This window comes from Salvia miltiorrhiza, chromosome 3 (assembly GCF_028751815.1).
Source record: "Salvia miltiorrhiza cultivar Shanhuang (shh) chromosome 3, IMPLAD_Smil_shh, whole genome shotgun sequence".
Lineage (NCBI taxonomy): Eukaryota > Viridiplantae > Streptophyta > Magnoliopsida > Lamiales > Lamiaceae > Salvia > Salvia miltiorrhiza.
Genome location: NC_080389.1, coordinates 53,116,491 through 53,188,579, shown reverse-complemented (window position 1 = coordinate 53,188,579; position 72,089 = coordinate 53,116,491). Strand labels below are relative to the sequence as shown.

Genomic DNA, 72,089 nt, shown 5'->3' with positions numbered 1-72,089 from the left:
TGCTTCTCAGTTGCACGAATTATTTTGAATTAAAATGTATTGTTCGTTTAAATTTTTATAAAATTCATACGATTATACTCTATAATTCATCACATTTTAAACATATTCCACTTTCGGTATTGGACTCGTTAAAGATTTTAGGATAATTTGTTATTGGATCGTTAAAAGACTTTTTTTTATTTATATTGGATTCATTAAAAATTCATACATAAATAAAAAATAATTCGTACGAAAACCAAAAATAATTCATACAATCAGAGTTGAGGCTAAAATAATTCGTACGAAACCAAAAACAATTCATACAATCAGAGTTGTGGCTAAATAATTCGTACGAAAACCAAAATAATTCATACGTAAACCCAAAATAATTCATAAATACTACATTTTAATATATATCAACGTGCGCCGCCTCCTCAGCCCAGTTGAACGCCCGGCAGAGCTCGGCCTGCTCTCCAAGCCGCTTCCAACATCATCGTCATGCTCCGCCCACCACTTCAGTTCATCCGGACGTCGTCAGCGCCGCCCTGCGCACACCCGACACGCCTCCTCACACCAGGTCCCGTCGTCGTTCATCCGCGCACCACCTCTGTTCGCCGCTACTACACACAGCGCCGTCGCCAGATCTGGACGCCGAGCAGCAGCGCCGCCACCACCATAGCTCACGCCAGTCCACCGCTAGGTTTTGTTCAATTTTAGGTAGAAATCATTTAATCCAGAATGGCGTCACTCCCGTGAATAAATCGAGTTTAAATAAATTCAAATCTTAAATTCCCTAATTAATTGGGAATGAGAATCGTGTAGATTTGGAAGGTTAACAACTTATGGCAAAAATACCCTTTAGAAACAATTTCGTATGAATATTTTCTTTTATTAAATGAATTATTCATCCCATTAAAGATGGAAATCCAGCCGTTGGATTTGCATAATAGACGGTCATGATTTAGTCTTATATTATAGATTAAGGGAAGACCATTGAATAGCACTACCCTATATATTTGAGGACATTATAGAGTAGCAGCTCTCAATCAAGATAAGTGATTACTACATTTGTTACCAACTTTATAATTTTTCAGTAGAAAATACGAACTAAGAGGTGAGTAGTATTAAAAAAATTTAGAATGAAATCAAATTCGTTATTACAATTTGAACTTATGAAGATGATCAATTTTTTTCATAAAGGTCTATTTCTATATATAAATAAAGCAAGAATGTGAAAATATTAATTCAAAATAATTTCACTTCATTGAATTTTAAAAAATAAATCATTCAATTTATTCCATTTAAAAAATTAATTTATTTTAATTTCAAATTTATCTAAAACAAATCATAAATTCACACCGAGAAAGAGTATCAATTTTAGTGTGCTCAAAACAATCATCCAACTTCTTCTCATCTCTATTGTCCTAATCCACGTTGATATAATATACTATATCCATCTAGATTAAATAGACCTTTTTTTTTTCCAGATATCCCAAAATATAGGTTGATTTTCATAAAAGATAATGCATTTTAAAATTATTTACAAATATATCTCTATATAATTACTTGATTAACTCTAGCATTAATGTATTGTCAAATAATAAATATGAGCATATTAGGAAGTTACTTGTATAATTTTCTTTTCTAATTATTTTCTTAATCTTTATGCAGAATTCAATCAGCCTATATAATTGGGACGAATTAAGTATTTTGAAAAAAATATGAGTCCTATAATATGCATAAAAGAATAAAAATTCTAGAAAATCTTTTTTGCTAATATTACATAAAAAAATTTTAGAAAATCTTTCTTACTTAGTAGAAACTTAAAATAAAAAATAGATAGATATTTTGATGGGCAATTTAACTAGCTAATAATGAACGTTGATAAAAAAATGTTGTTAATTGAGATATTGGTCATTGATTTAACTCACATACAACTATAAAAAGTCACCTTTATTTTAACAATTATATGATTAGTGAGATCTATCTTATATAAGTTTTAAAAATTATGAATATTATCTTTTAAGTTATGAAAATATTAATAATTTTATTATAATTGTATAATATAAAAAGACATCCAGCTTTAAAAAGTATAGATTATTTATACTTTTTAATAATTTAGTTAAATATTTATTTCAAAGTATTATATTTTATTATCGTAACATTGTCAACTACTGAACTTTTTTCAGTTGCCAGAAGTTTGAATTGCAGGTTCAATGGAAGCTATTTCATGGGTTGTATCATACAACTTTATGATACAGCACTACTTACTCAATAACATAATCCACTATTAAGTAGGCTATCAAGTAGGCTATCAAGTAAGCTCATTGCGGATGCTCTTAGTACATAAATTCTTATATTTTTACCTCTATTCATAGATAGTAGTTACAAAATCTTCATAGATAGATAGTAATGGATTTTGAATTTCTATTGTTTCAGTTGGAACTGTTATCATCGACCTTGCTTTGACAGCTCAAAATCTTGATATTTTACGAATGTTTATCTAGTTCCATTTTTGTGGTAGTTCTGAGATTGAGCTTGAGTTCTGTCTACATATAAAGTTACAAAAAATTCAACACTTTATTTTACTATTTAGTGGGCCTAACTTCACTAAAACAAAAGTAAATCAGAGTTATTTGTTAAATCATTTAACCCTATATCATGCCCCCAACCCATTTTGATTGCCAATTGTATGTGAGACTCACCATTTAATCTTCTGGCGCGTTTACTTTAATGGATAAATTTATCATGAAAAAAGAAGAAATAATAAAAATTTATGCCTTTAAATGCTTCATTTCTTTTCTCACATTTTATATAAAAAAGTTCACAATTTTTTCTTCATTATTTTCACTTCAAGGAGTATCCCTCTAAATAGATGATTAATCAACGGAACAAATTACTTACTTTCCCGAGCTTGCACTGTCGCTCGATGATAGATGCTACGACGACTTAAACAATGCGAAAAATTCAGGAATCAGAATGGAAAAAAAGGGCAAAGCCCAACAACTTCTTAACCACGGTCTTACAGAATTCCCTCTTTGCAATACAATAATAGGTTGTTCCGATCCCTTTACTAGTTAGCGCTCCATGGGACCTTGTCCTTTCGATCTAGTGGTATTTTTATGGGGATTCTATTTATCGTTGTAGGATCCGACTTGCCAATCAACTATTTTCATTGACTAAAATCCTGAGATTAGAGGTTTCAATTAAGGATGCTCAATATCATAGACAAGCACTAAGGCACGCGGAAAACTAATTCAATCTTGTTAATATGAACAAAGCAACCTCGAGACTCCTTACACTGACAGGACCCACCTTCATGTTCTTAATCTGAAACTGATGAATTCACCATGCCTTTCACTTGTTATGATATTCTCACTGACACCTCGACCCAATCGATTCCTACCTTTTTTTGAATTAGAATTACAAGATGTATCTAAATATAATCAAATAAGCTATCGGTACGCAGACGAGACCTCTACACCACATAAAGGTGGGAAAACTACTCGGACACAGGCGAGATTGAACCTAAGACCTCTCACAAATGAGAGTCTTTGGGTGCGTCAACTTTGCCACTTGAGTTAAGTCTCATTGGCCAATCGATTCCTACCTTACGATGAGATCATTTCGATTATTTAGATGATAAGAATGTCGAGTTGGAAATTTCTGTCAATGACTCTGTCACGACCGAACTTAACTAAGGATAGGTAAGCCGGGAAACCGTGACCAGGGAAGGGAAATTAGGAGAGGGGACAGAAAGGGGTGATAAATAATTATAAAGGAATTAAATTAAGATTAAGATATAATATGAGAATAAGTCACACATATATAGATAATAGCGAGTAATCGATCATGAGTATCCGATTTAAGTGTTTATACAATAACTTGATTTGACAATCCAACATAATAGGATAAACTGCATCATAACTGAGTGTTCGCAGCGGAAATGAGAACGTGATACATGTATGAAGACATGTATCGCCAAGAGTTTATTTAGTAAATATGACAAAGCTCCGCACGACACCCCATCATCACTCATCACTGCTCAACCTGCACATTTAGAAATACATGCAGGGCTGAGTACAAAGTACTCAGTAGACATATGCCGAAAATCATATACATACTTAATAAATGTAAATTGTCATGCCATTTCAATAGTATAACCAAGGGTTTTTACTTAAAAAGGCCCTAAGCATGCTAAATTCATTTGTGATTCTAAAGTTCGTCTGATCAGACTAAGTTCTTTTGTAATCTATCATGTCTGAAGCTGTGTGCCGGAGAGGTGGCCACCTCTCACGGTCACTTGACCGGCCAACCCGCTAGATGACTCACGGTCACTGGTGTACACTAGCCAAGGCAGGATAGCTATCAACTGCTCAAGACTCGAATTCGATTACATGATAATTGGCAAAGCCATATCAGATAGATATCATACTGAAATTGAAACATTTTATGGCAAGACAATACTTGAAATAACATCAATTCAAAGATTTTGTCATGAAATAACTTGCTTGAACGTAACATTTAAACTCATTTGATATATATGAAAGTAATGCCTACCTGATTGCAGTGTTTTGCTACTTAAGACAATGATTCTCTTTCCTTAGCGTGATATGTTACTCAGGCGCTTTTGTTTATTTGAACCTTTGATAACACGAAAACATGTGTTCGAGTGAATAATAGAAAAGATAACAACAAATGCAGTGAATCACTTCACTCATTTCTCTAACTACCCATATTTCCTTAAACGACTGTAGCTAACTCATATACAATCGTTCTTCCTTTATCGAAATACTTCATGTACCTTTGAGGATGTAGGAAAGCCCATTTTATATTATTCATTTATTTATCTATTATAAATAAAGAATAATTCATAAAACGTTTTCCTTTTTCCCATTTAATAATGCCAATCAATATATATATATATATATATATATATATATATATTGCTACTATTAAAAGAACTAATAAGTCATTAATAAATTCTAAACATCAATTCCTAATGAAAATTTCATTGTGAGATTTTAGGAAAATCTTTCTCATGAAAATCTTTCTCAAGAACTACTAACCATTTAATAAATTAATAAATCTTTAATATTTCATTTATCAACTATTCCATCTAATATAATTCTACTAACAAATTCTCATGAAATCCTTCTCAAAATATTTATATATCTCAATAGCTCATTTATAAACTAAAAGTGATATTTTATCAACAATAAAACTTTAAAATCCTTAATAGGAATTATTTTGAATCATTTCCATCTCAACAAAACTGTATAGATTCAACTTCAACAAATAAACTGCTTTTACTCCGAACTCGTATGGAGTCGAATTTTATATCAATAGAAACCTCTTTGAGTCTAGTTTAATTGAAAAAAACAGTATGTTGAAAAACTCCAAGTAGTTTAAAAGATATAGCGATTTTCCCATCGCCTACCAGATTCGGCAGTTTCTGCCAACTGAAAGACCAGATTTTTGAAAAATATCAAACGTTACCTGAATGACCTCAAATTTTATATACAGATAGGTAACACATATATCTTCATATAATAAAAATTTGAGAGCTAAATATCAACATATGGTTACTGAAATAATTAACCTAATCATCTGCCTCACGACAGTTTCAGCAGATATGGGCAGTAGACTTCTTGAATTTTAAAAGGGTAGTAAACGAAGTTCAAATGACATGAAACTTTGTACGAATATTCACCACACTCCCATTTATACCCCAGAAATTTCCCATAATATAATAAAAACGGGAATGCATCGAAATAAGGGCGTCAACTTACCCTTGTCCAAGTGAGCACTAATGGAAGTTGTTCGCCGGGGGTTTTTCTGGTCGTCGTTCCGCGATGGTGTTTAGCCGCGAAGGTCTACGACTTAGTTTTCCTCGTGCGAGGTAGATCAGGCTACACAACGGTGGTTTCTCGATCCTTTTTCGTCGTAAGGATAGTGAGAAACGAAGGCCGTAAGTTGGCCGGTGGCTAAGTCGGCGAGGAAATAGCCTGGCGAAGGGAGCTCACTTGAGCTTACGAAGTATGCAAAGTTTGTTTTGAAGCTTGTTGGCTTCACTTTCTCTGCACGGGTGTGGTTCTTGCTAGTGGAGTGAGCTGTGTTTTAACTGATATTCTATGTATTTATAAGTGGATTCCGTAGACAATGGAAGTTATGAAGGTTGAAATTTGTGTAGGGAGTTGGAGAGGTGAGTGAAAGTCAGCTGTTCTTAAAAAAATAAGATTTGCTGCGGCTAGAAATCTGCACTTTTGAAAAAATAAGATTTGCTGTGGCTAGAAATCTGCAATCTTTGAAATCTACAATCTTTGAGTTGGAGGGGAAGGTTGAGCATGCAATCTTTGAAAAAATATTTATGTGGTTTTGAAAAGAATAGTTACAGGACAAAATATGTAACTTTTGAAAAGACTGAAGTAATGAGGGGATGGTGAAATAGTGTAGTAGGATGTGATGTGACTATTTATCATGTTCTAATTTCTCATAGTTCGTACTCGTTGATGCAATAATTCTCCAGTTCTTGCTAATTAAATACTCATCGTATAAATTAAATCCTCGGACTTGGGATTTAATACGTGAAAGTCGGAATTAATTCGCGACTTAGTACTAAACATATAAAGCGTGAAATAATAAAATTATTATTCACATAAGCTCGAGTTATAATTCTAGCAATTCGATTTAAATAACACGATTTATGAAATCGGTTATAAATCTAAAATTTCTAATACTATTGATTAAATCAATCAACTGGTAATGCAAAGTCTCAAACGTGTAGCTAAACCAATAATTTAATTATTGATTTGATTCATGACTGAATATTAAATCGCAGCTCTGTATATCTTATACAGACTTTTGCTGAAATAGTATTATCTTAACAAAATAGTCACAATAAATAATTAAAAGAATTTTATAACTAATGCACATATTTAATCTAATATGTATTTAAAAGAGCGGGGCATCACAGACTCTCAGGTTAATTCCACCATTGATGATGCAGCCTTTGTACCAAGGGACGGTGATTCCATCAACGAGACAACCCTTCGCCAAAAATTTGAGATCGAACTTCACCTCATTTGCTCGATTGCGGCCTATTTCAATGAGAAAGCAATTTCGATGGCATAGAGTCCAATTAGGACAGATCTTGTAAATGTGGGTACAAAGGAGTGTGATTTCATCAATGAAGATATCATATCCTTCACATTCCACCCAAGGTCAAGCATATGTTATAAGTTTTACTTGAGATGAGACTAGCTTATGCAAGTTAAGGGCGGAGTTTGAATTGAAGGCACGTGTCGCGCACACATTTAATAAAAAAAAATTAAAATAAAATTTGGCTTAATCTCAACAATTATTTTCTCATTTTTTTTATAAAACCTGAACTTTTTTTTTAAATTTCCTATTTTTCCCAACAAATACATTTTAATCCTCATTCATTTTTACACTACAATTCACTTATTTCTCTCTTTATCTATTCTTCTTCTTTATTTTTTTAGTAACTTCTTCATCTCGAAAAAATGGATCGTGAATGGAGCAATTGGTTCAACAACCAAGAAAATTCATCGTAGATCCCAAATTCTTCTCCCATGGACTTCTCGTCGTTTTCCCAAGGATCAAACACCTTTGACGCGATGGGTCTTCAGGGAATCTACTTGAACGAGACTCAATTCATTCAAGATGATGAAGTGCTCAAGATCTCTTCCCTTTAAAGACAACGACACAATGCGTCGACTACACCCCGATGGAGACCGAGTTTATTTGTTCACTTTGGGCCGAGGCGATGCTCAATGCGGTCAAGGGAGTCGACCAAAAGACAATCGTGTATTGGGGAAAATCACCATAAAATACAACGATGCTCGTCCTCCCAACACTATTCCACGCGACAACAAACAAATAAAGTCGCACTTCCAACGTGTTCAAAATGACGTAAAGGTTTTGGAGGCTATCCACAAGAAATATCGAGCAAATTGGAGAGCGGCATGAGTGATGACCAAATCACTCAACAAGCTCAAGATCTTTAGCAAATCCAGAACGAGGCTCAATTCAAATACCTCGGGGCTAGGCGTATGCTCTGCAAATCCCAACGATTCTCCTCTATCTGCAACTAGGGCTGTCAAATTGGTTATCGGGTTTTGGATAATCCGTTAACCGAACCGAAATTTTTGGGTTTGAGTATCCAATAACCGAATTTTTTGGGTATCGGTTCGGTTTCGGGTATCATTTTTAGAAAAATTTCGGGTATCGGTTAACCCAATAACCGAAACAGGTTAACCGAAAATTATTTAATAAATTATTTAATATATATATTATATATATATTAATTATTAATTCATTAATTAATTTATTTTTTATTTAAAAATCGAGTCTTAGCTAAAATAAAATTATGATATGTTTAAAGTTTAAGAATAAGCTTTAGTCTAGTGGATAAGTTGCTTTGTGTATTTTCTAGAGACTAAGGTTCAAATCCTCTATCTAGCAAATTATTTGAATTTTAATTTTTTAAATGGGTATTTCGGATACCCAAATAACCGAATCGGGTAACCGAAGCGGTTATTGGGTAACCGAACACCTAAAACGGTTCGGGAACAGTTAATGAAATATGGCAATTTCGGGTTCGGGTAACCGAAAATTCGGGTATGGGTAACCGAACCCGAACCGATCGACAGCCCTACCTGCAACGATGTCCATTCTTTGAAGTGCTCGAATATTTTCAGCCCGATTAGCCCGCACCCAAATAACCTGATAGGAATGGCTCGAAACCCGATGGATTGACTTGATTGACATCCCTAATGGCAGCTACAGAGGGATAGGGTCACGCGGAGCCATATCTGGTGTGTGTAAGGCCATATTGATGTGTGTTGTGTTTGGCTAAGTTTATTTTAGAGAGCTTATAGGCTTTAAAAACATCTCAAGCCAATAGCCTTTTAAGGGGTTCTATAGAAGTGGACCCACTTAAGAGCCCATCCTTCACGGTGGGGGCTCTTAAACCAAGCTCTATAAAATTTATTTATATTTTTTTCAATTTAAATGCATTTGTAGATTAAAATAAATATTTAATTGTAACATATAAAATTTCATTAAAATTAAATTCGATCATTACAATAACTAAAAAAAAATTACAATAATTAAAATAAAATAAAATAAAATTACAATAAATAAAAAATTTATCAATTCCATCCTCGTTTGCAAATTTCGGCAACCAATGTTTTGTGCATAGCCAATTTCTCCAGTCTCATTTTTTATTTGTCCATTCCGATGATTTGGGCGTCAACTATATCATGTTGCGACTGGCTGAAATGTTCGATGAAATTTGCTACTCTATCTATCCATGGCCTTGATGTATTTACCTTTTTCCCTTTGCGCCAATGACTAGATCTTTTTGCCTTTTCCCTTGTCGCACTTCACCGCCTCTTGGCCTATAGGCTTCGTTGTGATGCTTGGATCGAAAGACGTGGTCGTGCACCTCCCTCAAAATTATAAAAGAACCTTGTTTCTATATACTCTTTCCGTACCAATTATATAAGCTCATAGTATATTTCTGAATATCTCAAATATATAAGCTCATTTTTGTAAAAGGTTAAGTAATTTTAGTTCATTTACAAAAGTAACCCTATTAAATTCTTTGATTAACACTAACGTTAATGGTTAATGAATTGTCAAAAAAATAATCATCAATATATTATAAAATTACTTGCATAATTTTCTTTTCTAATAACTTTTTTAATCCTTGTGTAAAACCTAATCAACCTATATAATTGGAAGGAAAGGAGTAATAAATAGATTATTAAAAGCCAAGCTACAAAGGACTCGAACCTAAGACCTTTGGCCTTATGAACTCCTTACCGTTTGGCCAACACACATACACAATTTTAACTTTGGGACTAAAAGAGTAATAATTAGATATAGGTTTCTTACAATTTTAACCTAAAATCATTAACACATTAATTCACAAACCAACATTCAAATATTCAATGGAATAGCCGTACTACTACTTGGTTGTATACAATTGTGATTTGCGTTGATAACTCATATTAAAACGATTTCGCATGGTTAAAAACATCTGAGATGAGCATAAGAGAAGACAAAAACAAGTAATCAAAATGGACAGAGTGAATTCAGTAGATTAAGCACTGCCTCAAATGTTGAGGCATCAATTTAAAGCCTGGACAGCAAGGCAAAAAGTCCTACAAGAAATCTTGTTGTTTTAATTGACCACAAACCATTGTAACTCAGCTGCATAGGAATCCAACTTGAAAATACAACATATTTTGTGGTGGATTCACATTTTAGTCACAACATAATGGACTATCTGAACATCCATAACTACACTGAAACACTTTCTCTTAGACCAACATCAACAACAACCAGTACAAAGAGAAATATGCAAGGCTGGGAAATTTGCATTCACATAATGCCAACCGACAACATCTACACAGAAACAGATCAAGAAAATCATTCATCTAACTAAGAACAGCTTACATGATCTACAACCTTGAAGTAAGCTCTTTGCAAAACAAGCACCCTGCAAGAAGGGAAAATATCATTAACATAAAAACTGAAATTAGTGAAGCAAACTCAGCTACAAATTTGAACCAATTGCCCACCTCGACATCTTTAAGTTATCAGATAAAGTTGTTTGATGCACGGGCTATATCGTGCCACCATTAACATGTTGTCCGCCCTTATCATTTTCCTTATTCTGCATCAGATGCTCCCCTGGTTGAACCAAAACCATCTCATTATTCACACCATCAAGTTTCTCCCCATGATTACTGACATTCCCTGCATCAGTCTCCATATCTGTAAAATTTGCACGATCACTACTGTTATCATGGTTCATTTCTTCAATCAATCCTGCAACATTTTCTCCAACATTCGGTCTCATTACACTGTCATCAACATCCATCGGGGCTGATGATCCCTCACCCTGTGCAGTCATTTTTTCATTCTCCCTTAACTCAACAGCATTCAGTGCCGCCAACACCTGATTCGAGTTATCTCTATCCACATTCACTACATTACTAATATTCTCTTCTGCAACTACAAATGGCGGCGAAACACTAGGCACACTGGCCACACCACTATTCCGATTGCTAACGCCTACATTTGCACTAATCTCTGGCCCCATTTTAGCAGGCGGGGCAGTATAACCACCACCATTGCTGACAATTCCACCGTATCCACGCCCTACCAAAACAGCCTCTTTCCTCCTCGCCTTCTCCTTAATCACCAAATGAGCAACGTGCTCCAGCGCCTCCTTGGCCCTTTTTCTCGTGTACGCTGCCTCCTTAACCCGCCTCTCAGCCTCAGCCTTGGCAGCCACCGCCGCTTTATTCATTGACGTAGACGCAATTTTTGCCGCCGCCAACAACATCTTCGCTGCATCTCTGTCCATCACCCTGCAATTCTCAGCCCTCGCATTCATCGCCCCATCGATCTCGACATTCGCGTCCTTGGCCGACTTCAATTTGAAAATTGGCGCACTAGGGTTGACGCAGAGGGGGCAAACGTAGGGATTCGGAGGGGGGGCGCCGGCGGCGTCGACGCAATGAGAGTGGGAGTGGGAGTAGCACTTGACGCAGGTGCGCACGACGTCGTTTGGGAGGGTTGAGGGGTAAACCTGGAAGCATGTAGGGCAGAAGGCCTGCGGATGGAGGCGGAGGACGCAGGTGGTGCAAAGACGGCGGAAGATGCTTCGGTGGCGGACCTGATGGAGAAGCCGCCGCTCCTCCGCGCCGCAGTTACCGCACACCGTGGGCACCGGCATGGGGGGCGAAGAATTGGTGGTTGTAAGATCCGATTTTATCAGCATATTACCCAACTTGTTTAGAGATCCGAATACATGAAACTATAACTGGACGCAATCATTAGAATTAGGGTTTTGGGATGTGGATTAGGGTTTCACTGAGCTGTATGTGTTGTGTACAAACTGAGCAACAGAGACATTTTTTATGCGTCTGCGTTCAACTATTTTTAACTCTTTTCTAAATATAATTGTATTGCCTTAAACGCATTAGTTACTAATTACGACAAATGTGTTCCGGATTATGCCTTCTATTTTGTTTATTACTATTTCTAAATTTTTTAAATCCTGTTCGAGCTCCACTATTGCATTTTTCATTTTTTAAAGTCAACGAAAATTATGTAAGGAAGTGAGTACTACAGATACTCAAAACGTAACAGAGTTCACAGTGCAATAAACAAAAAAATAGAAAAAATACCACCTCCACAAATAAGGAATTTTAAAAAGAAAAAAAAAAAAAAAAAAAAAAACAAAATCGGTCAGAAACCCCACCCAATCATATGAGAGTAGCAAAATTTAATGGAGATAATTGCTCATCTCCAAATGCAAATAATAATCCCGGCAACAATTGCCACAGCATCTGGGATCGCCTCATTGAAAAATTCTCTCGTTCTTGGCTTTACATACCATCCAACAAATACAATAATAATTAGGGTATAACCGAGCCGAGCCGAATACCTCCAGGCTTGGGTTCGGTTCGTGAAGATTTGGTTCAGCTCGAGTTCGGCTCGAGCTCGAATTCGAACTTAAAAATGAGCTCGAGCTCAACTCGCTTATATAATACCAAGCTCGAGTTTGGTTCGAATTCGGCTCGTTAATTATTCGTTTATCTCGAGCTCGACTCGAATTCAAGCTCGGTTCGAATTATTTATATATTAAGGTTTCATTAAAATAAAAAATTATACTCCCTCCGTCCCGCGAAGCGTGACCCACTTTTCTTTTTGGGTTGTCCCACGAAGCTTGACCTGTTTCTAAAAATGGCAAAAAATTTACCCTTTATTCACCTTTTCACTTTTTCACCTACCACACTTAACACACAAAATACCAATTTCTTAATTCCCGTGCCGAAAAGAAATGGGTCACGCTTCATGGGACGGAGGGAGTATTTGTTCATATATTACTAGACTATTTATGAATCATAATTTATAATTTATTTTTAACAAATAGATAATTTATCAAGTTAGTAGTATTTTTTTTAATTATGAGTATTATTTTTATTATTTAAAAAATATTTAACAAATAAAATATATAAAATTATTATTTAATGAACATATTCGCGAGCCTATTTGCGAATAGGCTCGCTAATAGGTTCGAGCACAACATGTTCGCAAGCTCATGAGCCGAACATGCACAGGCTCGAGTTCGGCTCGATAATTTTATCGAGCTCGGATTCGGGCTCGAGTTCGGCTCATTTAGAAAACGAACGAATTTCAAGCGAGTTTTTTTCGAGCCGAGCCCCGAATAATTCGCGAACGACTTGGTTCGTTTACACCCCTAAAATATACTGTCAAATAATATTGAATATTACCTTTTTCAACTTTGTTTTTGCCCAAGCTCACAAATTCATTAAAGTGATCCAATAATGAATTGGAGAGGGGCAAGAAATCTTCAGCCAATTACAATTTTTTTTTTTGATCGAGAAAAAGAAATTGGATAGAAGTATGGTACCAGGGGTACCCAAAAGTGGTTACATCAATTTGGTAAGAAGGTCATTTGAGCTCCAAGAAGAGAAACTCAAACCCTTCTCCACAATTCCAAACTCATTATTCCAACTCCAAATCCTAGCTTTAATTTCCAAGATCACACTATTGATTGTCCACAATCTACATTCGAAGCGACTATCGTTCCTCCGTTTCCACAACACCCAGTTGGTGCACATCCAAATCGCCTTGAGCATCTTCTCAATCTTTTTCTCCCTTCCCATGTGAATGAACCAAGCGAAGTGAGAGACGATATTCATAGGTCTCGCTGAGATGATCCCCAACTGATCACTAATTTCTTAGCAACAAAAACTGCAACTAAACAGTGTAATCGTAGCACAAAAACAGCAAGTCGAGTATCGTATCCGCAGGGACTATTAAAATGAATCACTCTAAGTAATCCCGAGTAAAGTCTAGTAGTATTCAGGCAAACTCCCACGAAAACGAAGAACAAAACTAAAATCAAAACAAAGAAAATAAAATAGGATAAAAACTCAAATAATAAAACAAACTCTGACCCTAGGGATGTACTATTGTTAATCAAACACATGTATTCAACCTATTGATTCAATTACCAATTTAATCCCCCTGATGAAAGATCACTATATTATTCACAAGCTTCTCTAACGAACACCTATGAACGTAGATTAATTTACCCTTTTCACATTCAAGACTTCAAGGAATAAATTAACTCCAAATAGCACACAAAGAATAACTTCCTATAGCTTCACTTGTCGCATTCAAGACTCAAGGCTAACACTATATTATGCATTCCTGAATCGGCTGAACAATTATCGCATTCAAGACTCAAACGGAACAGCTAGACATGTAAATTATTGATTAGATAATTCACAAGAAAACAGGCACCAGGAATCATGAATCACAAGTTGGAGGGCAAATTGATATCAACAAATCAAACACACATATTAAAACAACTTTGTACAAACCCTAGGTTCAGATAAAAGAACTAGCCAGACATCATAAAATAAAATAAAAGCATAAATAAAAGAAAGAAATTGAAATAAATAAAATAGATAAAACCCGAAAGAATGTTGAATGACAGCTTGAATCTTGTAGGAAAATAAAGCTAATCTATGAAAACAATAAAAGTTTAAAACTAAAAAGATGGAGAAAAGAGGTAAAAAGATGTAAAGAGATTTGTCTAATAGGTCAGGGAAAGGACCTATATATAGGCACAGGAGATAAATACAGTGTAGAACTCGAAAATACTGATAAAATCCGAAAATCCCGCAAAATCCCGAAAATTCGGAAAGTCCCGTCGGACACTATTCACTATTGCGCGCGACTTTCTTGTTTTGGCCATAACTTTCTCGTCCGAACTCCGATTTATGATCCGTTTGCGCTCACGAACTCCTCTTGAGACAAAATACAACTTCTATTTCTGACAATATTTCCAAATTCCATCTCGAAAATCCTGTAAAATCCATCAAAGTTCGAGCAAGTAACATAGTTCACAAGATAAAGCAAAAAAAGCACAAAACAATCATCCAACACTCAATTCCTTATAAAAATGACATTATATGAACACTAAAAACCATGAAAAAATGAGTGTTATCACCAACCACGTTTGCACTCCATCCCACACTCTTTCGGATTTCGGGCAAGACAGGAACACGTGCTCGGCCGATTCGGGTGAATGAAAACAAGCGTGCACATCATCTCCTCCGTTGTCAGCGACACATTTCTTTTCCCCAGATTGTCGCAAGTTGGCATTCTATTTTTCAGCATCCTCCACGCGTTCACTCGTGCTTTATGAGGAGCCGGTGTGTCCCACACCATTGCCAGCTCCTTCTCATTGTTGACTGCCGGCTCGTTTGCGTTCCTTGAGGCCTTGATTGCCAAGAAGGCAGTTTTCACAGAAAATTTGCCATCTTTAGCTCCACACCAAGTCCATTCATCATTGGCTCCTGTGCTTGGAAAAAAAATCAGAAATAAAAGAAAGCAGAGAGTTAGTCGCCCCCGTTCTCTATCGAAGAGCTCTCTTCTCCATTTCAGCTCCCATATCCATCTACCATTTTCCCACCTGCCCAATTCACTCACAAGAGCCTCCCTATTTTCACACAAAACGAACAACCTAGGGAAGATAAATCTAAGGGGTGTCGTCCCTGCCCATGGGTGAAGCCAGAATTTAGTATCTTTTCCCTCCCCTAATTTGCATTTGATGTTATCAAAGAACCACCTCTCTTTTGAGCTCCCCCCTTTCGCCAACACTAACGCCCACCATCCGTTTGCTAACTTATTTTGTCCCGCCCAGCTCAAGCCCCCTTCTCCCCACTCTAACTCCCCATAAATAGATCTCACGACTTTAACCCAAAGCAAATCTCTCCCGTTTAAGTAGCGCCAAATCCACTTCAACACCAAAGCATGGTTAAGCCACTCAATATTTCTAAAACCCAGCCCCCCCTCACTTTCAGCCAATTACAAATACTTTCCCAAGCACAGCTAGACAGCGAGCAAGACAAAAAAAAGATGTTTGGATGACTCTTCTTCAACAAAACAAATGGGGAATCTAAATTCGAGTACGTGGCTGATGCTCTTAATGCGATTGTTAATTTTTGTCGACTTTGTTATATTTTATTTTTAAAAAATAAGGCAATTCTTTTTTACATCCAAATATACTCCTTCATCATCCTTAATTAAACTCAATTAGATTTCCTCAATCCGGCCTCGATCAGAATTTATTAATTTTTAATAAAAATTTAAAAATTATAAATACAATATGATTAGGTCGGATACATCAGAACATCAACAACGCATCTAGTTGGGCGGGCGCGAGCCGCGTAGCGCTACCCGAGGGAGGGCTCACTCCAACGAGGTGGGTGCAGAGTCGGATAAGCAGAGCGTCAACACCGCAACTCACTTGGCGGGTGCAAGCTGCATAGCGCTGCGAGGGACATGGGGAGATCGTCTAGTGCGGAGTGTTTTGTTGAAGACCCGTGCTGTACGCGCGCAGGAAATAAATAAATAAATAATCTAATTTTATACGACTATTTTTTTTAAAAAAATAGGTATTATAATCGTTAAATTTAAATTTAATAAAAAATTGGTTTTAAAATTTAATAATTAATTTAATCTATAAATTTATTTATATCAAAGAGAAAATAGAAATAAAAATTAGAGAGTTCGATTTAAACGGCCCCGGGGGACTATTGAATTTAACAACAAATTTTTATTATAATTAAATAAAATTCTAACTTAATTAAAAAACATACAATATAAAAAATCGATTACAACAAATAAAAAAAAATTACATATTCCATCCTCGTAGTGCGTAATTTTTCGCAAACAAATTGTTGTGAAAAGCCCATTCTGTCGGGCCCATTTTCAACGTATCCTTGCTCATGATTTGGAAGTCGACTAGGTCGCGTTGAAATTGATTGAAAATGTTCATGCATTTTGCCATGTTTTCCATGGTCTTGGCGTATTTTGTCTTTCTCCCATTTCGCCAACGACTCGACTTGCTTACCTTTTTCTTATGTCGCTTGGCCGCCTTTTGGCGTATAGGCCTCGTCGTGATGTTCGATCGGAAGATGTCGCCATGTACCCTTCATCGGAGCCCTTAGAATGCTTCAAATAATGGATGTCATTGCTGGTTGATGCGAATCTTTGAGATTCGCAAATAATATGCCAAGCCCCTGGGTATTTGAATTGACCGTGTGTTCGTTTTGATAAATGATTTGCTCATCACTCATGCCACTTCACTAATTTGCTCGGCAGTTTTGTATATAGCCTCTCAAACCGTGACGTTCTTTTGGACACGTAAAAATGCGACATGAGTTGCTTGTTGTGGCGTGGAATAATGTTTGGAGGTTGTTGATCGTTGTATTTCTTCGCGATTTCTCCCCAATACACAAAGGCCTTTTGATCGACTTCCTTAATGGCGTTGAGCATTGCCTCGGGCAACAATGAGCATTGCTTGATCGTCTTCAGAAGAGTAGGTATCTCGATCACTTCATCATCTTGAACAAATTGATCCCCTCAAGACCCACCAGAGTGAAGGCGTTTGATTCTTGAGAAAATGACGAAAAGGCGCCGAAATAAGAGTTTGAAATCCCCAGCGACGACGCATGATTTTATTGGTTGCTCAATTTTAATTTCTATTTTTTTGAAATGAAAAAAAGACGAAGAACGATGTAAATACAGAGTGAAAAAGAATAGAAAAGAGTACCGTTGAGAATAAGCCAATTGCTCTTTTCATATTTTCTCTCTTTTCGTTAAAAATTTATAACTTTTTATTTATTTTGTTGTGTATATATGAAAATATTCTTTTTATTATGACGTGTAATACTCTATAAAAATGAGTAATGTTAATTTTCATTATCAAATAATTTAAAATTATTTAATAACTATAATTATTATTACACTTAGTACAAAGTTGAAAATTTACATTTTTAAATTTTGAATTTTATTGAGTAATTGTATTTAATATTTATACTTATTTAAATATATAGTTGAATTTCAATATTCGCAATGCAGATGGGCGTACTAGTGATCATAAGAAAGAGGAATTGATGATTGATCCGTCCCAATGTTAATATTTAGGTATAGAGAATGTCAAATTTTGAGATTAATGCCCCTAATCAGTGAGACACAGTAATAATTTAATATGTTTGGCATCTGATTCATAAACAGAGTGAGACTTTTACACAAATGCATTACAAATCCTATAAATCATCAGTAATTTTTTGGTGTACATGATATGGCTTTCACACCAGCAACATAGATTTAACCAATCAAAAATGAAATGAAATTGAGAGAGAGAGAGGAGCCAGGGAAGAGGCAGTGCATGGAAAGGGCAACAACACCATGTATGGTGTTGAGAGGTCCATCCCATGCTCTGTCTCGTCCCCGTCTCCTCCTTCATTAGCTCGCTCATCTCTTTAAACTTTCACAATACATATATAAATTACCTCTGCTCTGCTCTGCTCTTCTTCTTCGCCTCCATTTTCTGTATATGCTGAATATGAAATAAGATGACAAAAATGTCCTAGTCTTGCAATGATGATCAATTTGGGCCGCTACCTATTTATACACTATTTAATTTACTTTTACATTGTGTTGTGTGAGGATTTTCTGGTAGAGAATTATTGATGAAATACAACAAGTACTTCCTTCTCTAATAGTACAAGTGCCAAGCAGCATAGTACAAAATATCCACCCTTACTACTAAGACTATGACATGTGGTACTTCATTATAGTATAGCTTGTACGTCACCCTCTTCTTTTACTTTAAACACTTCTATATTTCAACGCTACAAGCACTCCAACATAAAAATTTGCCTAAGACTGGATCAAAATTTGCCAAATTATACATTCAAATTTGTAAGTACAATAATTTCAAACTTTAAATATAATAGATATATGGTACTGTATATACTCTTTTATTTCATAGGCAGAAATTTTGCGTCTAAATCCATTGGAATGTGTCTTTATTTCATATTAGTGATGGATCTGGATATAAAGATCTTGTGACAGATCAAGATCCATCAAACTGTTTTGTCCCTTTATGAAATAATTTTTTTTTTTGTCAAAATCTTAAATATATATATAAAATCTTCTTTAGTCGAAAGGTAAATTTTATCAATTTAATTATTTTGATGATAATTTATGAAATATAAGAGAAAATTAATGCTACTATAGACTACATATCAACAATGATCAGAGTCGGTGCTCGTAAATGATACTAGCATATCACTTGTTTCTAAATAAATACTAAAACAGTAGGACAAAAATTCTAACAATGATAATGTAAATTGCGTTGCTATTGCAATTCAAAAGTTGTAGATTATTGTTACACGTCCATGTTGGTTTTGAATCCAGTTTTCATTAAATTATTTGATCATACACGAATGCAGATTCAATGGACTTAAATTTAAAATATATTCATGAACCGCATATAAAAAAGAATTTAAAATTAATAATTCGTCCAGAACTGAATTATTATTTCATGGCAGGAAAACTGAAGCTCTACTTCCGTAGCACAAAATGAGGTTACTTTCTTTTTTGGCGGATATCAAATAATTACACAAAAGTAGGTGATTCCATCCATTGTCCCAACTCTTTTCGACTATTGCTGCGTTTACTTTGATGAATAAATTTATTCATGGAAAATGATGGATAACACAAATTTATGCCTTTAAATGTCTTCTTCTTATCCATCAAAGTAAACGCAACCTATAACGTTAAAATGGTCAATCAAGAAAATGGAATGAGTCAGTTTCTTCAAACCCATTTCAAAACAAGGAGATGTTAATTATGCCAAATGAATGAATGAATCATGCTAATGACTAACTCTTGGGAAGAGGTGGGATGCACTGAATCAACTCTATTCCTATTATTGAGATTTAGCAGGAAAAGCTAGTCACAGTATGATCAAGAACAATAAAAAGAAAATCTAGAGTGTGCTGCAGAAATCAAGAAAATATACCTAACACTCCAACAAAAACTCTTTACAAGTCGACTTGTTGTGTCCAGTACCTTTGCATCTACTGCACTGGAGTTGGCGCCTCCCTACATCTTGAGAGCTAACTCGCTTGGTAGTAGGCCGGCCAGGTGGGCGACGAGTTGGAGGAGGAGTTACTGTCACCGCCAACTGAGAAGTACCCTTCTGCCATGTACCCTCTACGCTAGTAATAGGATTCACCGACTGTGAGTATGTTATTCTATAGCTGTCAATTGTGAAGTATCTAGAGCAAAACTCATGCGGATGACGGCCTAGACAACCTATAACCGCAATTGCATGGCAACAAGGCAGCCCTGTTAGCCGCCAACCCTTACAAGTACATTCACAACTGTCGATATCAACAGCTTCAATCGTATCTCCACAAACCTCAAATCTGTTACCGCCTGATATTGACACTTGAAGATTCCTGAGCTTGAGGCTTTCCTGGTCAAGCCTTTCCTCCATTGATGGAGTCAACCTCGTTAGCCATTCCAGAGATTGTGTCTGCCGGGAATATATCAATTCCATAATCCTATTACGTATTGCATCAACCATCTGGGTTATGGGCAATTCATGTGCATCTGATGCCCAACTGTAAAACTGCTCCCCGAAGTCGGATGTCATATGGTTGTATCTTGCACCCTGGAAAAACGCATTCGCCCAGTGAACAGGCTCACTTTGCATCACCCAATTATATGCTTCGACTGATATATTTTTTATGCTTTCCACATGCCTCTGGAAGCCTTCAGGCGTAGAGGCATGAGCTGCACTGCGAAGATCTTCAACCATAAGCTTCTTTACTTCATGCGAGAATTGCCCATTCAAATCTCTAAGAAGTTGTTCTGATAAATAGCGAAGACAAAATGCATGATAAACATCCTCATTCTGAAAAATTTCAGCAATTGACTCTCTCAATCCTTTCTCCCTATCTGCTACAATAGTTAATCCACGACACATTGGTAGTGCAGTCTTAAGTTGTTGTAAAAACCAGTGCCAGTTTTCATCCGATTCCATGTCTACAATAGCAAAAGCAACGGGAAAAAATCCATCATCCCCATCAGCAGCAGTAGCAGCCAATAAAGAGCCTTGATATTTTGACTTCAGAAAGATACTGTCCAGAAAAAGCAAAGGACGGCAACCTTGTTCAAAGCCATATAGACAAGAATGAAAAGAAACAAACAGGCGATGAAAACTTGAATCTTCTTTAGTGGTGAAAGTGGCTAGACTTCCTGGATTTGTTTCCATTATCTTCTCACAGAAAAGTGGTAACTGACTATATGCCTCTTTATAAGAACCCTGAAGCTGTTCCTTAGCAATCTCCTTGCCTCTCCACGCCTGAAAGTAATTCAGCTGGACTCCATATTCCTGCTTGATGTCATTAACAATGTCCTTCGGTTTGTAGTTTGGGAAAACCTTCAGCTTCTCCTTAATGATACTAGCAACCCAACTTCTTGTGGCTTGATAACCAGTAGCCAGCACCGAACCTTCACATGTATGTGTTGGATTCATTTTCTTTATACAAATGAGCGGGGTGGTTGACAATCTGGATGCATGTATTCTCCACGGACAGCCCTCAGCCTTGCACTTTACAGTCACACGATGGCTATCATTCTTCTTGTACTTAAAAGCAAACTGATGTGCGATGGCATATTTTCGCAAGGCCTCACGAAATTCATGAACACTATTGAACCTTTGACCCACACCAGTGATATTGTTCTGCCACTGTTGTGCAGCTTTAGTATGCTTTTCATCATACGAAGCAGTGAAAGAAATTGGTAAAGGCAAATCACCGGATATGGGCATCTCGCTGGATATAGGCATTTCACTTGGTATCTCTGTTTGAGCCTCATCATGGTTAGTATCACCAACCACATCAAAAGCTGCACCAAGCAGGAGATCAGGCTTGTTTATGTCACCCACAATATTGTCCACCATACTTGGGGAAGCATCAACAGGAACCTCAGCTTCTGACAAAGTTGTCCTACTAGACCTGCAGATACAATTTTTCTACATGTTTTTATGCTCAACTCATAACGATTCTAATAAACTTTTAATAAAATATCTACCTACTGCCCGGCATGTGGGACACATCAGGGGCAGCAATTTCTTCTGTCATAACATATATCTCGGCAGAGTCAGAGTCATTATGAAAATTGATCATGCGCTTGAGATCTTTGTCATTTGAAATGCTGATAAGGGTCTTCTTATTTCCAGGAAGGAAATATTTGATGGCCAAGGTACCAAGATTGCAACTAAACATCTCTGCTACCTCTAACTTGAAATCTTTAAACTTCATTTTATCATCAATCTCCATAGCATGAGCATCACCACCTCTATAAGACAATAAACCTTCTGGGTTGGACTCAAATTCACCACCTGACTGACAGATGGCTATAATTCTCTTCCCAACCATGATTATGCAACTGGTTATTTATGGAACAAATATTAGATATCAGTATAAACCTCATACTCACTGATCAATTCATGGAAGCAAATTTCAGAGGAGAGAAATAGAAAAGCAGCCAATATCAAAACAATCCTTTAGACGGTCACCTCATGTCATTTATGAATACATACGGGGAAAATTTACATTTTCAATCATGGGATCAATTCATCTAGTGAGGACATCTAACTAAATTTTACCACCTGACTGACAGATAGATAGAATGGTTACGTAACGTCTTAATAGCAGAAATATTAGATAGGGCACAAACCTCGCAAGAAAATAACTACAATAGTGGGGTCAAAACAGCAAATTTCAGAATAAAGAAAACCGAAAGCGACCAAAATTAAATCAGTAACCATACAGTCACCTAATCAATCCGAATCTTCAGTGTCTAAACTCCTAAATCTTCTCAGTATCAACTCCACAAGGGATAAAATTCAATACTAAAATTCAGAACCATTCCACAAACTATGAACAACAATCTTTAAAATTCAGAACCATACTTGACACATAAAATTGTCAAGAATCCAATCTTTAAAAAATGAACAACAATAGAAGGGGCCATAGACCAATAAAGTATGAACAAAAAAGTTCAGGCTTTTGCACATTACCCCTGCAATTAAATGCACCAACCAGTTACAGCAACCGATAATCGCCCACCATGAAGCCAACACAGTCCGTCCCTTCACAAAATAGGAAAAAAGTTAACATCCACAATGCCAAACCTCTTACTACTCCAAAGAAATTCCAAAACCAGTACACAGAAAAAAAAATATTCAACAAAAAAAAGTAGTCTTGACTAGTAAAAACGTCAAACCCTAGAATAAAAAAGAAGAGATTGAACCAGGAAGAGAGTTACCTTTGGACAAATATAGGACGCCCCGCTTAAAGATTGCTCTTCTGTGCGATCTGGGATGATAAAATTAATAAAAGGGTTTTGGAAAAATTGGGTGAATTCAATTTGGGAGTGAAAGCACAGGGGAATCTTTGCAGCAATGAAACGTTGAGTTGTGAAAGGTACAGTTGGGAAAAGGAGAGGGGAGTTGGGGGTTTGAAAGGAGTTGTGATGATTGTGTATAGATAGAGAGATAGATTGAAAGAGTTTCGAAGAATTTCGAAGAAAGATTGAAAGAGAAAAAAAGAGTGGATAAAAGAAAGGTGTTCCAATTGTAGAAACATTACTATGTATCTCGAGGGCGACGTGGCCACCCCCAACAATCATTTCTGCTTCTCCCTAATTTTACTCTATTTTTTAGTTTCAAACTAGCTTATTTTTAATTATTTTTTAATTTAGGAGGAATTTTTTATTTTTGGTTTTAAGATATATACTTATTCGAAGGGCCAATATCGGATTAAACTCAACTTGTGAGATTTTTTAAAATTAGTAAAACACAAAATGATCATGAAAGTTAAATATATTATGGTATTTGGCCAATCTTGTTAAATTTTTGGAGCTGAAAAGTGGACGAAAGATATAATTGATACAAAATTGAAATCGATAATTCATGAATTAAATGAATAGATTTTTTTATAATTGATAGTGTTGTAATAATTTGTGATTAGTGTAATCTTTATCCTATTCCAAAAGTTATATTGCAGTTTTCTCACTTGTACATAAATAAGCAAATATGATTATTTGGGATTAAACTTGTTCGATATTTGTTAAATGGGGGATCGGGGAGGCCAAGTTTTATAAGGCAAGACTAATTTTACGTGGCACTGTCCCAAAACTAAGTATCGTTTGTCCACTCAATTGAATAGTTTATCTTAAAGCTAAAATCTATTTAATTCTATCTAATCCATCAAACCAAACATTACCTTCATACAATACAATGGTGTACGAATAAAATTATACTTCCTTCGTCCATTAAAAGTATAATATTTTTGGTGGGCACATGTTTTAAAAAAATGAATGGTAATTTTCATGTAGTAGAGAAAATATCACATCATTGCATGAAATGAGTGGTTAAAAAATGAATTAAGGGTAATTTTTTTGTAAACAAGGGATATTTGTTTTGTGGGTCATGTTCTAGAAAATAAAATGTCATACTTACCTTTTCATGAACGGAGGAAGTATTATTATTTATTATAACTTATATAAGAGTGGTCTCCTTTTAAAGGTAGAATTGTCTTTTATTTTAAAAGGGTCTATTAGTTTTTTGGGGGTTGATTATAGTATATAGCCTTACTTTCAACGAATTTCTATTTATAATTTTAATTTATCTTTTTTTTGTATTATTTGAACTTTTAAAATTTGTTCAATTATTATGATCAAAATAACACCAGATTGTGACAGTAATTATTCTTTTGTACCAAAATTACACCTGAAATGATGATCAATCGCCACAAACCATGAGCTTAATGTATTATACACCAATCACTACGAAATTACACCGGTGGTCCGATGACGATATGCAACCATAAAAGTTGGTGTTCATATCTCTTTTAGCATTTTCTATGGCTATATGTTCCACTTCTTGTTGGTTCGTTAGTACATTTGTGTTCTTGTAGTATAATCTACCTAATGTCCATCTATGTCATTTAGGAAGACTTTCGTTTAAGCCAAGTATACAGCTATGACTTCCACCTCATCATTCATGCATCGGAAGTGTTCATTGTGTGCAAAAAAAAGAAAAAAGAAAATACGTATATTTAGAGACAAAATTTTAAGTTCATGTACAGAATAAAAAAATGTGCAAAAATTGGTATATTTAGGCATTATTATCCTAAAAATTTTCGTATTATGCATTCATCTTATTTTATCTTACTCTGTATGTAAAAATTAAAAAAAAGTAAGTCATTACTTTTTAAACTAGGAATAATTTTGTAAATTTCTATTATGTTGTGAAACCGTGAATAATCAATTGAAATATCTAAACAAGCAATCTGATGTGTTTATTATATTTCATACTCTGCTATGAGTAATCTGTAACATAAAATTCAAATTAAAATATAGACTGCGATAATGAAATCAATAATTCACACTTTACATTCATCAATTATGTTTAGTAGTTTGATTTTTTCAACTTTTCTAAATGTGTTGTATAACTATTTTTCAATTCATTTCTACCTTTTTCCACATTGTTGTTAAGAAATTCCTAATATTCTAACTATTTCAATTATTTTATCACAAATAATGATAAGAATCTCAAATTTTCTTATTTTCGATTGAAATATCCATAAGCATCGCATCGTCTGCATCAGGTCACATTTCTGGCGCCGAAATATATAGTTTTGAAAAGGTGAAGCTCTAAATTGCTAGGAAAAAAACCCTAAAGTTAGGGATAGAAACTGATCCTTATAAAGTAAATATTAATTTTAACATCACATGAGACATACAATAAAATAGTAAGATGAGGATACATTGCTACGCCCTTTGATCCTTCAGACTGCAAACGCTATTGACCATCTAAGCTATTGAAAACCGATTATCCATAGTCTCGACTCTCATTCAAACTTAGTGCAGCACAAGTAAACAGAGAAACCGGATTTATCCTGTCTGCTACTCCAGACGAACGTCTTCTAAGGTAATGAATGGTACCCAGATACCCATCGAAGTCGAGTCAGATGTTCCTGAGCTCTCAAAGTAACACGATATCAGAAAATTCTTTATTCTTCATCACTGTCATTTCCAAAAACTGAAGCAACAGCAACCTTTGGCTTCTTGTTCTTTGCAGCAATATTAATAGAGCTCTGCTTCATCAAACATCAAGGCTTATTATGATCGGCCGCAACATATACTAACATCCAAGAAAAATGGACCACAGTGATAGTCAAGAAACGGACTGTAATTAATATTTGAAGTCAACAATGAATCAAAGTCACAGCTGCTTCAGGGCACAGAAATCAACTCCAGACCATAGCCTATATGTCAAGGTTGGGTGCCTTCAGGCAAACTTTCTACAAGTCTTGCATTAGTTTAATATAGATATCTGCTCATATTACATTAGCAACAAGCATTCTGAACTCATTGTTTGATGTGGGATTATTAGCAAAACATTAATAAAGTTTTTGCATTAGTGCACATGGAATCGACTGCAATTTCATTGCTATTATCTCTTCTCTTAAGTATGGATTGTTCTGGAGTCATTTAACTTTACCATGAAACAAAAGATGAAAGCAGCAGTAATATGGAAAGCTCTCAAAACAATAAAGCAACAGCTGAAAGGATTAATAAGGCAACATTCATAATACAGTTTAAACAAATAAGCAAAAGAAACTAGAGAATACCTTGGCTGTGCTGCCTTTTGCAGAAAATCCAAACTTCAAAACTTTTCGCTGATCTTGGTCTGCAACTGCAGTAGCATTACTTGGTGCAGGAGGGGCTGGAAGGGTTCCAGCTTCCTCCTGATTCTGCAGCTGTTGCAGCTGCTTATGTGTGTCAGCCCTGTTCAGAGTAGACAGAATCTTCAATCGAAAATATAACTAGCAAAACACTAGTAACCAGTTCATATTCATTAACTTTTGGGTAACAGATAAAACAGGTTCTGGTTGATAATGAGGACATACATCTGCTTAAACTTAGCCATCTCCCTCTCTTGCCGTTGTTGTTCTCTTTTCAGTCTATCATCACGACTGCTGCTTCCATGCATATCTCTCATTTGTTTGAACCTCTGAAGTCCGGAAAATAAATCAAGAGTAAGTTCCAAAGCTAATAAAGCAATCAATAATAGAACTGGAAGGTAAGCATGAATTATATAAATGGGAAAACAAACCTTTCTGTGATTGTGGTCATAGGAGCTTAGGTGAGCTTCAAACTCCATTGCCAATTTATATTGCTTGTTGCAGAGATCACAATAAAACACCTTCCGTATTTCTTTCACCTCACTTTGAATTTTCTGCTCACGCTCTGCTATAACCTGGATTTTAATAATGTGCAGAAAGCAGGCAGTAGAAGCCACCAGGTAATAAAAACTTCACGAAATTCTCAAGATCTTCCAAAGTTGATGTTCCCTTTATGATATACCATTCCCATCAAAAGACACACATATAAGCTATATGCGCCTTCTTCTATTAGATGTATGTTTCACAAAACATAAAAAATTAACTCCAAAATACCCGGAGTTGAAAACATAAATATACATATTCTGACATCTAGGAAAATTTGAAATGCATACCTCTCTCTTCTTTACAAGTTCCTCAGTCTCTGCAACTTCAATATCAAGCTTTCTACGCTGTATGTTTTCTTCTGCTGTAAAATAATCATCTTCTTCTTGTTTTCCCAGACCTAATTTTGCATCCCTTATTCCTGATTTTATCGGCTCAATTATCCCTAAAATGAAACATGTAACATGTTGAGGCAAAACAAGACCATGAGGTTAGGTAGCAGCCCTAGGGCAAGGTGTATAATAGAACATAGAGCCTAGACAACATAAGGTAGATGCTAGGAGCATACAGCCCAGATGTTAGAGACCAACTCTTATGAGATAAATGCAATGTGCCAAAATCAGATGTGGACAAGCAAATGTAGTTCATAGCTAAACGGACCTTGTTCATCCTTTCCAAGCCCCTTCCCTTTCCATCCCATCTTCTGCAGAAGCCTAAATCCAACATTTGATGATGTCAGCTGTGTGTCTAAAGATGCTTGCTCCACATTATCCAAATCTACATTCTCAGTGACTCTGTGACCAATTGGTAAACGAAAATCCTCAGCAAGATCCTCAAGAACAGTAGCCTCATATGCCTAAGAGGAAACATTAAAACATGTCAGTGCAGTAATATTTGTGTGCCTCAAATACAATTGCAAACAACATAGTAGAACATGATGCAAGATTGAGACTGAGACTACATCATAACAGCAGAATCTAAAGAGCAAGTTGACAAATAATTTTCTATTACACACCAACAATAATTATCTAATCTAATGTATTACTCAAATTAGGTGGAATTACTAGTCAGAATAAAAATTAAGTATAGGCGGTTCTAATGATTGATTTCACCGTAGATTGAAGGTGTATGAGCGGCGCCGGGCCGTAGATTGAAGCCTGAAGGTATATAAGCGACACAAGTATCCGGCCGAGAAGAGTTAGTTGCTGATTTCCAGTTACTTTTGTTATTGTTATTATTGCTTTATTTATGGACTTATGTATTTTGCATTGTCCTGGATAGGAGTAGGTATATTAATAAGTGTTCCTACACTAGATTAGGACATGCATTTTCTTATGAACATTGCGACCTAGGCTGTGGCAGAGTAACTCGCTCTGCGGCCCTCATTTGGGCTGTTTCCTTTCATTAATTCCAGTTGCTTATCTTTCCTACCATCTTAACTCTATCAGAAGACCCAGAAAAATATTAGAACGAACATCAAAGTAGAACTACATAGTCTGATCTAGAAGATTGTATAATCCACTGTCCACATGTAGGCACAAACACATTGTATTGTAGACATCATCACAGTGAGATTTCTTTCTATGTAGCAATTATCATCTGTTTAAGTACATAAAACTTATCATACCATAAAAAATTTAACACCGTCCACATTCAAATTGAACACATACATAAAGAAAAGAAGTAATCAGTCAAATTTACAAGCCTTACCTCATCTTTTTGTTGCTTTCTAGTGTGCATCTCCTGTTTACCACTATACCATCTACTATCCATCCGTCTAAGCCCCCCTAGAAACAATCGACAAAAAGTAAATAAATAAGCTACTCATTTCAAGATTCAATGACACCAAATGCATCCTCCTCACAACCAACGGATAGAATCATCGAGAAACTCATCTGATCGAGCTATTATAGGAAAATTTTGAAAAATGAAAACCATCTGAATCGAAATTGTCCAGAACATAGATCATTAATTTGAATAAAATAAATAAATAAATCTAGGCAGTTTTGGCATTGCTTTAAGTAATTCTCATCTTCAATTAAAGTGAAGTTCAAATCCAACTTATTAGCATCATTTTGCCCATATCAAGGTCATTCACCAATGATTCTCCAATCTAGGGTATATGATATGTCAAAATCTATGGAAGTATGCAACAACTTTCAGCAGAAGCATGGATACATACATAATTTTCACAGTAACCTGGTAATCATATGATCAAGAAATATTACACTAATCAATCAATAACTTGTAGGTCTGAAGAGAAAAATTTACATAAAAAGATCTCATGAAATGATGTTTTATTAAACTGACAGGATGGTAACTGTTTCAAGTCCCCGGTGTTTTTTTACACGTGAGCTGTATATCTGTGTTTTAACTAGTGATTCCTCAGCTAACCTCTTAAATTCCTACTTGACTTTTGTGTTTGGTCAAGAATTTTTAAAAATTGGAGTTTTGCAGATAGGGCTTCAGAGAAATATGAAGATTGTTTTAGAAATGAAGAAAACTACGACTTTAGAAGTCAAATCTTGTCTGGAAAAGTTGTTAGGAAAAATGCTTAGAATCAGAACGAGTATATGTTTAGAAGTTGTAAAGAATGTTTAATGTAGATGTCACATTATATATGGAAAAGTGGGTTTTGTTTCAGGAGAATAATTTTTCAAATTCACAGTTAAACAACAATGCAGAAGTAGGAGTTCAGAATTTTTAATTCAAGTTAGAAGGGTGACGTCAGAAATTCAATCACGAGCACTTCCTCTACCCATTTCACCCAAAATACAAAGACTTACTACTCTTAATTGTCTCATTATTGATTATTACATGCTATAAAATTTAACACATTGATGCTAGGCTTACATATAAAATTTTACATTAGAAAGAAATAGATAGGAAGGAAGATCTGTAAATAAATGTTAATCGATCCAATGGTATGGATACGTCGAGACCTGTAAGACCTTTTTTGTTCTAGACAATCTAGAACTCAAAACAATAAACAGCATAGCATTAAAACTAATGATCTGATATGAGATATGAACATATAATACGTGCTCACATGAATTTTATCACTGCTGGCAGCAAATTAAAGATTGTGAGACCAAGAAAAAAAGTGAGATGTGTGGTTAAGTTTTATTGGATTGATAATAAAGTGTAACAGAAGTATTTGTCTTCCACATAGCAAAACGAATTTGATCCGGATATAAGGGAAACACCTTCAAGTTCTTTTCATAAAATGTAACTATCATAACTACTGTAGAATTTAAAGAAGAATACTAAATGAATTGTACTGGAGCAGTGACAATGAATACTCAACTGAATAGAGAAAGATCTTTTCAAGAAGAAAAAAGGACAAAATCACCATATGGGGGAAGCTCAATGGTCCTTATTTTGAGGGATGATTCTAAGGTATGTGGTCAAAATTCCATTGCAGGTAGAAATGAGGAGATAATTAGAAAACTTTTTTCATTAGCATAAGATCTTCTGGGTAAAGTTCAAATTAAGTAAAAAAAACAAATTAGATTCAGTGAGCAATACGTACTTGGAAATAAAACTGAGGTATACCTGTTGGGTTTAAACAATCAATGATCTAAACATAAATATTTATACTTCCGCTTTAATTGACATTGTGGAAGAAATGTTGTATTTGTAATTTCTTTTATATGAAAAAGTGATTACCAGAGATATCAGAATTTTACAATATCTCAAGTAATATGCTTACAGATGTATCCTTATTAGTTGTTAATTCTTTTACATAAACCTAAGATATAGGATAACAGATGCAGACCCTGTTTAGCTTGAAAGTTTTAAAATTAATTGTTCAGTGTAAAGAAGTTATATAATGCTTAAGAAATTCCCAAGCCTTAAAGGGTCATCAAATCAATCTGAACCTGCAGCTTCTAAACTCCTAAGCATTTATATGGCCATCTCATGTTGCAAAAAAAATCTTTGAATCACGGAGGACAAACTCATCTAGGAGTGAAGGACAACTAATTCAAGTTAACAACAATCAACAGATGGTTGCAACTTTCACTCGAATTGCCACTGTCTCACAAACAAAAGATGTATTACGGGGGATAAGGCAAATATTAGAAGGTAGAAAGTTCATAGCAGCACAATGAAAATGAGAAAACCTTAACAGACACTTAATAAATCTGAACCTTCAGTTCCCAAACTCCTAAACCTTCATATGGTCATTCATAAACATTTAGGTTGAGATCATAGACGACTAACTCATCTAGTATCAACACGGGGATAAGATTCAGAAAGATATAACCCCCAAATGCAAATGAAATCGGGCAGCACAACACCAACTATGTAACGATGGTAAATTCTTCGATCTTTAATTAGTTTCTAACTAAGGGACTAAAATTTGCAAAAAAACCTGTGAAAAAGAAAATACAAAACACCTTACAGAAAAATCACAGTAAGAGTAGAAAAAGGAGCCAAAAATCGAAAAACAAAAATGTATGACAAGCTTCTGCTCATTAAACCACATCCACCGACCAGTTACAGCAAACGATAATAGCCACCATAAAGCACACAAATCTCTTCCCCAAAATCACAAAGAGTGAAAATTCATAGTATATGTTACTAAACGTACGTGTAAACTAACACCGAAGAAAATTCAGCATAAATCGAGTCTTTGAACTGATCGAAACCACTAACCCTAGAACCACATAAAACGCGATTGAACCCGCAAGAAAATTACCTTTTGACAAATATTGGATGCCCGGCTGAAATATTGCTCTTCTAGGCGATCTGGGATGAGAAATTAACCAATGCGTTTTCAAGGAATTTCCTCGATTGGGGCTAAAAACTGAGCCTAGATGAACTTGTGGGAAGCTCAAAGATTTGGCAATGGAATTTGTTTCACTTTCTCTGTTAAAACTTGTGTTCCTGGCCCCGCCGTATATCACGATTGAAGCCCTCTATAACTAACTAAGTGCATATCATACTATTCCTTCAAAATAAACTTATTGCATATTATTAAAAGGGATTATAGCCAAAAAAAATACACGAACTTTAATAAAAATTGTAATTTTCACTTGAACTTTTAAATTAGCCAAAATATACCTGAACTTATATTTTTTGTTGTAAATTTCACCTGAACTTGTAATGATTGAACTCCGTCGAGGTGAAATTTACAACAAAAAATATAAGTTCACGTATATTTTGGCCAATTTAAAAGTTCAGGTGAAAATTACAACTTTTATCAAAGTTCGTGTATTTTTTTGCTATAATCCCTTATTAAAATATCTTTAAATAACGTTAATATTACTCCTTCCGTCCCGGCTTTTGGTATCCAGTTGAGAACGGCACGGGTTTTAATAAAGTGATTGATGTGTTGTGAGTGGAATAAGGGTCTCACGTTTTATGTGAGAGTTAAAATAATTAAAGTGGAGTAAGGGCCCACCTACTTTTACTAAAAATAGAAATGGATACAAAAATGTGGGACGGCCAAAAAAGGAAAGTTGGATACTAAAAGCTGGGACGGAGGGAGTATATTTTTTTCTTTTCTTTTTTCTATAAATTCATATTTTGAAGAAAATTGTAGTAATACCGCGAGATTACTATACGACAATGGAAGAAATAAGCATTAAGCGAGGTGAATCACGTGAATTTTATGTGGATTTTTTCGCCGATAGTTCCTGTCTCGAAGATTGGCATTTTTTATTTTTTATTTTTGAGGCCGAAGATTGGCATCTCATGTGTTTTAAAAAATTCTTCAACTTACATTTATTTTTCAAAAATCACAAAATTTAAAAATGTTGTAATTATATCCAGAGAAAAGTTCATGTAAATCCATGCAATAGTTCGGTGATGTGATTCACTTTTTGTCTCATATCAGAATTATACTCCCTTCGTCCCCCAATAAATATTGTAATTGACCATAACACGAATTTTAATAAAATGTTATTTAAAATATTAGTAATAAAAAAAGAGTCTCGCATTAAGTATATGATTAAGTAGATTATGGATAAATAATTTAAGTTACAAGGATAAAATTGTGAAAATTATGTGTGGGTATTGGATAGTGTTAAAAAAATAGAAGGGAAAAAGTGCAGATTGACCCCCGAAGTAGTAGCCCTTATAGCGTATAACCCCTCTTACTCACTGTGTGTGCAACTAAACCCCCGAACTCAAAAAACGGCTCAATTTAGCCCCTCTGAACAAACGGTGTTATCCCACCGTTAGTCAAACTTTTTTTTAAATTAAAAAGTGGGGCCCACCATTAGTCTTGCTCAACTCTCATCTCTCTCTCTCGGCCACTCCACCGCCGCCGCCACCTTCCACCACCAGCCGCTCCTCCACGACGCAACCGCAACTGCTGAACGGCAGCAGCAACAGCAACTGAACAGAAGCAGCAGCAGCAGCCCTGGCTCCATCTCTCTCTCATCCTCTGTGTATTGCCAGATCACGACTAGCTTCGGCACTATACCCGCATCAACATTTAACATCGGCTTTCCTCTCAACATCTCGAAATGCCTGATCACGATCTACGGATCTGGAAACACGGCGTGATTGTTCGTCACCGTGAAATCATGGATGTACGACGGGCTCTCCAGAGAGAAAATCGGGACGTCGCGCTGCTTCGCTCAGTCGCGGTTGATTCTGAAGTGGGCCAGGAAAGGCGGCACGACGAAGTATCTGAAGGCGAAGGCCTCGCCGGTGTCAGGGTCGATTTTCGGGTGCGCAATCATGGTGAGGAAGAAGCGGTTGTTGTTGCAGAAATCGCGACGGCCGACGGTGGTGATTTCTTTTTCCGGCGCTATCTTCACTTGGTATGGGAGATCGGTCTCCATTAGGGCGTGGAGGCCGCCGCCGATTAGGGCTAAGCTGGTGTTGGCGGTGCCGAGGCCATCGATAAAGGGGTTGAATTGGCAGAGAAGCATTCGAGCTAGGGTTAGCACCATTGATGTGGAGAGATTGTTGCAGAAGTAGGCGACGATGTTGGGGAAGATGGGCCCACCACTTTTTTATTAAAAAAAAAGTTTGACTAACGGTGGGATAACACCGTTTGGTCAGAGGGGCTAAATTGAGCAATTTTTTAGATCGGGGGTTTAGTTGCACACACAGTGAGTAAGATGGGTTATACGCTATAAGGGCTATTACTTCGGGGGCCAATATGCACATTTTTCCAAAATAGAATGTGCATAAATTTAAAGGACGTACCAAAAAAGAAATATATGCATAAATATGAGAACGGAGAGAGTAGTAATTTTTTTAAAATATAAATTGAGGATATTTTTTAGAAGGATAAAAACAGCAAAATTCAGGACAAAACAATTCTTGCTCCTATGTAAAAATTGTGCACAATCCAATACAACACAAAAATTGTCACGCGTTAGGTTTTGTGACATAAAACTAAAATTTGTTATATGTTTTTTATGTCGCAAAAAATCATCTTTCTTGTAATGTTAGAGAATGTTTTAGTCAAGATTGGATGATCTGATCTTTCCAACGAATTTACATGTCCTAGACACGTGAATGTCAAATGAGGCTAAATCATCGATGATGAGTCATTTTCTCAAGATTACTCCCACTTGAATTGATTGTGACACAGATGCACTTACATGCACTAATTGAGGAGAACTGCAATTGCTTATCTATTTTGGCATATGGTGTTCACGAAGAATATTCTAGACTCAGAATATATGGGATGACTTGACAGAAAGTTTGAGTGAAGAAGACGATGATACATACATCTCAAGAAGGATTTGACGATATACATGACTGATTGTTAGTTGAATTATGTTATTGGTGTTGTCATTATTTAGTATTGTGATTGTTTATGCTGAAATTAACATGTTTCAATATAATTTCAGATCCCAAGCGAATGAATGTAAACATTAGGAGGCCGCCAAATAATCACCAGAATAATTCTATTATTTTAATCTATAGTTGTGTCGTGGTTCTGTGACATACATAGATGTATTCAAAGCTCCATTCACATTGAGTCACCTAATTAATCATATTTAATTAATTATAATCAGGAGTGGAACTTTAATCTTGGGAGCTCCCTCCATCATCTAAAGGGTGTAGTACGGTCCCAAAGACGAACATAGTAATAATAATATCTAATAGTAAATTTTGGTTATTTTACTGAGGGGTTAACCAAATATTGGAGCCCTGGAGGGAAGATTAGTACCTCGCTTCATTTTAGGAGGTTATTTTGTATGATTGATAAAATGAATAATTGAGTATTTTTATCTTTAGGGAACATTTAATTAGATGGATTGTAACTTCGGGATATCTCAAGATCCTTGATTTGTTTTATCCTTCAAGCTAGTTTTGCTTGATTCTTATCTCATGAAAAAGGTGGGATTGAAGATATCCTATTCTTTAAGATAAAAATAGTCAATTCTACCAACCCCACCCTCTTTTAATGGATAAGAATCAAGTTAAACACTTAAATGTGATGAGGAGTGATATGTGCAGAGTAGGGAAATGATGTAAATCAGAGGAACCGGCTCCACCAGCGGAATGAATATGGCAGAGGAAGTCACCTCCGCCAGAGAAGTCATCTTCGCCAGAGAAGTCACTTTCGCCAGAGAAGTCGCCTTCGCCAGAGAAGTCACCTTCACCAGGGAAGTCACCTCCGCCAGAGAAGCAGCCTTCGCCAGAGGAACGGTCTTCATCAGCGGAATCACCAGAAACGCGGGAGATTTCCCGCGTGAAGGCGAAATTACCATCATATCCCTCGAACACGCCAAATGCATGCCTTAGCCTTGATTTTACTACTTTGCCCTCCTATGTAATCTATAAATAGGTCCTGAGCTCGTGCATTGTATTTACGTTATCTCTTATTTTTTAATATAGCAGCAAGTTTCTCTCGTGTTCTAGCATTCTTCCTTTGCTTTCTCCGATCAATTGCAACTAGGTATAATTTGCGTCGTTTATTACTGCTTAGATTAGATGTTGGTTCCTTGTTTCACCAAAATGATAAAAATAATCACGGGCATTTATCCCAAAGTTTCAATCCAACAAAGTAAACAAGTGATTAGTCTTACTATTTTTATCTATTAAGGGGACGCTTGCTTTGCATGATTGATAAAATGGATGATCAAGTATTTTTATTCTCAAGAATATGATTACTCCAATCTTCACCCTTTTGATGGGATAAGAATCAAGCAAAACAAGCTTAAATGATAAAATAATCAAGAGCCTTAGGATATTCTAAAGTTTCAATCCAACAAAGTAAACAAGGGATTAGTCCTATTATTTTTATCTATCAAAATTAATCATTCAGGGGACGTTTACTTTGTATGATTGATAAAATGGATGATTAAATATTTTTATTCTCAAGAGTGAGATTACTCCAATCACACTATTTTGATGTGATAAGAATCAAGTAAAACTAGCTTAAATGATAAAAATAATCAAGGGTCTTGAGATATTTTAAAGTTTTAATCCAACAAAGTAACTAAGGGATTAACTTTATTACTTTTATCTATCAAAACTAATCATTCAAAGTAAATTTTTCTAAGGCTAATCCTTTAAAGTAAACGCCCTTATTCTTATTTAAAAGTTTAAAACCTAGCTAATCATATATACAACTTTGATAACTGGATAGCTATGAAAATTACTTTAATGTTGCGAGTTCTAATAAGTTTGACTATGACCAAATTGGCATGAAAAAGTAGTATGGAAGTATTGGAATATATCTCTTTTTTCCTAGAAATATAATAGCACTATTACAGAAAATGCAGACCCCATAATACAGGGAATTGAACTTCAGTTTTTCTTTTCTATTTTCTCCTACATTTTCTATAACTAGTTGAAGTGGCATATCATTTAATGATCGAGCATTTCGAATCATATGTTACAATTAGGATATATAAAGTAAATCGATCGTCTCTAATTAAGTACATCCAAATCGCAAAATAAGCTTGTATTTTGTTCATGATCTTTCTTTTCTTTTCTTTATTTATTTATTTAGGAGAGAGGGAGCGGTGAGATTTGAACCCTAGACCTTACTATTCAAACAGACAGGAGTTCACACCGCTTGGTGTACCTTTGGAACATTTGTTTATAATCTTGTAAACCATAATTTGCGCACGCAATCTATATAAAAGATAAGTACAACGGTAACTTTTTACCGCCAAATTTTCTCTCTCCCATTATTCTCTCCTATTTAACTAACTACCGTCATTCTCTCTCTCTCTCTCTTTCTTTTTATTTCTTTACATGTTTTCAATTTTTTTTCTTTTCTTCATTTTTTTTTACTTTTATAATTATTATTTTTTCTAATATTTATACAGTTTGATTAATTAAAAAATTCATTACGCGTATCAAATTAAATACCATGACAATAGCTTTAATTTGATTTATAATACATAAAAAAATAACTTTAAAATAAAAAGTATTCAAATTAAAAATTTTAAAATTAATCTCTTTCTCTCTCTTATTTTATAAAGGAAGTTAGTTTATCATTATATTTTTTTGTTATTTGCATAAAATATTATTTGAAATCATGAAAATTATGTACATTTTATTATGCAAGGCTGCAATTATTTTTATTACTCTTTTCTTTCGAGTTTTTATTTTATAATATATAAAAGAGAATTTTTCTCCCTTCATTTTTTCCATTCATTTTTTTCTCTTTTATTTTTATAATTTTAATTTTATTCTAAACATTGTCAAATTTAATTTATAAAAAAATATTCAATGTGCATCTTAAGTTTAAGTTCGTCAGAAGATCTTTAATATGATATAAAAATTATAAAAAATGAATTTAAAACGAATAGGTTATTAATATTTTAAAATATTTTATTTTCTTTTTCTTTGTTAAAATTTTACAATTTTTTTATTTATGTTTGTGTAAGAAAATATTTATTTATTATTATTATGAGAAATACTCTATAATAATAATGTGTAATATTAATTTTTATTATCAAATAATTTAAAATAATTTAATAATTTTAATTATCATGTCACTTTATACATAATTGAAAATTACGTTTTCAAATTCGGAATTGTATTGAGTAATTACTATTTTATTTTTAAACCATATTTTGCATTTATTATATTTATTTATTTAAATTTATCATTATTATATTTATTTATTTAAATATATCATTTAATTTCGATTTCACCGTGCATCGCACGGATGGTCGTACTAGTTAACAATCAACGTACAAAACCAAGTATTCGCATGGAACCTTGAACAACCCAACGATATTTGAACATTGTCATCAAATAATCAATGGAATAATTCAATAATAGTTAATTTATGTGAAGATAACAACTAGTACAATATTATAAATTTTTAATAAAAAGTAAATTAAAAATCTTAAAGCAAATGGGGAATATGAGTTTCCGTAGTTGTAAGTACAATTAACTTGGACTGAGACAACAATATATGGCTCCTAATTTGAGTTAATGTGTTTTATTAGGAATCCCAAAAGGTAGACAGCTTGCAAGCAATGTAGGAAATCAGGCAAAAATCCATGCTTGAAATGTTTTTTTATTTGTATAATTATTCTGCAATTTTAAAATAGTTCTTGTTCTCGTGAGAAGCCAATCCCATTGATTCAGAAACTCGAAGAAGACCTAAAGGCTTCTTTTGCGAGGCTTTTTGGAACTCGATTTTTTTTTTTCTTTATTTAAACATCTACTTTAATGGTGAAGTTTGTGGTTCAATATATCCCCAATATCAACCCTTAACTCAAAAGAATAAATTACGAATAATAATAATAATAATATGCAATGTGTATGCCCAATATATACAAGTTAATTTGGACAATGTTGAACTGGCTATATATAAATTCAATCCAGATTTTATTTAGCCTTTAATTTATAATGTGATGTCCCGAAATTATACACCATCACTAATAATTATCACTATTGTTTCAAAGAAAATTAACATCAAAATCTAGCTACCTTGACATTAATATCTGTACAAAATCTTAATTCATTATAAATGTTTTAAACATTTTCAACTTAGTGATCGCGAGTCGTATTATTAGAACCTATTCGTTTAATGTAGATCAAAGTGGCCCTTCAAAAAAATGTAGGTCAAATATATATATTCCGGCACGTACCATTATATATGTATATGTATATGTATTGTGTGCCGTGTGCGTGTATCTATAAATGAAGAAATATGTACAAAAATGTTACCAATATATTATATGCACTCAATAGAAGTTCTAACCTTCATTGGGACTACAGATGGACTCTGTATTCACTTATATGAAACTAAACAAATTAATTAAATAAAAGCTTTCAAAAGATACTATATACTATGATTTATGCATTTGAATTTCAACGGTACAAGTAATATCATTTACTGGTAATATTTATACTCAAATTTATTGAATAATATATACCTGCCTAACCTGGACATGACTTTCTATCTACCAAAGGCTTCAAAGCAAAAGATGCGAGTTTCGAATAATGTTTCACGCAATTTACCGAACAACAATTATTATAATTTTTTATGCGTACGTGTATTATGTATATATATGTAGGGGTAGATTACTATGAGAATTATATTTTTTGTGAGAATGTAAGAATAATGTGTTTTCCTATAAAGTTAAATATTAACTGTTAAATTTATTATATTAAAAAAAATTTGTCAAATCATAAATCATAAAATTCGAACCCAAATGATGCATTTGTCTAGAGAGAGAGAGAGTGAGAGAGCATAGAAAAGAGAGAGAGAAAGCAGTGTTTTTGCCCCCTATGTCTAGACAAAAAAAAATTAATGGACAATTATTACCACCTCATGATCATCGTTCATGATAGATCAAATTTTTTTGATATAGATCTTGATATTCTGCATTCACTAAAAAGTTTAATATAAAAATAATAATAATTTCGATATTCAAAATAATTAAATACATTTACAATTTAATCGGACAATTATTACCATCTCATGATCATTGTTCATGATAGATAATTTTTTTTTTGGACTACATTCACTAAAAAGTTTAATATAAAAATAATAACAATTTCGATATTCAAAATAATTAAATACAGTTACAGCATCATTGTTAGGTTCTCTTCAAGATATCAACCCTATTGTTTAACATACATGAAAGTGTTTGTAGAATAATTTTATATTGTTTAACATACATGAATTAAAGTGTTTGTAGAAGAATTTCGGCTACCAATACATACATGCAACCAATCCAATTATTCTTGGGCATATACTTTTTTTTTTTGATAAATTATATAAGTAAATAAAGAAATTTCAAAGATCACGCGACGGAAGAGACTCAAACCAAGGACTTCAAATTTTAAACATTAATCTCCTACCGCTAGATCAACACACGTACACTCTTAAGCATATACTTGAATTGCATGATCATGGTTGATGTACTAGTCTGCATATAAGGCATGCAGACGCAACAACAAAGCAAACGTCTATTGAAAATAATAAGTATATATATATATATTATTAAGGTAATTGATGTAAATATAATAATAAAAACATTAAATTTGAGCAAAAAAATATTTGAAAATATGATTATATATGAATAAAAAATATAGTAGTTTAGTTTAATTAATCCTAGTAATTTAACACGGATTGCAAACCCCAAAATGCAGCCGATCATCCTCAACCAACAATGCTCAACCTAAATGAGTTTTACGAAAAATAAAAACCGTTGTTAGTCATGCAAGAATGATAATAATAACAATAATAATAACAATAATAATAATAATAATAATAATAATAACTTTACTTTTTAAATAAAAAAAATGCATGATTATCTAAGTGAAAATGACGTCTCCCAAAATATTAAGATCAACATATGAATCATTCATACAAAAAATGTATAAATATTTAATAAAAAATATTTTACAACTAGCTAGCTCTAAAATAATATGCACACCAAACTTAAACACAGGTTTAATAAATGTTGTTGGAAAAATTCTTGGTTTCCAAAATATCAAAATCTTATGATACCAAAATTTCGATGATGACCAAACTAGTTGATGTATCAGAAAGTTCCCAACTAAACTGCAGTAAGTTGAAATCTAAGTTCATGTGAAAAGACTTATAGAAACTCTATGAAGAAGCTAAAGGTTGCTAGAAGTTCTAACTGAAGAGATTATCTCAGCTGAAGAAGAAGATTCTGTTGAAGAAGAAGTTCCAGCTGAAGATGAAATTTCAGTTAAAGTGAAGATCCAGCTTAAGAGAATAACCAACTGATGAAGAGATCCAGTTAACGAAGAAGACAGCAGTAGCAGCAGAAGAAGATAAGACTCAGTGGATGTGCAAATCTATCAGAGGACCAAGAAGTAAGTGATCAGATGTTCCAACTGACTTCCAATCCACTAAAGTGGATCCAATCAAAGATCATATGTACCTAATAAACTGCAGAGCATGCAAATCCAAAGTTGTAGAGTTTATCGTATAAAGATGCAGGACTCGACATTGACATCTCAAATGCAGTCTAACGGGAAGAATTCAAGTTCCAAACTGAAAGTGAAGAAGGCTCTCTCCAACGGCTCTATTCAACTCCCATCTATATATATAATAGAAGATCAATTCAAGCGTACCAGAATTGTTGTGCTTTTTATTTCTCAAGCCATCAAGGTTATCCTTAAACAACAACAATATTCTGAAGATGAACTCGATCTACATTGTAATATTCCAAGTGAATGCTTGTGAACTAATAGTTAGTTCCAAGCTAAGCTGCTCTTTATTGTAATACTCCATTTGTCTCTGAAAATTGTGACCTTATTACTATATCGGGTAGACTGGTAATCGGTCCGGTTCGGGTAGGGCTGGTAATCGATCCGGTTCGATTAACCGAACCGATTAATCGGTTAACCGAAACCGGTTAAGCGCTTAAATGATAACCGATAAGAACCACTTTTAAGCAAAAAAAAGGCACAAAATTGTACATTAGTTGAGATAAGGGAAGAAGCGCAAGATTGGTATTTCTTCATTTTGGACATTCTAAAATCGTTGCTTGTCTTCTGAAATAATACATTCTGATGCTCCAATTCAACAAAAAAAGAATTCAACTTCAGAGGAATTGAATTGCAGTGAGTTTGCTCTTCACTCCCAGAACACATTTTCATATCTTATGTGTCAAAAAATGGTAACATACTTGGTCGTAGGTTTGCAGTGAGTTGGGGAGAGACACTATGGCCGTGGGTGGATCGTCGGTGGGGAGAGGCGTTGTTGCCATGGCCCGTGGGTGGGTCATCAGTGGGGATTGGGTCTCTGGAGTCGCCGTGCTGGTGTGGCTACTGCTTGCTGGCTGAGCACGGAGGGCAGCGGCGCGGGTGGCCGGTGGGAAGAAGCGTCGCCGCGCCTGTGGCCAGGATGTGGAAGAGAGGCAAGCCGCAAGGGAGACGCAAGGAGGCAGAGGGGTTATGCGAAACAAAGGGTGAAGAGAAGTAGTGAACCCTAGACTAATTTGTGATTTTTCTAATATAATAAAATATAAATTAATTAATTAATTTAATACTATTAAACCGGTTGATTAATCGATTAACGGAAAAAACCCTAATCGATAACCGAACTGGGAAACTCGATTATTGGTTAATCAATAATCGATTTTTTTGATTTGGTTACGATTTTAACTGGAAAACCAGAATCGGTTTACCAGCCCTAATATCGGGATGCCCCTGAAAATTGTGATATTTTTTTATTTGGAAATGACCCCACAAACTTTCTCTCTCACTAGTTACAAAAAAGTATGGGGCCCAATCTCCACCAAAACACAACTACCACACTTTTTCTTAAAATTCATGTCATTTCTTTTAGGTCTCAATTTTTATGGACGGATGGAGTATATTTTACCTAAATCTGAACACACTAAAATACACGTATGTTCTTCATTGTAATAGTGTGTTTAGTTCGTTGGAGAAACCCTCAAAACCACACACCCCTTATAAAAGATAGGTGTTGAAGGAAGAAGGATTTCGACGAGTAAGCTACGAGTGAGTAGTCTGAAAGTCTTGAGAAGATACAGAAGCAAACCGTGCAAATTGCTTGAAACGATCACAGTCGTGCAACAGTGGATCAACTTAACATAACTAGCTGATTAATTGACTTGTAGCCTAAAAATATGGAATCCTAAAGTGAAGTGGATTCCCCTGTTCAACAAGGTCGTGGATGTAGGAGTAGTTGGCTCTAAACCATGTTAAACTTTCGTGTGTTTTGTTTTGTGCTTTACTTACAAAAAACCTCTATATGTCATAGTTAAGCATACATTTCATTTGCACGATCTTCATTTAACTTTGTGAGTTTGCTCCTTAGGATTTTGATTTAAACCAAACTCATACTAAGCTGATGAGATAGAAAAAGAGATTTTCATAAAGCTAGTTTAAATCCACCATACATTCCGTACATACTCAGTCGTCAGTCTAGCTAACTAGCTGAAGAGCAGTTAGAGAGATTGATAAATTAGTGTGAATAGACTTATCTGAAAACTGGTTAGATTACTTGTTAGCTGATCGGAATCAACCTCAACCGACTCATTATCGGCTGAATATGTTTCTTAGACACAGCTCTGAACAAGCAATGAAAAAGCCGTAAGTGTATGGGGTATACACCATGACGTACTTGCTCAGGACCAACAAATGTTAAGTGAGTATGTTGTGTAATTTTGTATTTTTATATTTAATATTATTATTTGGTATAATCTAATGTTTCTTTTATTTGTAAATGAACAAGTGGGTGTCACATTCATTCATTCACGAAACACTAAACCACGATCATGTAACCAGCATGTACTACAAAGAAAAATAATTCATGAATTCCTATATCTGAGTTATCCCTTTCTCCGGAAAACAAATAAATTAATTTGTGCATTCTACATAGGGGAGCATATGTTGCGATTAATGAGATATACTATATGATAGTAAGTTAACTGAATTCAAAGTAGTAGATGAGGTTTTGAGGATTGCTGTCAAATTAGGATACAAGAATATCATTATGAAAAAGTGATTGTGTTGCTCAATCTCTTAAGAATGGAGGTCTGAATCGTAAGCCTACAAAGAACACAAGCTATAAGGAAATTGATAACAAATATATAGTTGCCCTAAAGAGTTTGCTCAGGCATTTAGAATCTTGAACAACTTTTGAGGCGATGCAAGTTGTGAGGAACACAAACGACATTTCAAATTTCCTATCAAAGAGAAGGTCTAGGAAAAATGGGAAAAAATACAATACATACTATACGTCGAAAAGTCTAGAACATGCGTTCAAACAAAACACGTCAGAGTCAGAGGTTGATAAATTGATGAAACTGATTAATACATCCACCAACCAAATGATGAAAAAGATCACTGGGTGGGTGCCTTAGAAAAATAAATTATCAATTTGGGAATGAACGATGTATCATCTCTACATCAATTTGAGAAGAAAAATAATATCAAATGATAGGATACACTTATACTCTATAGGGATAAAACAGTTGAGTAATCCATCATTTATTACCAATTTGTTGATATCATTGATGATATCATCTATCCCTCATTCTACAGGTCGTTCTTCCACAGTCTCACAGATGGTACCAACCTTAGCTCCTTATTCCACAGTCTGGGCACCCTATTTCTCAAGCCCTCATGCCACAGACTCTTAGACATCGCACAGTCAAAGACATCGCTAGTGGAAGCCGCAATTTAGCAAGACATATCGATCCTGATTAGGATCTAAGAAGGGAACGCAGGAGGCTGAGGTTGAAGGGAACGCGAAGTAGGACGGGGAGGGGACGTACTGTGCTGCATTCTCTGTGGCCTGGGACTGATACTGCCAGGACTGCTACTGATACGCTTGGGACTCATATTCATACGGTGGGGACTGATATAGGGGAGATGGGCCATTGATAACACTCATTTTTCTATTATTTTTAATGTTCTAAGATGTCAATTTTGTAGGGAATTGAGCGTTCAATTGTTGTTTTGTGCTTATATTGATATATCTTGTGAAATATGATACTTGCTCGTACTTTGATGAAATCTATAGATATTTAGAAGCTGAATTTGGAAGTATGGTCCGAATGAAAGTTGTAGATCATCTTGATAAGAGTTCGTGGGAGCAAATGGATTGCAAATCGGAGTTCGAACGAGATAGATATGGCCGAAACAAGGAAGTTGTGCGCATTTGTGGATAGTGGCCGATAGAATTTTGCGAATTTTCGGGAGTTTTCGAATTTTCGGGATTTTATCATTATTGTCAAGTTCTCTACTGTACATTTATCCCATGTGCCTATATATAGGTATTTTTTTGACCTATTAGACACCTCTCTTCTCCCTCTTTTTATATTTTTTAGTTTTTAGTATTTAGAATTTATTTCTTTCATAGTTTTCATAGCTTAGATTTATTTTATGCAAGATTCAAGTTGTTCATTCACGATTCTTTTCGGGTTTTATTTATTTCAGTCGTTTCAATTGCTTTCCTTTTAATTATGTTTCAAAATTTATTTTATTATGTCTAGCTAGTTTATTTTCTGATTTTAAGTTTGTAAATAGTTGATTGAATTTATGTGATTGATTCGTTGATACATTTTTGTCTTCCAGCATCTGTTTTACAATTCTTGGTGCCTATTTCTTGTGAATTATCTGACAATAATTTGCATGTTTAGCTATTTAGTTTGATACCTAGTAGAGATAACTGTTTAGCGGATTCAAGAATGTGTGATATGATTTTAACCTTGAGACCTAGCAGAGATAGGTGGATCATAGGGAGCTATTCTTATGTGCTTTTGGGAGTTAGTAGATTTTCTTGAGATGTAACATAGATAGATAATTTATCAATCAACTATCATAAACTGCTCTAGCGAGAGTGTATGATTATTTATGTAATCTCTCATTAGGACTGGATTAAATTGGTAATTTGGATTAATATGTCAATTGTGTAAATTTAATTGATGAAATTGCATTCCCTAGGACTAGTCTTTTATTTTCTTGGTTTTTATCTATTTTATTTATTTGTTTTGTTTGACTCTAGTTAGTTCTTTTTCGTATTTCTGTTTGCCTAGATATTGACATAGTATTTATTAGGATTATTTTGAATATTTTCATTTATCAGTCCATGTGGATATGATACTTGATTTATTATTTATACTACGATTTCACTGTGTTAGTTGCAATATTTTTGTTGCTATTAAAATAATGATCAACTTTTTGCTGAGACTGATATAGAAAAAATGAGTCAGGTTTATGGCCAAGACCTAATGAGGATTGAATGTTGATGTCTTAAGGCAATGGATATTTTTCTTATTGAGATGCCTACCTTGAATGCTTCGTTAGTCGTGAAAAAATGTCATCTTAGCAGCCAAAAGTTAGTTGATGAGAAGTTTAAGTAGAAGGTATAATTATACATTATTTTATTTTGCTTATATATATATATATATATATATATATATATCTCCATATACATTTAATGTGTTTATCTCAATGATTTCGTGCGATTTTTCAATATGATTGACTAACCACCACAATGATTCTGTATGATTGCGGACACTTCAAAAGGTGACGAACATCCCGGTTGCACTCTGTCTCACAATGGAACGATTTTGGCTATATTTTCAAAGATCAAGTAATTATGCATTTTGGCAGCGGGAATGGAATGTGCTTGGTACATATAGTGGACTCGGTGAAGTCGATTATTTTAGCTAGTGATGCAGCTGTACGGAGGGTTGTATCCCAATCTGCAGAGTCATCCCACTTTCGGTTTTGCGCATGGTGTATATGTTAGTGCGCATAATGTAGTTAATTCGATTTATGGTTCTAGCAGATTCCATGTTAGGGTTAGCCCTACTATGGTAAGTAGTTTACATGTGATGGGTGAGATCCGTATTAAGGTGGATTGGAATGATCATTTAGCTAGTATCACACAATATCAGTTTACATGGTCCTTTACATTTTTGATTGATATGATTTATTTTTCATGAGAGTATTAGCTAGAGACGATGTCTGATACGATTAGTAATGTATCTGATATATAGGAGAGAGTTTACAACGCGACTCACTCTTTGATTGATATGATGTATTGTTGTGTATCTTTGAGTCATCCCCTTGCTAGTGAAATAAATAAATTTATTTGTGCAGTCCACATGCACAAATTTAATTGTTCTCTTTAAAAATGATGCATCCACCATAAATCTTTATGATATAATAATTTTTTATTCTCGATCACAATAATTAAAAGTTTTTATTTGAACCATTATATACATGAAGTACACACTTTGTATGCTAGGAATACTTTCTTGAAGAAAAGTAGCACACCTTAAAGAACTAAATTAAAAAATATTAACAAGACAATTAAATATTGTGATAGAATATTTGAAAATTAGCTAGGTCATCAAATAACAAATATGGCTTAATTTCTAGCTTATACCTATGAAAGTTTTCCACATTAGCTAATAGTTATCCTTTTTTTTTTGAGACAAGCTAATAGTTATCCTTAATTTGCACACACATTTAATGTGATATATTTATCAACCAACAAAAGCAATTGATTACAACTGAGTATTTACAAAATTTCATTGTGTACAAGAATTCCCTATATATGAATTTGGTTATATGCCTATGATGATTGATGCATGCTAGAGAGAGACTTAGAAAAATAAAAGGAAAAAGAGGCATATAGGATATGGAAACGTCCCCAGTAAGCAAGTTTAATTCTGGTCAAAATTTGGAAGCAGCGGTCCGCAGTACAAGTTCTTTTTGCCATAGTTTTTACCATCAGATCTCTAGATTCTCTCTCCCACTATAAATTCAACACAAACTCATTGATTCAAACTACAGCAAGAAAGAAAAAGGAAATTAATAAAAATGGCAGGAAACAAGAAGAAATCTTCCTTCTCTATCTTGAGCTTCTTCAAAGGTAGAAGCTCGTCGCGGGGCAGAAAGGAGGTGAGAGATGAGTATGTGAAAGCCTACAAAGTATATCCGAGCGACGAAGACAGAGGGCGATGGGTGGCTGAGCCCAGAATTGACGAGAAGGCATCTGCTTACATCTCTCTAACTACTGATAAATGGGGAAAGCTCGACGCCGCCGACTAGCTCTCATTCATGTTTCTTAGCTTTCCTCATCCAATTGCAAATAAGATTTGTTCTGTTGTTTTCTTGTTTCTTCACTTCTTTCAATTCACTACTTCACCCTACCTACCTCGCTGCTGCTTTTTGTACATATATATTTGCTACTTCACTTTCATGTGGATTGGAAGCTTAACCATAAGTGTTAAATTTTGGATATTTATGTAAAAAATTAAATTAAAATTGAGATCGTCAATAAAAGAAATTAAATGCTCGAGTTATATTTATTTAATTTCGGTATAATTTACAGTTTCAAAAAAAATTCAGTATATATTATTTATATACAACTAGATATATTCATATGAAACGTATTATTTTTTTTATGCAAAATTATAATCAGAGGAGAAGTTCAATGAAATGTTTAATTTATCAGATATTTCGAAACGTCTGACAAGAAAAACATTTGATCATGCATGGACATATAGATTTAGTTTGGAAATGATTGCTGCTGCAATAATTGTACGACGTGTTGTTTGTTGTTGTACTTTTAGTAGTTGGCAAGGGATCAAGGATACTCAATTGGGAATTTCGCAGTCTCCCTTTGCTTTAATTTTGGAATCTTTACGAGTTATTGGGGAGGGATGGATGGAATGGATTTGGTAGTAGCAGATATTTCATGTTTCCTTTATTTTATGCTTGTCTACATTTTGTTGTTTCTTTAGCAATATTGTTCACATGTCTTGTTTTCTAGCTCAACATCAACTTCATGCTTCACAACTACAGTCTTTGGAGAAGTAGATCATGTGTGTTAATTTTCAATGAATGAATCGTTACGCTTTGAAATCTAAAATAAATATCCATCGAGATTATTTGCCTAAGTAGATTTAATATTTAGAGTCCATCATTCACATTTTTAGCTAATTTTAGAAGTAGTTTTTTGGATCCCCTCAAATATCAATCCCTTTATAAAATATCTATTATATTTCCATTATATATTTAATTCTAGGGGGGAAATTATGAAAAACAATATATTATAAGATTGAGATTCTATTGCGAAAGAAAAAAAAGAAAAAATTTATAATAAATTAAACCCCATCAAAACATATAACACAATTAAAGGGCCGAGCCTCATTAAAATCTCTTGAGGGAAGACCAGAGGAAAAAAAATCATCAAAAGAAAAATGAATATTCGTCTATTACAAGAGAAAAAACAAATAAACGAGAAGAATAAAAAAAATACATATATCAATTTAAAATATGAATCATTTTTAGCTCTTATATCATCATGATTTACGATTGATTTATCATTTTATTGGATGATTAATTCAAGGTCTTAAGTTCGAATCCCAAAGGGAGTGAAAACTTAAATTTACGAATTTCAGACATTTACACCACAAATTCAAACATGTTCTGCATAGAATTCAGACATTTGCATTGTGATTGCCCAAAAATTAAATATCAATCGTTAGATTATGGATATATCAATGATGCAATTTGTTCCTAGTTTATACTCTAATAGTGGTTTACAGCCTAACCATTCCCTATATATATATATATATATATATATATATATATATATATATATATATAGAGAGAGAGAGAGAGAGAGAGAGAGAGAGATTGACTAAAATAAAAACATCTCTTAGAATATAAAATAGGAACCATGATTTTCAGTCCTTAGATCATCAAGATCTACGGTTGATTCATCACCTTGTTGGATGAATTCATGGTCCCGAATTCGAATCTCATAGGTAACAAAAAAATTATTTTTCGCAATTCATACGTTTTCTACACAAAATTCATACATTTTAGGTAGTTCGTATTTTATATGTTAAGAAGTATTTATACGGTAACTCTCGGGGTAGATTCCAGTGAGATTGCTATTTTTGGTTAGATCGTGAGACTAATCAATAAAACAATATATAATGTTGAATAACGATATTAAAAAAATTAGTAAAATTGTCGCTCCCTCCAGGATTTGAACTCAGGTAAAAAAATTCCTCAAATATAAATATCAGCCATAAGATACATTAAATCAACACTTACAAATCAATCTAAGATCTTACCACATATAGGAAATCTCATTGAAACACACCCTTATATATATATATATATATATATATATATATATATATATATATATATATATATACACACCAGGAGAATATATTAATCACTAGATATAAACATTAAAATTTTATATGATTTTATGTTTTATTATTATAAGTGAACTATGCATGTTTTATGGGACGGATCATGGATGAAAAAGAAAAATTATGCATATTTTTATGGGACGGATGAAATATTTAGTAAACCCTCAATTTTTAGTAGGGCTAATGATCAATAAATGCTAAGAAAGTTGTCATACCCGTTCTATATATTTCCAAATTACTAGTAATTAAAATAACGGGTTATTACTATATAATATTTTTATTTAAGAAATCAAGCTGTGATTTGCAATTATACAGCATAAGCGTATCGTGTGGAGAATAAAGTATAACGAGGCAATTAATAATTATTGGCGGCTTGTTAATATAATACAGCTCATTCCTATATACGCGATAAGCAATTTCATATAGTATATAATATTATCCGCAACAAAGAAATTATACCATATTTAAACAAGTAATATACTAACTTACTAATTTTAGTTGATTTTTATCGTGCAATGAGCCTTCGAAATTCCTTCTTCACATCTAAATTTGATGTTATAATGATTCTAAACTATCTTCGGTGTTACTAACTTAAGCAATTTCATATCACCCACGGAAAGCAAGTCTTAATTATGTTAAGGTTGAGCAGTTTAATATATACTGTGATCGAAGCTTCTTGTAAATCCCTCCACGATTTTAAGAAGTAGCGATCTGACGTGTCAGTTTATAAGTCAGGCATTCTTGTATAATAACTATTTAAAAAAAAAAGGATTATTAAAGAATAAATATAATAACTTATACCCATTCTAATTTTTGACCTAAACTTTTAAAAATATAAAAAATAAATTAATTTATTGAACATAGTGATTTTAACATAAATTTTATTTATGGCCAAATTAAAATTGACTTGAACGAATTAACTCTAAAATTTGAATTAATGAATAAATTTTGAAATTAACTATATGAATTAAAACACAACTCTAAATTTTCATCTTTCGAATGACCTTAGCAGCAAATAGAATGAAATTTCACACTTTCCATAGTGGGCAACAATAGTGCGTCGTGCATGATTCACAGTTGACCTCAACGTCGACATCTCAGCTTGATATTAATATATGCCCAATTTGAACAGAGAAATATTTGTTTTTTTTTAAGAAAGGAATGTTGAGATGATGTATCCACGATATCATTTGTAAACGCCCAATCGATTTGTCCACAATCAGCAGTTCGGTGTGCCACTTAAATAGTTCAACTTAATTGGTTGTGAAAATTGAATTCATGTTAAAATTACTACAATTAATAAGTTGATCTATTTTTTTGACACTTTTTAAAATTCGTATTAATAATCAAAATTAGTTTAAAGTTGGTGTATTTATGCACCAATAACCCCAAAAGAAACTTGATCTATATATCCCATATCCTTAAATTTGTTGAGTTAGGGTTCGTGTCTGGCCTTATATATAAAAGTATAAAACTAACTTTGCAAACCTAAATGAATTTATTAGGGTTGCATCCCACGTGCAGTGTGCCTTAATTCTAAAATGATTGCACAAGTCTACAAATTGCTTTGATCTCTAGATTTTACATACCACATAATTATCACTTGTTAGATTGTATAGTAAGCTAATACTAAAATTAAAAAATTTACATCCCACGAATAATAGTCTGAATTTAGGGGATTGACAGTTTTTGTGGTAGAATTAATTGAAATAGTAGTTGTAGGTAGGCTTTAAAAGATACTCTAGTTGGATACTTTATTATGAACAGCTGTAGTGAGAAATGAAGGATAACCATCTAAACTTCTTTCCACGAAAGACAACCTTTTCTTTTCTTTAAGCATTTTTCCCCTTAACCAAAGCCCACCAAATTCCACTTTCTTCTATTCTACTATGCATTATTTTGTAGTCGTCTTTGTGCAGGATTCACTGTTCCCGGAAAGCATTTAAATGTTCCCTTCTTCTTTAACCAAAGAAAACACAACTTCAAATCATTGGCAAATTAAGTTAGAGACCTCATAGACAATGGGAATATATATGGTTGTCACGTTGGGATAATGACAATCATAAATATCTATACATGCATGTTATATATAATTAAGTTCAAATTTTTATGGGATGGTTTCCAAGATTAAATTTACTCTAATTAATTATAGTTTGCAAATATATTGACTTCACGTTTTACATGTTGACTATATTAATTAAAACACACACAGTACTTGCACTAATTTGTGGATTTTGTAGCTAGATTTTGTATTATAAGTGGGGATGCAGGATGCTCGATCATTTTGGTAACAATCCCTCCCATCTCTAAATAAGTGCCTTATTTCAAATTTTACTCCCTTCGTCCTATTATTTATGTCCAATATTATTTTTTGAGTTATCCCACAAAACATGACTTATTTCTGTTATAGGCCAAAATTAAGGTTGGATTAGTAAGTTATAATTAGGGATGTCGATCGGACCAACTCATCGAGTTTCGGGTTAACCCTATTGAGCTACGAGTTATTTGGGTGCAGGCTAATCGGGTTGAAAAAAAAATTGGATTTGAAATTTCCAACCCTAACCCTAAATGTTCCGGTTTCGGGCCATCAGGCTCAAAAATTTATTTTAAAAAAATTAACTAATATATTTATCATGATAATATTATATTTATTATAAATAAATACACGCATAAATAAGTAACATTTAAATATCGACTTACACAATAACTAATATGCAAATCTCAGAGATATAAAGATGCAACGTTTTTATTAAATATCATTTTTAAATTTTTACATCTAAATATTTTATATAAGTATTGGATTAAAAATACAGAGAAATAAAATAATGAATAGAACTTTCTAATATAAAATTTCTAATTTGAATCAAAATACATTTCACAAACTTTTGAAAAAAAATACTCCATCTTATTATACTAATTTTCATAAGTAAAGTAATGAAATTGAAAATCAAATAACGAGAAAATTTTCATATAATCAAGCGAACACATTTTTTTCGGGCCAGTTCTATAGGGTTTCAGGTTAATTTCGGGCCGATCCTATCGGGTGTCAGATTATTCGAATTGTAATTTTTATCGAGTTGAAAATTTTCAGCCATAACCCTCTCAGATTGACGAGTTAATTGGGCCAGTCCATGGATTTCGGGCTCGAATTACATCTCCAGTTATAATTAAGGCCATATAAAATCATAAACCCTTCCCTATTTTGTACCCACCAATTCTCACCCACTCTCTTGTTGTAGTTTATTTTAGATGTTAGTCTTATAATTATTGATCTTTTGAACTACTCTAAACTTGAAATAACTCTAAACCTATTTGCACTCTCTTTCTTCTTGGCCTACATATTTACGACTTATTAAACTTTTGCACTCATCAGTTTCTTGTTGTTGTTTTCTTTCAATTTTTCAACAGCCCACAATCGAGCATTAGTATTCCTTTAGCAATTGAATTTGGTCTTGGCTTCCTTGAACTTTCCTCTAGTTGGCTTCCTATTCGTGTTTTCCTGAAGAAAAAGCAAGACTATATATTGAATTTATTTCTTGGATTGTTACATCTTTTATTATAATTTTGATTTTTGGTGTAAATGAGTGAATGGTGATGGCTGATCTATATAAGGTGTTTTATAGACAAGTGGCGTCAATTTTGAAGGGAAATTTGAATGCCTCGCTCAATTTTGAATGAATGCAAAATTTTTAATTAGCTAAGCATATTTGAAACAATAAATCTTTGCAGCCACATTGTGGCCACCCACACACTAGTATAATAAGGAAAATCTTGATTTATTTAATTTATTTTTTAAAATAAAAATAGGATTTAGTTATTTTACTATATTCTCTACATTGTACGTACTTACTTTTTTGTAATTTTTTGGTAACTTTTTTATTTTTAATTTATTTCTTAATGTTGGGGATGAATTCAACAATTACGGATAAGGACGTCGGGGTCGTCCGATACGATGGACACTAGCAACCTGAAACACGAACAACGTTAGAGCCCTTCTTGGAGCACCGGTGGAGGTGTCGATGGAAGGGCCTCCGACGCTCAAGTCAGTAAACAATATTAATAAAAATCGTATTGAAAGCAATTGAAAGTAAATGAAAGAGTAAATCGGGTCGATCCGGTCGACGGAGTTGAAGGCGATTGAGCAATGAGCCAGGGCCGTTGGGTCGTCTCGGTTGATCTGATCACCGGAAAACCTAAGGCTGAGAGCGTGGAGACAGAATAGTGCAAATGGGGAGAAAAGAGCGAGAGAACGTGTTGGAGTGCGAATGATTGTGTGCCTCTATTGACTTAATTGGTCTTTATTTATACCGTGATGACCTGACGACTAGGGTTTTGCTGGCACGTCTCCTTAAACCTTAGTCGTTCCGATATTCGTGGGATCATGTCCCTGACCTCCTTTCTTTCCTTCTTCCCCAAGTCGCTGCCCTTTCTAGGGTTTGGGTCGATGGGCCTTGATGACCTAAAGTACCGAGTTGGGCTGCATTAATTGGCACTAATTCAGTTTTTTGGATTGGGCTAAGCACTTGGGCCCCGAATATTTATTCAAATGGGCTATACAAAATTTGTCCACTACACTTAATAAAATAAAAAAGTTACCAAAAAATTACAAAAAAATAATTACAATGTAGATAATATGATAAAGTAACTAAATCTTATTTTTATTTTAAAAAATAAATTAAATAAACTAAATTATTTTTTATTTAGATAAATTGTGGGTGACCACAATACTGTTTAGCATTACTCAATTTGAAATTCTCGGTCCTTTAGCTTCATGATGAATCTGGCGCACTAATTTTTTGATGTGGCGCCAATTGTTCTTTAATCAAGTATAGAAGTTCATTAAAAAATTTGAAGCATTTTCACTTAAATGAATTAGTTGGGCATGAAAGTAAAAAAAAAGTGATCTTGGTGGTAATCGGTTGCACTTGCACCCAAACTCTGATTCACATTCTGATTCGAATTCGCATTTTGTTTCGAACCGTGTAAATAATACTATTCGATTATACAAATGATATTGTCTGTAATTGATACTATTCAATTATACAAATGACACTTCGTATAAATGACACTATAATATTGTAAATGACATTGTGTATAATTGACACTACTCAATTATACAATGCCTATAATTGACACTATTCGGTTATACAAATACCATTATAACATTTTAACATTGTAAATGACACTATATATAATTGACACTATTCGGTTATACAAATGACACTAACCGTGTAAATGACCTATTCGGTTATACAACCGTGTAAATGACCTATTCGGTTATACAAATGACACTATAACTGAATAGTGTCAATTATAGGCAGTGTCATTTGTATAATCGAATAGTGACAATTAACACAGTATCATTTATATAACTGAATAGTGTCATTTACACGGTTTGAATCAGAATGCGGATCAGAATTTGGGTACGAGTGTAACCCGATTGCACGGTGCAACCGATTGCATCCAAGTTTTTGTGAAAATAAGGTCACTTTATTTGACTACATTAAGTAGAATTTAATAGAATTAAAAAATACACTAATTATGTGAATATTCTCTCATTTCTTCCTAATTTAACTCCCTTGTATGGCTATATACATGTGCCAAAAGTGTTGTGTTCTAAATAATGAGACTGGAGGAGGATTTTTTTAGAAGAGTGATATGTTCATGCTTAGACATCATTCATATTTAGTCCTTGTAAGTTTATTGTGTTTTATATATTTATTTTAATATAATATCTCATAAATTGTTATTGGCATCGTTAATTCTATAAATGACATAAAAATTAAAATATAATTTGTTCGTTTTATTCATTAATTTATTTGAAGTTATTGGGAAAAAGAATAAGTGGGTCGAACTTTGATACTTTGTAAAATAAATTATGTTAGTGACAATTTATGTGGCATTTAACATTAAAATAAATTTATAAAATAACAAAATTACTTATGTGAATTAAATGTGATCGACTGATCGGTACGCATAAAAGATGCACGCAGTGACACAGTATGTACGTATCCTTATTATTCTTCTTGTATCTCTTTATATACTTATATAACGACAATTAATTTAATTGTTCACATGAATTCCTTTTTTTTAGAATTGTTCACATGAATTCTACTTGTGCTAATTTATTTGTTTTCATGGATAAGCACAAAGGGAAAGTTGTTTTATTGGTGAATAAATGAATATTTAAATTCGAGATCAAATGATTACTTCAAATCTGCAAAGCAAACTCAGGACGCTATATTAAATTCATGCTAATCTCTTTCACTAATCCACTTTCTAGAAAATAGGAGTATTTCTTTTTAATTGGTTGGCACAAGCTAAATGCTCACTTCATTTTAAAGTTTATGCCTAGCTTGAGGTGCATGAGTAACTCCTAATTTTTTTCATAAAAGTGATTGTAACAAACGTTTTGTGTATTAAATTTAATAATCTTGAAAAAGAGTGCAAGTTCTTCGAATCAAAATTACAATTATGGATCATCTCTAACTTGCCCTCTGATTTTTTTTTTTTTTTTTTTTGAGGGATCTCTGATTTTCTTATTGAAATTGATATTTAAATGGTTTTCGAAACCTTCAAAGAAAGTTTGTCTCCACCACCTCGCCTTGTACTAGACTTTTCAATTTTATAACATTAATTCAAACGATTTTGGCTTTGTTTTCAAATTAAGCCTACACTTTGAAGAATCCTTATGAAATCCATGTATCGGATTAAGAAAGTTCTTGATGAGATTTGGCTTTCAATCTATGCCGCAAATCATGGGACTTTAATGTTATCTAGATCTAGGTGTATAAATGATCATATTCGATCACCTTGGTATGATTAAACTAATGAATTGTATAAATGATCATATTCGATCATATTCATTTCACTAGAACCTCGCCATATATATATATATATATATATATATATATATATATATATATATATATATATAGGGAGAGGTTCAAATAAGAACCATTAAATAAAATTAGAACGGGGAATCATTTTAAGCCATTCGATCATCAAGATCTACGGTGGATGCATCATCTTGGTGGATGAATGCAGATCCTGGGTTCGAATCCTGAAGGGAGCAAAAATTTTATTATTTTCGGATGCATTAAATTATATAGCAGAAGCATTGATTTTAATGGTTCTTATGTTCTCACGATAAGTGTGGTTTTCATTATAACCACACCTATATATATATATATATATATATATATAGGGAGAGGTTCAAATAAGAACCACTAAATAAAATTAGAACAGAGAACCATTTTAAACCATTCGATCATCAAGATCTACGATGGATGCATCATCTTGGTGGATGAATGTAGATCCTGGGTTCGAATCCTGAAGGGAGCAAAAAATTTATTATTTTCGGATGCATTAAATTTAATAGCGAATGCATTAATTTATATAGTAGATGCATTGATTTTAATGGTTCTTATGTTCTCACGATAAGTGTGGTTCTCACTATAACCGCACCCTATATATATATATATATATATTATATAAAATATAGAAAATTATTCATATAAAAATATATACTGAGTGATGGACTACATAATCACCTTGGTATGATTAAACTAATGAATTGTATAAATGATCATATTCGACATTCAACACGACTGGATGCATAGGGGAAGCGCTCTTTGTCGGGATGCATAGAGGAGTCAACCTACGAGCACGGAAGAGAGGGGTATCTATGATTCAATCTGGCAGGGAGAAGCTTGAGAACACTAGACAACTGCAATCGCGATTAACAGCGGTAGCTGTATGTACGATGATCGAAAGTGGTTGAGGCCGGTGACAGACGGCGGGAGAGAGTTTTAGACAATTTATTTCGATTTAAAGCGAGTACAGCGAGAGAGAGGAGTGACTGAAGCAGACACGTTTTATTTTTTAAAATGAAATGTCATTGACAGAACACGAATGGCGGCGTCAGCAATACTTGCCGACGGCCATTTTTTGTCGATAAATCATATTAAATATTCAATATATTAAAATTAAATGTCCGTAGTTAATGTCTCCGGACCGTCGGTGATGTAGTCAATAAAATCGCGAGAATTATTTGCACAGGATTCCGTCGGTAAGTGAAACGCTTGATTTTCCATCAATATTCTGTCAGGAAGCCATCGGAGATTCCCGACGTCCATTATTCTGTCGGAGTGCGACTGTTTTCCTTGCAGTGATAGCATATACACATTGTTTAACCTCATACTAGAATGTTAGAACTAAAATTGGTGTTGTATTGAAAATATAGTCTCAAGTCTCGTATTACAACAAAATCCTTGACCCACACATATAAATATACAATGCCATTCTTCATTAGTTTGAGCTGCTCCAATAGACATTAACCGCTTCTGCAGCTCAATTACTCTCACGTGCTGTAGGGGACTGATTTGGGCCTTCATTTCTCGGCTTGCTGCTGTGAAGGCCAATTGAGAAACAATATAGTATAACATGAGGAGTGATTGTATAGCAATAGAATAAAGCATCACCAACCTGAGTATCTTGTTCGTAATCATACATGGCACTTGATCGTGATTTGTTACTAAAGTTTGTTGAGATTTAGTTAGAGGAAAAAAGCGTGGTCCATGAATCGGAGAGGGAAATTCTGGGCAATTTACGACCGATGTAGGAAAATGTGCATGGAAAACAGGACATTGAGGAGAACCCCCACTCATGTTTCCCATTCTCACTCCGGCGTATGAAGAATGAGGTATAGCTGCATAATACATAAATGGTGCCACGCATGATCCATATCCCATCGACATAATCTACAATAAAGAAAAAGAAGCATCTAAGACGAGAAAAACTCATCTAAACATTCACATTGATCCAATAAGAACTCATCGCTACCTGTACTTGATGTTTAAGATTCTTTACATATTCAATGGCTTCATCAAGCATGGAAGCCTTATCCGCCTGACGGTAACAAAAACAAGTGTCTACACATTTCAATCATTCTTAGAAACAAGCATGAGTTTTGTCATGTATTTACCTTATTGCAGTTGGGTATAAGTTCTTGTAAAGCATGCATTTTCTGATTGATCCTATCTCTTCGCCTCTGTTTTACACATCATAAATATGGACACTACAAAAGTCAAACAACTAATGTAAGTGAATGGGAATCGTAAACGCACCCTTTCTGAAAGATTATGCATTTCTGTTGCCCGCCTTCTCTTCGATCCACTACCTCCTTTAGCTGGACTCAGTTTTTTCAAACCAACAGATTCATTTTGTAGTTCCTGCCCACAAAAGGATGAGAAATGGATACCAATAATCAGATAGCGAGAAAGGACAACGACTTACATCACTTTGGCATTCAGAGTCCTCATTGTGATGAGATTTTCCTTTGGTGTAACGCTTCTGTTCATTGAAATTCCTATCACCACTGTTTCCGGAGCTTACAAAAGAAGAAGCAACAATAGGCTCAACTGTTGTCTTCCCATCTAGAGGTCTAGTTGATTCGATGGTGTTACTTTGAATTAGACTTTTGTCAGTTTTCATGAATGTATCTAGGCTGATATTCTTGGTCCTTCCATCAACAAACAATTCTCTAGAGTTAACTGCTGCCGGAACATGTAAGTCTACATCCTTCTCCATGATATTCAACTGGTCTATAAGCACGCGTTTGACAGTAGCACTGCATCTTGGAGCTGAAACTATCTCCTCAACTGATGAAGGAAATTTCCACAGAGATTGGATATTAGCTTCCAAAAGAGTTGCAGGTCTAGAGAAATGGGACAAGTTCGAACAATAAGAATTAATTACCCGGTAATTCTGTATTACGACTCTCCACCAAATCTCTACCCTCCTCACTATTCCAAAATCTAGCATCTTGGCAATTTAGTAAGGAAGGAGCTGATGGAAGCAGTGGATGAGCACTAAAAGAAGAGTAATCTTGCAGAGTATCATCTTTGGGATAACTTATCCAAGGAGCCGTTTCATCCTTTCGACTTGAATCCAACTCTGGTGAAATATCATTGAAGATATACTCGACACCACCAAATTTTCCCGCCCTTCCAGTCGTACAATTTCCTAAGGTGGCATCATCACAGACACTTGGGGTATCAGGCTGCAAACTGAGATGGGTGGGGCTTCTACCATCCCTAGCAAATAACTCATTTTCTGTTCTGCATATAAATCCACCAGCATCATCAGTTATAGACCGGACTATCGCCAAATCGACATAAATTTGTCAACTAAGTAAGCTTACTTTGAAGAGGGATCAACTGAACATGGTTTCTGCTTGCTAGATTCAAGCTTTTCTATAGCCAATCTCAAAAACTCATACAGAGGCATGATTCAAGAATGAAACCACTGCAGTCACAAATTGCTGAAAACTCAGCAGTTAAGCTTTTTTATTCAAGAATTAGAGTTGAAACAGACCATGTTTTTTCATAACTATCATATAACAGACAAAAATGAAGTCTACATTCACATTTTTTGAGTGAAATATCCAACAACAGTTACAACGTTTTCATATATATTTCGACATGTGCAAATACAGTATATGAAGAGAAAGAACACACCCCAACAAACACAACTATTTTACTCTTTAATAGATGAAACTAGAAAGTAAAGATCAGCAACCATAATATTTCCAGTTTAAAGAAAATCAATGATACTAAAATTAGTAGTACTCACAAACAAACAACTAGATATATCGAGCACATGATTCATACCATATTTTATTCAGATACAGTCATTAGACAAAGAAAACAGCATGATATTTCACAAATTTGTCCAACAACCAATAAGACATTAATTTTTTTTTTAAAAAAAAACCCACCTCTTAAACCAGCTGATCAGCCATAACTTTTTCGATTCCAGAAACAAGTACAATTTACTTTCGCAAAAGTTGTCCAAAATCAATCTTGGAACATTCCAAATTATATTTTCCTTCTTCCAGAGTGAGCAATGATGGTTTTCTTGAACTAAACAAGATATCGCTCATCCATATGTGGTGCACTCATACTTTTTTGATTAAAAACTACATCTTCCAAGAGAGAGCTCTGTTTCTCGGAACATGAGATATACAAACATACAGATATAGAGAGGGATAGAGAGAGTTTTCACCGTAGTTGGGTGTTAGTCTCAAAATTTGAGAATCTATTCCTCTGAATTGATAATTTTGGTTCTTCTCTAACGCCATTGATTTTAATAAACAAGTTTTTGATCTGTACATCACTTTCACAATCAGCGGACATAAAAAATGGAATGGTGAATGAAACGATGCTCAGCAATCACCTTTTTATATACCTTATTTGGCGGTTGATATGCGGTGGAAGTCAAGATAGAAGAAGACGAAATATATTCTTGTAATTTCATTTCTCTTTGGTGTAATCATTTCCTTTTGGCGGTTCATTTTACTACTACTACTTCTCTTGTGGTGTTTATAAGGAGAGAATGTGCATTTTGTTAAAAATTAAATGTTAATTATATATAAGTAGAATATGCCAAGACAACACTTGTTAAAACGCAACACGTGTAACTACTTTCCAACAATTTCATTACAACGTATGGTGAGAGGTGTGTTCCTCCTAGAATTGAACAAGCTCAGCAGCAGCTGCTGCAGTTGCAGAATCAATTCTACTCCTAATTTCAAAGCTTACTTGTTTTCCCAATCTGGCAAGCTTCAATGGTGAAGAAATGGATAGCCTTAACTCGATCTTCTGTCAACTTGTGATTTTATCAAGTTTCCCCTTTTACTTTTACTGCTGCTTTTTGAAATATTATCTTGAAATATTTTTACTATGAATCCAAAGCTCAAGTCTATGAAATTTTGGGATGATAATATTGGTACTTCACCACTTCCATTTTCATCAATACTAGATTTCACTCTGAGATCCTTAACTATAGGGTGGAAAGATAGGGTTCGGGTATCGAGTACTCGATTACCCGACCCGAAAAAATCGGGTATCGGGTACCCTATACCCGAAAAATTAGGGGTCGGGTTCGGGATCAGATATTTAGGGTATAAAAAAATCGGGTATCGGGTATACCCGAAATACCCGAATATTTAATTAAATGTATTTTAAATTATATAATTAAATTTAATTTTTAAAATCAGAAGTTAAAGTTTCAAATTGAAATCAGAGGGTCTAATTCCCATAATCCCAAATCCCCAAATTCCCTATTTCCCTTGATCCATTCCTTTTCCTAATTCCCTTCGTGAGTCTCCGCCTCCCAACCTGCTGTTCAGCCTGTTCCAGAATCTCCGGCCTCCCACCCAGCGCCCCTCGCCCGCCCGCCGTTGCCGTTTCCGCGACGGCGCGACCCTCGCCAGTCGCCCCCAGGTCCGAGACGGCGAGATCCTTGCTCAGTCGCCCAGCCGTTTTCGATACCCTCGACCCTCGCCAGTCGTTCCCGTCGTTCCGCCGCCTCCTAGGACTTCGCCCCGCAGCAGCCGCACCGCCTCCAAGCTCCAATAGGCGCTGCTTCTTCTTCTTCTTCTTCCTCCTCCTTTTTTTTATTTAAATAAACAGATATGCTTTTTTTATCTTGGTTTGAGAATTGAGAAAAAAAAAACGAAATTCTGTACAGATTTGAAAGTTGCTACTTTGATCGGGTAATTTAGGGTACCCGAATACCCGACTCGGATACCCGAGCCGGGTATTAGGGTACCCGATTAAAAATCGAATTCGGGTTCGGGATTCAGTTTTTCTCCTTATTTGGGATCGGGTACCCAATTTTTTCGGGTAGGGTACCCGAGCCCGACCCGATTCCCAGCCCTACTTAACCACGACACACTCTTTAATTGTTCAGAAGCGTGATTGTAATTCACTTAACACCTTTTGGTTAACTTTGTTATAATTACACTTGCTAGACCTTATAATCAACATGGATTGCAACCTAGGCCTTTTGAAGTGACCTTCTCAGGTTATAACACCAAATACAAAGAATTCATAGTCCTTATTTTTATAGGGAAGATTTTTGTCTCGAGGACCAATTTATTGGATGAAAATACATTCCCTTGCATTAATGTCAATTGGGAGTGAATATAAATTTTTGAAAATATTTGACAAAATAAATTATTAAACAATTTATAAATTGTAAAATAAGTTTCAATAATAAATGCAACAACTGATCCAAATTAAAATAAACAGTAATTATATTATGGATTTGGATCAAGTGTTGCATTCACTTTCTATATGCTTTATGATATGATTATGGCTATCCAGGAGAGCCCAACAATAGTATATTAGATCATTCATGGCCTATGGCCACATGTGCCTAATGATCTGGTGACAGGTTTACTTACGTCCACTTTGTTAGAGATGTTACACAAATGGCCATGTATAAGTCTCATGCAGATGTTCTTGATTAAACTTCATCTCAGCAGCATCTGGCACGTTGCATGCCGAGTAGGATTCAAAGTCATTTGACTGAAGGAATCTTGTCAAAAATTAAACCTATACATGTTCACTCGTGAGAGCCATAAGTTGGTTACTTGATTTTGTTTGTATATGGTAGTATCATTTGCCACTATTTATTATCTAGCAGCTTTATCTTTTGTATAGTTGGCCTTTAGGGGTTATGTAGTAGGTTATCTAGAATAGTCTTTAGCTTACTATATATGTTATGTTTCTTGTATTGAAGTGTTGGATTCCAATTTATATGAAAATGAATATAAATGAGAGTGTTTCAGAGATGTCTGCATCTTTCCATTTCAGTATGTTTTCTTTTCATGGTATCATAGCAGGTTGTCTAGGACTTGTCTCTAATACTATCCTATTTTCCTTTTGTTTTCTTTTGCTTTCCTTTGATCTGTCTCAATCATGGCAGATCTAGCTGCATTTATCCCCACCATACTACAAAATAACCAAATTTTTGTCCAATTAAATGAGAACAACTTTCTCACCTGGAAACAACAAATCATGGCTAATGTTAGAGGTCTAGGCCTCGAGAGAGTTTTTGTTAGAGATCCACCTCCTGCAACTCTCACTAGAGAAGATGGTGAGATTTTTCCAAATCCAGAGTATATCAGATGGATTCGTCAAGATCAACTCCTTTCAGCCTAGATCACCGCATGATTCTTGTGGTTGGCCTCACTACCAGCAAAGAGATCTAGGAAGCCTTTCTCCTTAGCTACTTTAACCAATCTAAAGCAAAGGTGATGTAGTATAAATTATAGTTGCAAACCTTGAACTCAACATATATGAAATATTATCTCAACAAGATCAAGATCTATTGTGATCTTCTTGGATTTGGTGGATATAAGGTTTTTGATGATGATGATCAAATAATGCATACGCTTGTAGGTTTAGGTGCTGAATATAACTCAGTCATAGTCACTATCATTTCTAAGCCAGAAGTCTGGACTCTTGGTGATGTTATCTCATTATTATTGAGTTTTTAGAATAGGATTGAGTCCGCTAAGACTCAAATCATCAATACTCAAGGATCTCAACCCTCTTCAAACTTTGTTCAGGGTGCAATTCAAAACAATAATCCTTCTAATCAAGATGGTAGAGGAAAGAACTATCAAGGTAGCCACAACCCTTCCAGAGGAGGTTTTAGAGGGTCTTTTCGTGCAGAGGCACACATGGTGGCCACGGTGGAAGAGATGGAGCTAGATATGGCAACAACAAGCCCATATGCCAACTTTTTGGCATAAATGGCCACACTGCTGACAGGTGTTGGCACAAATTTGAACTTAACTTTGTTCCTGGTTTTCCAAGGAACAACAACATGAGGGTATCTTCTCCTGCTCAAGGCACTCTTCAACCCAGTTTTCAACACATGGGTAGAACATGGCTCAACTTCCTCCACCTTCCACTACATCAGATTCTTGGTTTGACAATGGTAACACTTCCACTTGGTACCCTGATTCTGGTACCACTAACTATGGCTCTCGTGATTATAATACCTTTCACTCAGCCTCTAATTATCATGGATGTAAGAAACTACAAATGGGAAATGGTTCTCTTGTCAATATTACACATATTGGAGATTCAGTTCTTTCATCTTCTGCTCATTCTAAACACTTTATCCTTAAACATCTTCTACATGTTCTTCAAATTAAGAAAAATTTGCTTAGTGTTTCACAATTTGCTCATGACAACATGGTTTTCTTTGAGTTTCACCCTTTCTTTTGTCTTGTTAAGGATTAGGACACTAAAGCAATTCTTCTCAAGGGTATTCTTAGAGATGGGCTCTACCAGTTCAATCTTCATAAGTCCTCCTCAGTTCACTCTTCTTCAATCACGAGCATTGCTGCTTATTATGTTGGGTCAACTTAAGATAGCATTCACCTTCCCACTGTTTTCTCTTCCTCTGTTTCTTGTTCTAGTACTTCTTCAGTTGACTCTCTAGATGTTTGGCATAGGATATTAGGCCACTGTGCTTTTAACATTGTCAAAAAGGCACTCCAAAGTTGTAATATCTTTTTCAATTAATGACAATTCCTAGTTTTTATCACTCTTGTTCTGTTTCTAAGATACATAGACTTCCATATGCACACTATTTATTATGAACCTTTAGCGCTTATTCACAGTGATCTTTGGGGACCATCTCATGTTGTGTAATACCCCGTTTCCTCGAGTTAAATTTAGAATTTATTTTCGAACTTAGAAGTAAGATGATTCACGCCGGATATAAAGAAAATGAATTTATTTTTAATTCCAACAAAAATAATGTACAAAAACATTTGTAAATTTAGTTATTGAATTAATATGCATTGCATATTTATTTAATTTAACATTTAGCATCTACACGAGCTATTTGTTTAAACGAATACTGAACGATTATTACAGTTTTCATAGTACAAACCGGAAGACTTTTTATTATATTTTTATTTCACTTTCACTCACACTTTTCACTCCCACCCACTCACACTTTTCACTTCCACTCACCCTTTCCACTCTCCCCACTCACACGATACCTTGCCCCCCCTTTCCCTTCCACTCACCATTTCTCCTACATACCAAGGAACTAAGTGCGGAGCTACACCCACAGAAGTTCAGCTATACCACACGGACTCCACAAACTCAGCTGAAAGCTCTAAAGACTTCATCTACAAATCACTCTGCCCATTTTACCTCCATTCACGGTTAGCACCCCAAATTCAGTTTCAGTGATTTCCTCCAGTACTCAAACCTCTAATGTACAGCAGACAACAATTCATGTTTTTGTGTATGCACGTCACTTACTCTCACTTATAAATTGAATGAAGACTTTTGAACAAAGCATTCATATACATGTGCATACCATCTGTGTTTATATACTACATATGAAACATGTTTTTCTTTAATAAAATGAAAAGAAAGGATTTAGTCTTGAAGCCCTGTTTTAAATCTTCGGTCTTGAGCGAATGGGAAGGGCGCCGGTGGCAGCCCGCCTCATCTGCTGCTGCTGTCGACGGTGGCGTGGTGGCTGCGACGCCGAGGGTGGCGCGGCTTGTCGCTGCTGCTCCTCCGGCGAGCACCACGGAGGGCGGCTGTTACCAGCCGAAGAGAGAAAGGCAGAGAGGGCGATGGAAGAGAGGTGTGCTGACGGTGGTGGCGTGGAGCCACTGACCGCGGCTGCCGAACCTAGAACAGGGGGAGTTGAGAGAGCTGGGGTTGAGAATCGAGGGAGGACGGAAGAGGGAGGATTGGCGACGGCGGCGGTGGCTTGATGCTCCTGCTTCTCGTCGATTCAGAAAGAGTCGGAGTCACCGGTCGGCGGCAGCTTTTGTTGTTGCGTCGCCGGAGAATAGAGAGAGTATGAGGGATGGCGTCTGTGGGTGTTGGTGCGATGAGGGAGATGAGAGAGGGGAGAGCCGAGCGTCGTCAGCGGCTGCCGCTGTTGCTCCGGCAAGCTTCGGCGGCGATGGTGGCGGCATGAAGCTGCTGCCGTCGGCCAGAGTTGAGCAAGGGCTCGGCGAGCCTGAATCCGAGAGGGAGACAGAGACGGTGGTTGGTTCCAGATGCTGCGGCTGTCGGGTTGTGCAGGTAGAGGGAAAACGAGGGAGAGGGAGAGGTCCAGTCGCCGGCTCTTCGCCGGAGGAAGGCTGCGGCGGCGGGTTGGCGTGAACCGTGAGAGAGAGAGAGAGAGAGAGGTTCAGCTTTTGTGTGAGTGTGTGCGTGTGTTTTTCGTGAAGAAGAGTGAGCGGCGTGAGTTTGAGGAAGAATAGATGTAGGTTTTGGTTATTGGGCTTGAAAGTTGGGTTTGGGTGATGGGCTCTCATTTGGGCCGATTTATTTCAATGATTTGGGCCGAGTAATTTGGGCCGATTTTTTTTATGAGTGATGGGCCGATTTTTTTAAATAGATTTGGGCTGCGATTTTTAAAAGCCTGGGCCGATTTTAATTTTATTTAGCTGGGCTCGATTTATTTTATTCAGTTTGGGCCATTCCTATTTTATTGAGTTGGGCCTCATCTTTTAAATTTATATGGGCTATTATTTATTTAAGCATGGGCCCTATTTCATCTATTTAAATGGTTTCCTATTTTAATTAATTGAACTATTAATTAGTTTAATTAATTTATTTCAAAGACTAGTTTTCATAATAATATTAAATTATTATTATGTGCATATTTTAAGTAAATTACTTATTATATGTTAAGCATGACATGAAATTGCATTTTTACTTGCAATAAAAGTATTTAATTGGTTTTAATTATAATTCCAATTATTAAAGAAATATGAGTAAGAATATTGTTGGTGTTCTTAACTCAAGAGAAATGTTTTCAATTATTTATTCATTAAATTTTGAAAACCCGGCTAAGTGAATCATAGAATATTAAGCAACTCACCGTGACTTAAGATTAGATTCAAGGAGACCTATTGAGAATAGATTTCTTGTAGGCTTTGAGCATCAGAAGGATTAGCACTGCTATTCCGATTCAGAGATAAGGTTAAACGACAGGCTTTGCCTATTCAGGTGGGCATTACTTTCATATATATCAAATGAGTTTAAATGTTACGTTCAAGCAAGTTATTTCATGACTAAATTAATTGAAGTTATTTCAAATATTGTCTTGCCATAAAATATTTAAATTTCAGTATGATATCTATCTGATGTGACTTTTATTATGCAATCGAATTCGGGTCCTGAGCAGTTGATAGCTATCCTGCCAGGACTAGTGTACACCAGTGACCGTGAGTCATCTAGCGGGTTGGCCGGTCAAGTGACCGTGAGAGGTGGCCACCTCTCCGGCACACAGTTCCAGATATGATAGATTACAAGAGAACTTAGACTGCAGTCGAACTTTAAGAATCACAAATGAATTTAGTAAGCTTGGGCCTTTTAGCGAAAAACTCCCTTGCTGTACTGTTTATTATGGCATGACAATTTACAGTTTTGAAGCATGTATTTTTATACTTAGGCATACGTGCCCACTGAGTACTTTTGTACTCAAGCCCTGCATATATTTCTAAATGTGCAGGTTGAGCAGCTACCGATGGTGATGAAGTGACGAGCGAGATTCTTCTACCTTATTATGTATTAATGAACTCTAGGGTTACATGTCTTCATACATGTAATCAGAACCTTATTCCGCTGCGTACTCAGAAGTTTTATGTTATTTTGGCTGAGTCAGAGATATCTGAACTTACTAGTTATTTGAGTTTATACGACTAAACCTCTGTTATATTATAAATATTTCTTTTGTTAAATGATGATATGTGATCCTTCCTTGTTTGATTATACCCTTTCTACCCCGCTTCTAATCTCCCTCCATTAGTCACGGTTTCCCCGGCTTAATTATCCTTAATTAGGGCCGGTCGTGACATGTTGTCTCTTCTAATGGATTTCAATATTATGTTTTTTTTTTTTATTGTCTCTTCCAAGTTTGAGTTTTTGAGCAGACATTTTTTGTAGTGCACAACTAGTAGTTGATCACATTCTTAGATTGATCAAATTGAATGTTCGGGTTAATGCTTTCAAGATTGGTAATCGGCACTTCATACATGAGATCTGTATGTGTGTGGACAAGAATTGACAGTTCATGGTCAATTGGATCTTTGGCTAATACTATCCACACTACAAGAAAATTGAGTATACATGACACTGCATACATGACGCTTTTTATTAAAAAGCGTCATGTATGAGCGCCTTTTTTGAATACATGACGTTTTCTCAAAAAAGCGTCATGTATGCAGTGTCATGTATTCAATACATGACGCTGTGCTGACACTTTAAAAAAAACTGTCATGTATGAGCGTCATTTATTCATAGTATAGATGACGCTCATTACAAAGCGTCATATATGTGCGTTAGTTTAAATTATATACATGACATTTATTTAAATTGTCATGTATGTGGTTAGACAAGCTGTCATTAATTGTAGTATTCTTGACATTTGGTATAAAACGTCAACTATATTTAAATACAAGCGTCATGTATATGTGTTTATTTAATTTCTATACATGACATTTATGCATACCATCACGTATGTCATTATAAAAACGTCATTAGTAGAATTAAAGAATATTATACTTAAAATTAAATAATATTATAATTTTGAATATAAAAAAAATAATTATTATTCTTAATATTATAAATTTAAATAATCTTTTTAAAATTAGAATGTAAATAAATAAAAGTGAAGAAATTTTTAATTTTAAATATTATAATAAAAGTAATTAGTATTATTATTTTACAATAATATTTTTAAAAAACACGACAAAAAAATAAATTAAAAAAAGGCCACAAAATCAAAAAGTAATGCCCAAAACATTTCTTCTTCTTCTTGTATGGCTAAAAACCGTCAAGTATGAACGTTTTTCTTGTATGGCCATTTCCCATGAGAGTTTTAAAGACGATATTATCCATTCTGTATTAGAGTATTTGATGTAAAGTTTGTAGTCTACTTTTTGGTTGTGTTTTTTTTTTCTTCAAATTCTACACAACAATCTCAACCTCGTTTGGATCTCTATGGTAGGAAAAGGTAACACAAGAAAAAAAAACCTCAAACTTTACCTCTAATACTCTAATACGAAATGAATAATATTATCACAAATATTCTCATGAGAAATACTCCCTCTGTCCAATAACAAGTGTTGAGTTGTAACAAATTTATTTCAGACTCTTCAAAATTTTGAGTTGTAACAAATTTACTTTTCATCTTATAAACTATAATTAACCTTATTTATGTTTTAGTAAATTTTTTGTTCTATTTTATTAGGTGACGATGTTCTGAATACACTTCCTTTAGATATGGATCCATTTTGGGCGGATTTGCATGGATAAAAACATTGCATTTTGGTAATAGTAGTAGTAGTAGTAGTAATGAAATAGGCATGGTGTTGATAACAGACTTAGCATGGTCACTGATAGATGGTTGTATAATTCCTATCTGCAGGGTCATCCTACATTTGATTTTTTGAACAAATATTTTTGTAGTGCACAAGGCATAGTTGATCAAATTCGTAGTTGGATTGAATTGAATAATTGGATTAATGCTTTTAAGATTGACAGTCTGCACTTCATACAGGAGATCCGTATTAGTGTGAACAGGAATTGACACTTCATGGTTAATTGGATCTTTCGGCTAATACTATCCATTTCTCAATAGAGTATTAAAGACAATATTATCCACTATGTATTAGAGTATTAGATGCAAAGTTCGAGGTTTACTTTTTGGTTGTGTTCTTTTTTCTCAAATCCTACACAACATCTCAACCTCGTTTGGATCTCTATGGAAGGAAAAAGTAACACAACAAAAAAAATAAACCTCAAACTTTACATCTAATACTCTAATCTTTTTTTTTTGATAAGGATCTAATACTCTAATCTGAAATGGATAATATCTTCTCATGGGAAATACTCCCTCTGTCTCATAAGAAGTGTCTACATTTCTTTTTTAAATTGTCACATAACAAGTGTCTATTTTCTAAAATGCAAAATAATTTAAGACTTTATATTGTACTCCCTCCGTCCACCAATTCAGGTCCTACTTTTCTTTTTGGTACGTCCACCAATTCATGTCCTACCCATTTTTAGTAACTATTTATACATTTTTTTAATTGGTGGATCCCAATAAAGAATATATTTTTTCTCCATTCAACTAATAAACAATACACTTTGTGGGTCAATTTCTCCACTCAACTAATAAACAATACATTTTTTTCTTAAAATTCGTATTTTCTCCCCTAGGTCATGAATTGGCGGACGAAGGGAGTAATTAATTAAGTTCTTCTTTAACTAATTATAAACCATAATGGGCTGTCACCTAAATAATCCTAATGGGCTGAATTCATTTCTTATTATATACTATTAAACATTGCATCTTCAAAATCTTATAAGATGTTAAGGCTAGTAAGTTATTTAAAATAAATTTAACCAAACACCCTCTTAATCTTTCCTCGTTCATTCATAGTATAATTTTATCTATTCCCATCTTTTGTCACCGATTTCCTAGTCACCTTAATTCATCTCCTAACTTCTATACTCAGAAAATGAGGTGATGAAATTGAGATCCACTAGACTAGCTCATAGCTTTTCTCATACCCCAATTTCTAGTCCTTCTCCAATTTCTTAGGAGGAATTAACTATCCAACACAATGTTTCTACTCGATTTCTTCTTCTTTTTTTTAAGAGCAGTTTCTACTCGATTTCTATTACCTCATGTGGGAACCATCTACAGAACCTCAAAAGTGCTTTTGCCCAAACAATCTTTTCTTTTTCCTTCTCAAACTTGCAAGTTTTCCTTCACATAGGCAGCCACGCAAATTGTTTGGATGTTAATAGGTAGGGCTGGCTACAACAAAGACCAGGAGGAGAAATTATTGTGGGCCTTCTCATGGAATTATTGGGTTCACCAACAATAATTTGACCACTTAAGT

At 34.6% G+C, this 72,089-nt stretch overlaps 4 protein-coding genes, 1 long non-coding RNA gene and 1 other non-coding gene across 18 annotated transcripts; 2 read left to right on the top strand and 4 right to left on the bottom strand.

Moving 5' to 3' along the window:
- Positions 1–10,173: 10,173 nt before the first annotated feature.
- LOC131014359 (uncharacterized) lies at positions 10,174–12,253 on the bottom strand. The gene is made up of 2 exons (XM_057942312.1): positions 10,593–12,253; positions 10,174–10,510 (listed from the first exon to the last, which is right to left on the bottom strand). Exon 1 carries the CDS (start codon positions 11,798–11,800, stop codon positions 10,637–10,639), a length of 1,164 nt encoding a protein of 387 aa, XP_057798295.1. The 5' UTR covers positions 11,801–12,253; the 3' UTR covers positions 10,174–10,510; positions 10,593–10,636.
- A 4,408-nt stretch (positions 12,254–16,661) lies between these two features.
- On the bottom strand, positions 16,662–23,619 carry LOC131014358 (uncharacterized). Of its 3 annotated transcripts, none has more exons than XR_009098184.1 (5): positions 23,260–23,565; positions 23,012–23,083; positions 22,021–22,377; positions 18,423–21,944; positions 16,662–17,609 (listed from the first exon to the last, which is right to left on the bottom strand). XR_009098184.1 is itself a non-coding variant. In XM_057942311.1 (4 exons), exons 3-4 carry the CDS (start codon positions 22,365–22,367, stop codon positions 19,940–19,942), a joined length of 2,352 nt encoding a protein of 783 aa, XP_057798294.1. In that variant the 5' UTR covers positions 22,368–22,377; positions 23,012–23,083; positions 23,260–23,619; the 3' UTR covers positions 16,662–19,939. The 3 variants fall into 3 exon arrangements, 1 of the variants encoding a protein (XP_057798294.1); XR_009098185.1 differs by having other exon boundaries at positions 16,662–17,521; XM_057942311.1 differs by having other exon boundaries at positions 16,662–21,944; positions 23,260–23,619.
- Positions 23,620–25,678: 2,059 nt separating this feature from the next.
- LOC131014357 (uncharacterized) lies at positions 25,679–32,185 on the bottom strand. Its single transcript, XM_057942310.1, has 8 exons — positions 31,930–32,185; positions 28,938–29,014; positions 27,888–28,083; positions 27,518–27,672; positions 27,116–27,259; positions 26,910–27,013; positions 26,631–26,787; positions 25,679–26,093 (listed from the first exon to the last, which is right to left on the bottom strand). The coding sequence occupies exons 2-8, from the start codon at positions 28,998–29,000 to the stop codon at positions 26,010–26,012; spliced, it is 903 nt and encodes a 300-aa protein (XP_057798293.1). The 5' UTR covers positions 29,001–29,014; positions 31,930–32,185; the 3' UTR covers positions 25,679–26,009.
- Positions 32,186–58,536: 26,351 nt separating this feature from the next.
- LOC131014354 (transcription factor PIF3-like) lies at positions 58,537–61,711 on the bottom strand. Of its 11 annotated transcripts, none has more exons than XM_057942305.1 (9): positions 61,565–61,690; positions 61,394–61,494; positions 60,086–60,447; positions 59,624–59,988; positions 59,455–59,559; positions 59,313–59,378; positions 59,171–59,236; positions 58,814–59,088; positions 58,537–58,736 (listed from the first exon to the last, which is right to left on the bottom strand). In XM_057942305.1, exons 1-9 carry the CDS (start codon positions 61,643–61,645, stop codon positions 58,679–58,681), a joined length of 1,479 nt encoding a protein of 492 aa, XP_057798288.1. In that variant the 5' UTR covers positions 61,646–61,690; the 3' UTR covers positions 58,537–58,678. The 11 variants fall into 11 exon arrangements, with proteins under 11 accessions (XP_057798288.1, XP_057798289.1, XP_057798284.1 ...); XM_057942306.1 differs by having other exon boundaries at positions 58,537–58,733; XM_057942301.1 differs by adding an exon at positions 60,531–60,650 and having other exon boundaries at positions 58,537–59,088; positions 61,107–61,494; positions 61,577–61,599.
- Positions 61,712–64,538: 2,827 nt separating this feature from the next.
- Positions 64,539–64,677, top strand: LOC131019244 (small nucleolar RNA Z247). Its single transcript, XR_009100164.1, has one exon. It is a non-coding gene; the product is annotated as a small nucleolar RNA Z247 (small nucleolar RNA).
- A 1,516-nt stretch (positions 64,678–66,193) lies between these two features.
- Positions 66,194–68,960, top strand: LOC131014353 (uncharacterized). Its single transcript, XR_009098183.1, has 3 exons — positions 66,194–66,368; positions 68,109–68,184; positions 68,690–68,960. It is a non-coding gene; the product is annotated as an uncharacterized LOC131014353 (long non-coding RNA).
- Positions 68,961–72,089: the final 3,129 nt, after the last annotated feature.

Excerpts from the sequence above, each read along its gene's own strand:
- LOC131014359 (XM_057942312.1), bottom strand. The coding sequence starts at position 11,800 with ATGCTGATAAAATCGGATCTTACAACCACCAATTCTTCGCCCCCCATG.
- LOC131014358 (XM_057942311.1), bottom strand. The coding sequence starts at position 22,367 with ATGGTTGGGAAGAGAATTATAGCCATCTGTCAGTCAGGTGGTGAATTT. Across the intron at positions 21,945-22,020 it reads TCCCACATGCCGGGCAGTAG|GTCTAGTAGGACAACTTTGT; the intron begins GTAGATATTTTA and ends TTGTATCTGCAG.
- LOC131014357 (XM_057942310.1), bottom strand. The coding sequence starts at position 29,000 with ATGGATAGTAGATGGTATAGTGGTAAACAGGAGATGCACACTAGAAAG. Across the intron at positions 28,084-28,937 it reads GAAAGCAACAAAAAGATGAG|GCATATGAGGCTACTGTTCT; the intron begins GTAAGGCTTGTA and ends GTTTCCTCTTAG. Across the intron at positions 27,260-27,517 it reads AACTTGTAAAGAAGAGAGAG|GTTATAGCAGAGCGTGAGCA; the intron begins GTATGCATTTCA and ends ATTAAAATCCAG.
- LOC131014354 (XM_057942298.1), bottom strand. The coding sequence starts at position 61,645 with ATGAAATTACAAGAATATATTTCGTCTTCTTCTATCTTGACTTCCACC. Across the intron at positions 60,448-61,393 it reads GAGACTAACACCCAACTACG|AACAGAAAATGAGTTATTTG; the intron begins GTGAAAACTCTC and ends ATTTATATGCAG. Across the intron at positions 59,089-59,170 it reads ATCTTAAACATCAAGTACAG|ATTATGTCGATGGGATATGG; the intron begins GTAGCGATGAGT and ends TCTTTATTGTAG.